Source organism: Vicia villosa, linkage group LG3, assembly GCF_029867415.1.
Source record: "Vicia villosa cultivar HV-30 ecotype Madison, WI linkage group LG3, Vvil1.0, whole genome shotgun sequence".
Lineage (NCBI taxonomy): Eukaryota > Viridiplantae > Streptophyta > Magnoliopsida > Fabales > Fabaceae > Vicia > Vicia villosa.
This window is the reverse complement of record NC_081182.1, coordinates 52,409,264-52,481,352: the sequence shown is the minus strand read 5'-3', so window position 1 is coordinate 52,481,352 and position 72,089 is coordinate 52,409,264. Positions and strand designations below refer to the sequence as shown.

The following is a 72,089-nucleotide window of genomic DNA, read 5'->3' as shown; positions in this document are numbered from 1 at the left end:
TTATTTATAAGTTAAACAAAACCTTCATCTTCTTCAACAAACCCAATTAAAATTGAAACATAAAACACAAATTGAAAACTCAATACACCAATATCAAAATTCGCAACAAAACATCAACATTAAATTGTCCATTAAAGTTGATATAAAATTATCGTTGGATTTTGACATTAACAAATGCAGTTTTACTACCTTTTATTGTTTGTCAGTGGAAGTACACACTATAGATCCAAGAATGTGCTTAATGTGGTTTAATCCATTTTCAGCCAAACGTTAGTTATAAAGTTGCTAATTCTCTGTAGCAAACTGTATTTTCCATGGCCATCCTATTTCCATAGTGCTTAATGGTTACTGCTTATACAATTTAATATCAACTATTTGAGTTTGAAAAGCATATAGTTCATGATTTGTTGCGTTTCTGGGTGTGATGAAATTAATGATTTGTTGTGGATCTTAACTTTGGAGAGCTTTGAGTTTTTATTTTGAATTTTATATTTTAATTTTAATTTTGAATTTGTTGAAGAGGACGAAAGTTTTCATTTGGATTTTTGATTTTTTTTTTCTTTTTTGGTTTTGAGTTTGATAAAAAGGATGAAGAATTTGGATGTATAATTGTATGGTTGCAGATGATAAAATTTGTTTTTATTTTATTTAAATAGAATAATTTATATTATTAATAAAATAAAAAATAATTTTAAATTAAAATTTGATAAATGTGACATAAATAAATAGAATAATTTATATTATTATTAAAATAAAAAATAATTTTAAATTAAATTTGATAAATGTAACAATGATACATCATTGATCGGAGTGTCATATAATTAAAAATTAATCTTTTTTTAATTGGAAAGCTAATTTCATTAAGAAAGAAAATCCACAGGGGAAATAACAGAAGAACAACAGGGGGATCTACAGTCCACGATCTAGCCCCGAGAAGTTTGCCCCACTTAACAAGATTGTGGGCATCAGAAATGAACACCCTATTAAGGTACATAACAGAACAAAGACTAAAGATATTACAAAGATCTCTAACATCCCCTGCGATCAAATCAAGAGCAGCATTGGAAATGGTGGAGTTGATACAATCAACCACTATCATAGCATCGGATTGCACCAGAACTTTGTCCAAATGGATATCTTTTGCAATCTGCAAACACCAACGGATAGCAAGCAACTCTGCTAGAGCAGGATCAACACTCATGGATTCCCGTTTGCACGCGCCGTAAATCACCTTAGAGTCCCAGGATTTGATCATACAGCCAAAAGCCACCACCCCATCATCAAAACACCCTGCACCCACTTGAATTATCGCCAGGTCCTTATCTTGCTTGTTGGAGCTCCACACAAAGGGAACCAGATTCGTCTTCTTAGGGACAGGATTCGCTGCATTGTATTCATACACACTATCCCACGCTTCCATAGCCACACACTCCGGAGCTTTCACAATCTGTTTGAAGTGCAGAAGGTTTCTCGCATTCCATATCTTCCAGAGTAAAGAACAAAGCAGCTGGGATCGCAAGATATCAGTGCTATCAAGGCAAAAGTCAAGCCACTCCAAGATTTCCATAGAGGGAGGAATTCTAGCACCTAGAGGTGATGAGAAATGAACAACTTTAGAGAACTCACACTGCAAGAAGAGATGGTTAGGAGACTCAGGTTCCAAGCCACCGAAGGAGCACACACATTGGAAGAGATACTAAAATTTTAGAAAAAAACTATAAAAAAAAACAAATTATAACTAGTTCAATATGATTTTTTTTTAAATCTATACTAATAACAATAATCAATATAACTAGTTCAATACGAAAACAAATTAAAACAAATTTAATATTAAAATAAAATATGCTTAACATCAATATATATATATATATATATATATATATATATATATATATATATATATATATATATATAAACTAATTTAATAAAAAAATTATTATGATCATTTTAAATGATTGTTAAGTTATATTTAAAATAGTATTTAATTTTTAAAAATTAACTTTAGTAATTGAATATTAATGATGAAGAAATATAATTTGAAATAATTTTTATTTTAAGATACAATAATTTTTAAGAAAATAATAATAATTTTAGTTTAAAAAAATTATTTCAATTAAAATGAATTTAAAAATATACTTGAAAATGTGTGTTATTGGATAAAATACAAAAATGTGTGTCACTTATCATTAACTTTAATTTATATAATTCAAAATATTATTATATTAATATATGTCATTAATGAAGTTTATACGATTAAAATAATGTTTGTGCAATTTAATATTAGAGAAATTATAAGTTATTGATGTCATTTCACAAATATATATTATCAATATAATAGAAGAAATATATATATATATATATATATATATATATATATATATATATATATATATATACACACACACGCGGAAAGAGTGTATTACTTATTGAATTGTAACATACTACTATTATCTCTAGTCAAATTATATTAATATCAAATTCTATTGATTCAGATATTTTTTAAATGATCCCTAAACAAAAATTAATATTTGTATACGTGAAAAAATTATTATTGATCTAAATATTTTTATATACGAAAAATGGTATTTATAATCCAATTTTTTTTAAAAAGGTATACGGAGAAAAAAACTATTATTGATCTAAATATTTTTATATACGAAAATTTACAATTGATTCAGATATTTTGGTAAATGATACCTAAATATAAAAAATATTTGTATATGATAAAAATCTATTAATGATCTAAATGTTTTTATATATAAGAAATGGTATTTGTGATCCAAAAAATTTTGATTAAAAAATGGTATATGGGAAAAAATCTATTATTGGTTTAAATATTTTTATATACGAAAATTTACTATTGAGCCAAATATTTTTCTAAATGATACCTAAACATAAATTATATTTGTATACGGAAAAAAATCTATTATTAATATATATATATATATATATATATATATATATATATATATATATATATATATATATATATATATATATATATATATATATATATATATACATATATTTTTACATATGAAAATTAACAATTGGTTCAGATATTTTTGTAAACGATACCTAAACATAAATAATATTTGTATACGGGAAAAATCTATTAAAGATCTAAATATTTTTTATATATGAAAAATGATATTTGTAATCCAAAAAATTTTGATTAAAAAATAGTATAGGAAAAAAAATCTATTATTGATTTAAATATTTTTATATATGAAAATTTACTATTGATCAAGATATTTTTCTAAATAAATAATATTTGTATAAGAAAAAAAATTTATTATTAATTTAAATATTTTAATAAACGAAAAATAGTATTTATGATTAAAAAATGATATATGGGAAAAAATTATTATTTACTTAAGTAATTTATATATGAAAAAATTTATTATTAATTTAAATATTTTTTCTTTTTTAATCTTTTATTTAAAATAAATATACTATGTAATCAAATATGCGTATCAAATCAGAACTCGTGCGTATGCACGAGTTTGTTGTTTGTTACTAGTTGTCACGAAATTCAAATCCATTATAGGATGCATGAGAGAAAACAATGACAAGCTCAATCCGAAAGAGTATTTAAAAACCCATTGATCACATTTACATCTTCATGGCGTGTACGAAATGCAAGCTTAATTTTTTAATATTATTTACATTTTGTTTTCAATACCAAAGATCTTGAATGGGGAGAAAAAGTCTAAACGGGAATCGAAAATAAGACAATTTTTTTATAGGCCTCATGAATCTTTTAGTCACCATGCAAATTTCTAATTTTGTCTTTTATTTTCGTAGATAAACTTTCCAAAACACTTTTTTTTTCAAAAATTTGTTTCGTTCTGTAAATTCATCTACGGAAGCGTTAAAAAGCTGGTATTGTATAGTTAAAATCAACTTATTTCATTTTAGCAATCCTTCTGTAGATGTATCTACGAAACATGTTGAAAACAAAGTGTTCTGTAGATGTATCTACGGAATAGTCTGCTATTAGTTTCAAATCATGTTCATTCAACTCCAACACTCAATTTTTATTACAATAGTCTGCTATTAAAGTAATTCATTTTAAAGACAATAGTAAATGGTAGACAAGAAAAAATACAGCGTATAAATAATGTCGGTCATAATGTCGAATACATCATCAAAGTTACATACATAAATGAAATAGAAATACATAAATGTCGAATAATTCATTTTGATGGAATGTGTTGATAGTTGATGTTGACAATGTCGGCCGAACTCGGCAGAAAGAAATGCATTATTGGGGAAGTTTGACTTTTGAGGTATCTTCCTTATATTCAGGGTATGTCAGATGAGAGAGCCATGTGGCTAGACACTTGCCTAAGAGGTGTCTACGCCAGTATGGTTATATACATGGCATCCCAGGGCCGGTCCCAGATGCTCTAGCTGGTGACATTGATCGTTGGTTTCAAAGTCACATCCTTAGCTCCCCCGTGAGATCCTTGATACAACCATTGCGGTTCAGCAGCCTGGCCAGTGTCATGATGGATACCGAGAGTGATTCCTCAGTATGTCACACCTTAGGGTCACACCATCTACCACAACATCTGATAATCCAGGGCCTTCACATACTAGAGACTCTTCCGCTCCACTACCACTACCTCCACCTCCTGCAGGTGACCAGGAAAACTGCCCGAAGTACATCGGCGTTCACTTGGATAGACTTATGGGTTTGGTGAACCCTGACGGTGAGGTTCATAGTATTTTAGCTAGGTTGGCGGATGTTTCCTGTGAAGGATCTATGTAGATTTATTTTGTTATGATTGTATCATTTGTATATTTGTATATTTTGTACGAACATCTTTTTTATTGCATCATCTTTTTGGCTAGTACATGTTTCGAGTAGATAAAGAAAATAACATCAATAACAAACAAACATAGTTAACAAATATCAGATGACAAATAACAAGCATAAACAGTACTTCGAAACATGAAAACCTTGGCACTAACAGATGATTCTGGACGAATCAGACACTTTATCATGTCGCCCACGGATCTTTGGATCTGCGCATCCAATTCGATCGGACCTTTAGTTATATCCGACGAAATGATTTCCATATGGCCTTCACATCTTCATCATTCTTCAACTCGATTAAGTTGTATTTCACCATTCCATTTGTATCAATGCAGTCCTCCCGAAACTCGATCTTTGTCACCCTTCTGTTATCAGAATCATGCAGCAAATTGTTCAACTTTTCTTTCAATGTGGCAAAGGATTCGGTGTCATCTAGAATCTTGGTTTGAACAGCAGGCTTGCAGCCATTAAATTAATACACAAATACTTTAATCAAATACTGAGGAAGAGGCATTTTGTTAAGATATGTTATCCAATAATCCTAACACCCATATTTATATAAATGGTGGTGCATTCTAGACCACACAAATGTGTCGGTGCAATTAGATCTTTCAAAAGTGTGAGCAAAATCTCAACCGGTAAAAAAACAAAAGTGAAACATACCGAGAATTTTAGTTATAATGAAATTTCCGGTACTCTCTGGAAATTTGAAATTTATGGTATACCAGAAGTTTTAAAATAACTACAATTTCCGATATGATGTACCGAAAATTTCCTTATAATTGGAAATTCCGGTAAGTTGTACCGAAAATTTGACAGTGCATACCGGAAATTTCTTCCGGAAATTCTTTATATCTCAACATTTTTCAGCAAGAGTAAAATTGAATTAAAAAAATACGGGATGCCAAGTCTAATTTTGGGTGACATGTAGATTTCTCCAAATAAAGTAATCAATTAAAATTCAGTATTTCAACAATCCTTCCTAGATGATTTAATCTTAACTTTTAGTCTATCAAAAATCATTTTCATAAACAATTATTACAAAAATTAGTTTTTTCCACAATCTTTCAGAAATACTTGAATATAGAGTTCTTCTAAAAATTTATCAAGAATAGATAAACACAATAATTAAATAAATTTAATTTTGAACAATCATATACAAATGTTTTATTCTTAAACTAGCAAGAGACCCGTGCTGCCGCACAAGTATTCAAATATTTGATGTAGTATATTTTGAATAATATGAATAATATGGGTAAATGTCACTCTAAGAAATTATATTAATGATTATGTAATTTATTTATACAGGAAAAAAAATATAAATTTTGAAAAAATAATAACTTCATAATATTATAAACAAAAAACTAACAAATATGTACTATTTATAATAATGAGGATACACGTTACAACAATATTAAGATAATGACCCCTGAGATAAATTAAGATAATAGTACAGTTCGCCTCAGCCCCCGCAATATTCGGTTCATAGTAGAATAAGCGTATCCATCATATTTTACAATTCACAAGAAACATACTACCTTATCCACAATAATGCCAAGAAGAATAATGTTTACTGGCTGCTTGTTCTCATACTGAATTGTGCAAATCTGATAAGCATGTATTATGAAATACGGAAAAATCTTTGTCAGTTAATAATTCATTTGTATTCACCACTAATAAATAAATTTAAGAGCATTTTTTATCAATAACCATGCAATTAATTGAAATGCACTTGTTCATTTCGAAAAGTAGATGACTATATTGCCTTCTTAAGAAAGTATATAAATCATTTAAACAAACATGTCTGTGAAAAATATGCTAATATTCTATGCAAAGCAGAATGTTCACAAAATAATCTAGCCTAGTAAAAGTCAGGTGAAATACAACATTAATTTGCACCTTCATATAAAACTCTAGTAGAAGATTTGTGCGTCAGCACGGGTAAAAACATTTATATCTTAAATTATTTATTTGAAATAGAACAAAAGTTAACGAAAATTTTAGACATAGAAAGATCTGATCATAATATGGAAAATTATACTCCAAAAGAAAAGAAAAAGTTAGTGCAATATAGCTACATGCGCAGTTAGAAGGATGAGTTAAATTTTTAATAAGTGTAAGGAAAAAATATAGGAAAAAACATGAAAGGGTAAAATAGTAGTAGATAATATTATGGAAATCTTCTTTGAAGACTAAATTAGTTGTTTGAGATAATGGGTAAAATACAACTATAAATACTTTTAGATGTAATATAAATTTTATTAACAAAATTTAATATAATTTTAACTAAAATATAATAAAATGTTGAAGCAATACGTACAAAACCATGATTCATGATATGTATTAACATTCTAAAACAATAACGTTATAAAATATATAAAAACACTCCATTTTCACCTCTCCCATCCCATTAATGTATGTGTCAATTTGAATACATTTTAAACCACATTCAATACATATATTGATTGTTTGATATATTATGATTCGAACATGGTTGTATCTTCCATCATTTATGTGTAATATAGAAAAATGAAGAGAGAGAAGCTCCACCCTCTCTCTTCCTTTTGAACTTTCTGTTATAGTTTTTCTTCTAGGGTTTGCAAAAGTTGTTCATGTCCATGGCAAACACTCAAGAGGGTGGATGGAGAAAGGTGCAGAGGAGGAAGACGGGTAATGGAGATCACGTTTCTTGGGACGTGGCGGTAGGAGAAGGCAAGAGGGGAGTAGGAGCTGTCGTGTCCTCATTCTTCATCACGGAGTTTGGAGAAGGTTGGAGAGCTAGAGACCTTCTTTTTGAGCTGAAGGACTTTGGAGATATTGTTGAGGTTGTCATCCCGGCAAAGCGAGACAAGAGAGGCAGGAGATATTGTTTCGCACGTTTTGCAAATGTTGCTGACGTTCAACTCTTAGCAACCAAGCTTGATAATGTTTTTCTCGACGGAAGGAAGGTGCACGCAAGCACTCCGAGATTCGTTAGGCAAGCTGCTGCTCCATCAAAGGGAGTAAGGTTTGGAGGACCACCTAGAGGCGCCGCTAAAACTTATGAAGGTACTTCGCGTCATGGAGTCAACAATGGAGGTTGGGTTGATAAAAGATCATTCTCGGAAGTTGTTACAAACAGAAGGTTTAAAGACTTAGCCATAGGAGAGACGTCCCAGGTCAGAACTTTGAAGATGTCTACAGAAGAAGAGGACCAAATCAGATACGGTAGGGCTTTCACCGGGGTGTTAAGAGATTCGAACGATGCTGCGGAAATAAAGCGGATCTTTTTGGAGGAAGGCATCTTCTCCATCAGGGTTTCTTTATTAGGCCCTTCTCTATGCTTATTAGAAGATCTTGTGTTCGGTGAGGTGGAAACTTTCTTAGCTGAGAGAAGAAGCTGGTGGGAACGGTGGTTTAGTCAGATTAAACCTTGGGATCCCAAGGATGTGGATTTAGAAAGGATGGTGTGGGTGACAGTATCGGGGATTCCTTATCATGCGTGGGGATTCAAAATCTTCAAGCTTCTGGCTGACTCCTTAGGTTCTCTTGTGAAATGCGACGTATCGACCATTAACAAGGTCAGGATGAGCGAAGCCAGAATTCTCATTAGAACAAACAAACATCTGCTGATCAATGAGGAGTTCATGGTTTTGGTTGATGGCATTCCTTTCAAGATCTTTATGAGGGAAGAGGGCCCTTTCAAGTTTGTTCCGGAAGGCACAGTCAAGGCTAGTGAAGCTGAAGACTCGGTTTTTTCCTCCTCTCCGGTGGAGGATTATCAGTCAGGCGAAGAAGTTGGAGAGGTTTTTGCTGCTTCCAATATCCTTCTGCCAGGTAAAGCGTTGAAAGAGACATATGAGGAGATAGGGGCGGAGATAGGGGCAGATAAAGCTGAAAAGAGGAGGCTGTCAGGAGAAGCGACTAGTAAGTTTAAGGAGACCAACATCCCTCTTTGTGATACTCCTGTAGCAGCTAAATCCTTTGATAACCTGTGTCACCAAGAAAACGTGAAAGGAGTGTCCCATGCATTAAATGCACGTATTGATCCTATTAGTAGCATCGGGGATAGTGAAGATGTGATAAGTACCTCTTGCGTGAAAGATTCAGTCAATCTTTGGCATGCGGGGTCCACTCCTAGTCTTTTACCTTCTGATCTTGATGCTGGGCCGGATGTGTTGTTGGATAATGTCAAAGGCCCAATATCCTTTGACCTTGCTGGCAAAAAGGCCCATTCGACCAAATTCTTGAAAGGGAAGAAAAAGAAAAAAGCCAGAAAAGACAAACCTTTGCAGAATTTGGGAGATTCGGTGGACCCTTACCACCGTTACTTCGCGAGCATCGCTCCCAGGAACAACAAAAGGATGGAGAAGCTTAACGCTACAGTGATCATTCCAGAAAATGAGGTTGAAGACATATCTAATGGTACGTTTTTCCCTTGCTCTTCTCACACTGATTCAGAAGTAATCCGATGCAATAGCAGATTAAAGAATCAGTCGTATTCGGAGGTAGGTCGGAAAATGTGGAATTCCCTAATTAGTTTAGGCGTCTCTGGCTCGAAGGATGATCCGGTGGGAATTGAAAGAATGGCGGGTATTGAAAGGAGGGGTTTAGAGGAAGACCTAGTGCGGAGGGTGAATATTGACAAGGTTCCATGAATATTCTATCCTATAATATCAGAGGGGGCGGAGTCGCATCAAAAAGAAGGAGAATTAGTTTTTTTCTGAAATCCAGCAAGGTTGATATTTGTTTCCTGCAGGAAACAAAACTGTCGCTGTTCAGTGATTCTTTGGCCAGGTCCTTTTGGGGTGGCTCAGATTTGGAATGGACGGCTGGGAATGCCACAGGTGCAGCGGGAGGCACTGTTATCTTATGGAAGAAGGGGTCCCTGGTTGTTTCTTACAGCTTCGTTGGTAATGGCTATGTCGGCATTAACGCTGATTGGCAGGGCTTGAACATCAATTTTGTTAATATCTATGCTCCTTGCAGTGCAGTAGCTAGAAGACAACTGTGGAAGTCTTTGCTAGAAGTCAGAGGCAGAAATCCCAATTCTGAATGGTGCCTCGGTGGTGACTTTAACGAGATTCTGAGTAGGGATGAAAGAAGAGGTTGCGGGAACATTCGCAGCAGGATAGGCATGGATGATTTTCGGGAATTCATCGGTCTCATGAAGGTTGTTGACATTCCGTGCGTGGGAGGAACATTTACTTGGTTCAAAGATAACGGGAATGCCATGAGTAGACTCGATAGGTTCTTGGTTTCGAATAATCTGATTGATGTGTGGGGCGTGGTGGATCAACGGATAGGCAAGAGGGACATTTCGGATCATGCGCCTATTCTCTTATCTTCTGGTGCTTTGAATTGGGGGCCAAAACCCTTCAAATTCAACAACGCTTGGTTCAAGCACGAAGACTTTAAAGTTTACGTTCATGAGGAATGGAATAAATTATCTATCAAAGGCCGGGGGGATTTTGTGTTATTTGAGAAGCTAAAGAGATTGAAAGAGAAATTAAAGGTGTGGAACCGGGAGATTTTCGGTTGGATCGATTTAAAGGTGGATAAAGAGGTGGATGCCATCAATGAGGCGGACGTATACTTGGCGGAAAATTATGGAAGCAATATTGAGGAGGTTGTTGAGAAGAGAAGCAATGCTACTAGCAAGTTGTGGGAAACTTTAAACTTGAAAGAGAGTATGCTAAGGCTTAAATCTAGACAATTATGGCTAAAAGACGGTGACAAAAACACTCGGTTCTTCCATAACTCCATCAAGAGTAGGAATCGCAAGAACTCCATTTCTATTTTGGAGGGAAGAGACGGGAGGGTGGAAGGTGTAGAGGAGGTGAAGGCGGAGGTTAAATGCCATTTCGAGAACTTTTTCAAGGAAGAGGACTTTCATAGGGAGGTGCCGGAAGGTTTGTCCCTCAATTGCTTAAGCGAGGAAGATAGGTTGTGGTTGGAGAGGAAGCCTTCGGAGGAAGAGATAAAAGAATCGGTTTGGAATTGCGATGGCAATAAGAGCCCGGGACCGGACGGATTCACACTTGAGTTTTTTCAACTTTGTTGGGAAACACTAAAGAGTGACGTCACAAAATTCGTGGAGGACTTCTTCAAAAAAGCAAGACTCACCAAAGGTTGCATATCTTCGTTTTTGGCGCTAATTCCAAAAGGTAGAAGCCCTCAATCTCTTTTGGAGTATAGACCGATTTGCCTTGTTGGAAGTTTATACAAAATTTTGGCAAAATTGTTAGCAAAAAGATTAAGAGGTGTAATAGGGAAGTTGGTGTCTTTCAACCAAACGGCTTTTATTCCGGGAAGAAACATTGCGGATGGGGTTCTTGTGGTGAATGAAGTGTTAGACTTCGCCAAAAGGTACAATAGAAAATGCGTGGTTTTGAAAGTAGATTTCGAGAAAGCCTATGACCGGGTTAGTTGGAAGTTTTTGAATTACGTCCTAACAAAGATGGGATTCGGAATCATTTGGTTAAAATGGATGGCAAGTATGATTTTCTCGAGCGACATGGCCGTCCTTGTCAACGGAAGTACTACTAAGGAATTCCATGTGGAGAAGGGGCTTCGCCAAGGAGACCCCCTCTCTCCTTTCCTTTTCGTTTTGGCCACGGAGGTTCTAACGGCTCTAATGAAAAAGGCAATCCATTCCGGTGACTTTTTGAATTCAAGATTAAGGAGAATGTGGAGGTTAGCTTACTCCAATTTGCGGATGACACCATTATTATAGGGGAAGGAGACACTTCTAATCTTTGGAGCATGAAGGCCATCCTTAGGGGTTTCGAGATTATGTCGGGCTTGAGAATCAATTTCCACAAGAGCAACATCTATGGTGTTAATGTTGAAGACGGTTTTCTAGAGGCGGCTTCTAGCTTTCTTTCTTGTAAGATTGATAGACTTCCGTTCAAGTTCCTTGGCGTTAGGGTGGGAGATAGCCCGAGAAAGTTCTCTATGTGGAGGGATTTGATTTCGGCCATGAAGAGTAGATTGGCGGTGTGGAAAGGTGTTCATCTCAACTTAGCCGGTCGAGTGTGCTTGATAAATGCCGTATTAAATGCCATACCTATTTATTCTCTATCGTTTTACAAAGCTCCTACAAAAGTTCTTAATGAGATTTCCGCTATTCAAAGGAAATTTCTTTGGAGCGGCAATGTCGCTAAAAGAAACATCAATTGGGTTAAATGGGAAATAGTGTGCAAATCGGTAGAGGACGGTGGATTGGGGATTAAGAATGTGGAGGTGATGAATATAGCACTTCTTAGTAAGTGGAAATGGCGGATCCTTTCGGAAGACAATGTAGTTTGGAGGGGTATACTCGAGGCGAGATACGGGAACGTGAAGAGGAAGGCGCTTATAGGAGACGTTTCTGTTATTGGAAATAGGGACTCAATTTGGTGGCGGGATCTACTCTTATCTGATAACTATGAACTGCTGTTGCTGCAATAATTTCAAATGTTTATCCATGTCTGTGAGGTTAAGGCATGATTAGCCAACCATATGAGCTGTTTGTTTATCGTGAAATAATTTCAAAGGTTGATCGTGACATCCTACATGTTTAAATAATTTCAAATTCAAATAGGACTAAAAGTTCTGCAAATTTTATGCAAAAATCTGCATCATGCCTCTCATATCTGTGAAAGCTAAACTGCTATAAACTAGAACAAAACCAAACATGAAAATGTATAGGTTAAAGCCTAAAATGTCTTAATATGATTTTAGTCTATATTATTCTAATATGCAAATGGTGATGTGAAAATGCTTCCTATGTGGAAAAATTGCAGAACATTTAATAGAACTAATTTTATGACAGATACAACCACTACAAGAAAATAGTCATTTTGTGCCATTTAGATTGCGGCTGTTCAGACACAACTGTCGCAATATAATATTTACGATATTATATTTTGTGTCTAATTCCAGTGACTTCTACCTTAGAAAAAATTTCATTCGGTAAAAGTTGGGCAAACTTGCATTAGGTTGAGAACATGATTCGGAGGGGTGGAACATTACATATGAGTGCTTCTTCCATGGAGCCCTCTTCTATTATTGCATGGATATTGTAGTTTTCCCAAATCCCGCTGAATCGTCCTCTGCATACCATTAAGCCATACTTTCTCTGTGAGACCCCTAAGCCAATTTGTTGTCTCGTTGCCAAAAATAGGTATATATCTATCTTAACTCTTATGTTTTAAATTTCAATCTGTAACTCAAAATTTGTCACAATCTTTATCTTCATTTTCTAAGTTTTGGCGCTGATTGTATGTTTGGATAGTGTATAAAATAGTCTATGTTTTGGTATAAATGTATCTGGTTGATTATTTTGATATAAAATTGTCTCTGATTTTAGATAAATTTGACTCTGATATGATATTTGATTTTGGATAAATTTGACTCTGATACAAGTTGTGTTCATATATTGGTGTGTTGCCATTATAAAGCAAAGTGGATGGGCTAATACAAATTTCCAAATTAACTAGTTTAGGAACCATCATGATGAGCATATATATTGGTGTGTTGCCATTATAGTTGGAGTGTGGAGAAACTCTATTTTATAACTATATTTATAATTTCCATGATGAACATAAACATTAGAGCTTTATGTAATAATTAGAACTATGTTAACATAAATTAAATGGAGAAAGAAGTTGCTGAAAAAAGACCCTGTATTTTTCAATGGCTTCATTATATTTTTGTTTTTATGTAGAGGAGCATGTTGCAATGACTGGCGTTGTTAGTTGTAATGACTATAACCCTTCCATGGATTCTACCTTTCAGCTGACTTTGAATTTCTAGCATCTAATTTGTTGCTCACACTCACACTATTCTTGATTAGCATTTTTCGAATGATAAAGTAAAGGCATATCTCTTATCCAATATTGAACTCTTTTTTTTTAATCAAAAAATAGTATATATAAAAAAAACGAGTACAGAGGAGGGGGGACCAAAACCAAAACCCTCCTAGCTCAACAAAATCGAAACGAAGGGAGACCTAGTCTATTGCGAACCAAATCATCATACACAGACACAGGAGCTTCATTCCACCAGACAAAACCTTGAGTGGTAAGGCCTAATGAAGCTAAAGTGTCTGCACATTGGTTCCCTTCTCTAAATATATGGGAAAGAATAAATAACATGTTTTGAGATAGGTTCATACAGTTGATCCACCTGTTTTTGAGTGACCACGGAACAAAATGAGGGTTGTTAATCGCAAGAGAAACTAATTTGGAATTTGTTTCAACCCAAAGGTGCTTCCAATCTCTGTCCGAAGCTATTTCGATTGCTCTCATAACTCCAATAAACTCTGCGTTAAGGGCGTAACTTTCTCCAAGAAATTCTGCATAGCATCCTAGAACTTTAGCAGAATTATCCCTAAATATCCCGCCACAAGCTGCCTGTCCAGGGACACCCAGTGATACTCCGTCGGTGTTGCATTTGACCCAAGAAAGAAGAGGAGGCTTCCAAATTATCTCCACAGGACGAACAGCCAAAGGAGGTCTGATAATAACTTTGAAAGCTTTCAGAATACGGAAATCCTTGATGTTACAAGCCGAGTTTACCTTTAGCGAATTACCAGTTAGCGAGACACTTGAGATAATCATATTCATTGCGGACTTCCAATGCGTGTTCTTGTTGTTGAACTTTTTCTGATTTCTAGAGAACCAGATTATGTTGAGAGTATTAATGATGGCAGAGAGGATAACTGTCCTAGCTTGTTTTGACGAAATATGAGAGCAAACTTCCCAAATTTCCAAAATATTGAGCTGATATGCGAGGTTCGTGGTACTAGCAAGCCACTGCCATAAATTCTGAGCAAAGGGACAGTTCCAAAATAAATGGTCTAAAGTTTCTTCGTGAGTACCACAGAGGTCACAACGCGAGGGAAACAGGTGCAAACCTCTCTTAACGAGAATATCGTCGGTAGGGACTTTGGAAAGGATAAGCTTCCAAACAAACAGGGATTTAGACGGAGGAATGTAAGAATTCCATATTAGCTTTGCCCAACCAAGAATATTACCAGGAGGGGACTTAAACTTATAGGCATCTTTAAGACTTAAATTACCATCCATCGAATGAATCCATCTGCGCTCGTCATCTCTAGGACACAGAGGAATATGGATCTGATTAATAATATCTACAATAGTTGGAAACAGAGCGGTAATACCTGGGGGGAGATTCCACTGAAAATCTAGCACAAAATCTTCAACCTTGGATTGAAGCCCATTCTGCAAATTTGCTGGGATATGAAGCTGTTCTGCCAGTGGGGGGCCACACCAAGCATCAGTCCAAAAGTTAATTTTAGAACCATTTCCCATAATCCAAGTTGTATTGTCAAGCAAAGCCTGGAAGTTACCTTTGATTCCACACCAAATGGAAGAGGAGATGTGATGTTTAATATGTGAATTGTTTCTCAGAACTCGTCGTCGGAGCAGTTGAGCCCATTGATTGGAAGAATTAAATAAATCCATACACATTTTGAGACTTGCAGCATCATTGATTTTGGAGAGAGATCTAATGCCTAAACCACCTTCAACGATAGGCGTACAGACTTTATGCCAAGCAACGGTTATCAATTTTCTCTTACTTATATCGCCACTCCACACAAAATTTCGCAAACATTTTTCTAGCTCTTTGATGAGACCGATAGGCAGTAAGTATATGAGGAGACTATAGATGAGCATACTGTGAATGACACTTTTAATAATTTGAACTCGACCAGCTATACTTAGGAGAGAGGCTTTCCAATTAGATAGTTTGGCTTTGATTTTATCCACCATAGGTTGGAAATACTGAGCCTTTGGTCTACCCTTAAAAATAGGGACCCCAAGATAAGTGAAAGGAAGATGTCCTTTTTGGAATCCTACAGTTTGAGCAAGAGCAGCAAACCTTTGTGAAGAAATAGATCCAGCATATAAAACTGATTTCTGGGAATTAACATGCTGACCGGAGCATTGCGCATACCTGAGAAAAAGATTTTTAAGAGCTTCAATGTTAGAGGATTTGGCTTTGCAGAATAGCATGATGTCGTCTGCATAAAGTACATGAGAGGGCACATATGAGCCTTTAGGGCCTTTGATCAAATCCAGACTGCCTTGTTCCACGAGATTTGTAATGGCCCGACTCAAGACATCTTCGGCGATGCAAAACAGTAGCGGGGACAGGGGGTCTCCTTGCCTCACGCCTCTTTTACAATCAAAATAACCGGCTTGAACTCCATTTATAGAAATAGAGAGTTTTGCAGAATAAAGGATTGCTTTAATCCAAGAACAAAAGCTGTCTGAGAAACCGAACTTACTCAACACCTTAAGTAGGAAACCCCAGTCGAGAGTGTCAAAAGCCTTTTTAATATCGATCTTGGCAGCAATGTTTCCTCCAAAGGATTTATTGTGGAGCAAGTTGATGGCCTCTGATGTCAAACAAATACAATCAGATATGGATCTACCTTTTATAAATCCTCGTTGTTCGGGAGAAATTATGATTGGCATGATAGCAGCGAGCCTGTCTGCCAAAATTTTAGATAAAATCTTGAATTTGAAGTTAGCTATAGCTATAGGCCTATATTGATCCACAGTATTGGCAGTAGAGGATTTAGGGATAAGGACAATTGTATTGGCGTTCCAATTAGGGAGTATCCAGCCCGTAGAAAAGAATTCCGAAATAGCATTAATTACATCGAGTTTTATGACATCCCAGTAATTTTGAAAGAAAAAACCTCCAAAACCGTCAGGCCCCGGAGAGCTATCTTTGCTCAAAGAAAAGACAGCGGACTTAATCTCCTCAGGGCTAGGAAGAACTGTAAGAAGAGAGTTGGTTTGATCAGTAATTAGTTTTGGAATTACCTCATCCACAAGACCATTATCAATACAATCATTGCTTGAGCTGAAGAGCTTTTCAAAATGAGTAGTGAAGAGATTGGATATGTCGTCTGTGTTGTGAAAAGACATCTCATCATGCTGAATAACAGAGATTGTTTTAGTACAATTCCTGATTTTGGTGATCCTGTGAAAGTATGCTGTATTTCTGTCTCCTTCATTATGCCATTTGACTTTAGACTTTTCTTGCCAAAATAACTCTTCAATCCTTAGAGCCATTCCTAAATCTAATTGTACTTTTTGCTCTAATACTAGAAGGTCCTCATTATGTCCTACAGTTTGAATTTGGGACTGAATCTCATCCAATTTGGAAGTGGCTTGAGATAACAGTTCATGAACATTTCCAAAAACTTCTTTGTTCCAAACTTTGAGAGTGTTTTTGAGTAGTTTGAGTTTTTGGGATAAAATATACATTGGGCATCCAAAGAATTTGGTATTCCAACAGTCTTTGATCACCTTGATACACTCCGGATGTTCAGCCCACATTTTATGGAATTTAAAGGAGGAGGTTACCTTGATTGAATTATAAGAAAAGGAGAAAAGAATCGGGTAATGGTCCGATCTGTGCCTTGTAAGAGTGGAGCAGTCTGTGTTACTGCAGAACTGAATCCAGCTTTGATCACAAATAACTCTATCAAGTCTTCTTTCAATGAACTTATTACCTTTCCTACCATTGCTCCAAGTAAATTCAGCACCTCTAGATGGGAGATGAATTAGATTATTATTATCCGTCCACTCTTGGAAGTCGAGTATTGGTGTTCTAAAAGGATCAGATTTGCCCCTGTGTTCATGGGCCCCCAAAATAGTGTTGAAATCACCTAAAAAGCTCCAAGGAATTTCTTTTAAAGACTTTAGAGAGCTGAGAGTATCCCATAGTGCCCTTCTTCTAACATAATTAGTAGATGCATAAATTGCAGCCAGACCAAAGCAGTGAGCACCATCATTAAGAAAAAATGACACATGCTGATCATCAGCCAGTAGAACCTGAGGATTTAAGTGAGGAGCACAGAGACACCACAGATTGGGAGAAAGAGGTTGTCTAGAGTTTGAAGCAAACATTTTGAGGTTCAATCTAGAAAAAAACCTTGGAGATAATTTATCAAAAGACATCCAGGGTTCTGCTATAAAACACAAATCTGGCTTATGCTTATTAATGAGGTTTTTAAAAGCTAATCTAGTGGGATGATTAGCAAAGCCTCTAACATTCCAGTATAAACACTTCATTGAGAAATGTTAAAAGAAACAGCCTTGGCTTTAGAGCTCTGACCTCCCTTTTTAGGTTTAATAACTGACCTGCTTTTCTTCTTGGCTTGCTTAGAAGTAACCACTTGAAAATCCTTATCAATCTCTTCAGGATTATCAAGCTTCTCTGCCATATTATTCCATGACTGCTTGAGGAAATCCATATCATGATGAACATTCCTATTGAGACTAACACCCACCTCTTCTTCTGGGGCAGTATATATTTGTGTAGCATCCACAAATTCAGACTCACTAGAGCTACTGTGTTCCACTACCTTGAGAGTACTCTGATTCTGTTCTGGGGCAACTATTACTGCCATTACAAGAGAATTGTCTTGTTGATCAGGATTCTCTATCGTTTTTCCAGGTTCCTCTTCTAAATTCCTTGACACCATCTCATGGTTCAGCTGAGCAATGGAATCATTATGATTATCACCTTCATCATTAATCAATTCTACACTAGAATTGACAATTTTGACTGTAGATGAACCTTCCACATCAAGAGGGACCTTTTCCTTTTCCCCTGGACCTTTAGAGCTTACTTCGTTGTGCTTTTCCACATATATTTTCCTACTTTGGGCATTGCTGTATCCTGGCTCTGGGATAGATTTCTTATTCAGTTTCCTGCAGTTTCCTACATTATGACCAATGAACTTGCAATGATCACAGAAGTCAGGGATGTGTTCATATTCCACATTTACAAAGAAAGCAAAACTTTTCCTCTCCACTAGGATGTTATTCCTAATATTTCCAGTTAAATCCAAGTCAACCAAAATTCTAGCAAAGTGCCCGAAGGATCTGTCAAACATAGACTTGGTGGTGGTATCGTCCATACAAATAGGGCTTCCAATAGCGCTGGCAATGGCATATAGGATTTTTGGCCTCCAGTATTCCTGTGATAAACCTGAAATTCTAATCCACACCTGAGCAGAAGTTTGATGTTGTTCATTAGGATTGAAGTCTTTGGACCAAGCAAATAATTTTAAAAGTCCTGGGTTTAGATTCCAAGAGCTGTTAGATCGAACTCTTTGAAGGTCTTCAATATTAGAGAAAGAGAATTCGTAGAAGCCTTTCCCCAAAGAGATGAGACCCCATTTATCCAACGAGTTCCAGATTGTTGACAATTTTTGTTTCAGCACATCCACTTTCAAGGGCACCGAACCTTTCGGCCATAAAATTCTACCATGTAGGTTATGTTTACAAGAAGCCAAACCTGCTAAATATTCCTCCTCAGGGATTGTTATGGAGATTATTTCATCTAGATATAACTACATTTTCTAATTCAGTTCTTTCAAATCAAGAGTATGTTTTACTTATCAACCGCCGTTCATTTGTTTAGATGTTTATTATGGGTTTTAGTAATTTTAAGATTTGGAATTAAGGGTTTTGATGAAAAAGTAGATTTTTTTTTGTTTGAGGTAGTGATCTTAGATTTGAAAATTTGTTGCAGAACTGTTATTGGGATCAAATGCAAAGACTGTTACTATGGGTTTTATATGCAAGTTTAAAATTTTAAATGACTAAAAGTTGCATGCTTCTGTGCAATAATTTCTTAGTCATTAATCTTTTTATGAGCTTCGGACTATGGTTTTGAGGAAGAAGAAAGAGAATATATTAACTCCGTTCATATAGATTATAGGGAAAAATGTATGTGTATGTTTACATTTTTCATTGACTAAAAGAAGCATGCTTGTGTGCCATAGTTTCTTAGCCATTAATCTTTTTATCAGTTTCAGCCTATGGATTTGAGGAAGAAGCAAGAGAGTATATCAACACTGTTCATATAGTTGATGATCCAGTGGACAAGTATAGTCTTACTGAGCAGCAGCAACAGCAACTACAAAAAGATCTCGAGACTGAAGTTGTGGTGGAGGAAACTCCTACACATGAGTCATATCCACCTGTGCATAATGTTGCTCATACTATCCGTGAAACCCCTGTTGCTCTTGTGGAAGAATATTTTGAGGAGCCTGCTAAGAAAGCTTATGCGTCTATTGTATTTACAACTTCCAGTTATGTTTTTTTATGCTTATTAAGGTTTCTTTTTTGTCAGAATTTAATACTTTTGAAGCCCCCTTTAATGAAATTTTAGGCATTAAATATTGAGACACTGTTAAATTTATAGCCCTTTGTTGTTTGGTGGACTCAAACCTGTATTAAAGGAAAATATCTTTCCTCTTTTTGTCGTTGTCTTAATACAATCATGTTTGAATGAATTTGTAGTTACGTGTCTCCAAAGGCCTATCAATGTTGCCTGCTGCACCCGAAATATGTTCCACAATACTCTTTTCAGTTCGTTTAAGGTTTCTGGGTCACAGGGTTAGTGGAGTTTAGCTTCTAGGTGATTTTAATCATGAGGGTATTTTAATGGAAAGTTGATTGGGTTGTATTGGATTAGGTTGTTGTGCAACAAATTCATAATATTGTTACATTATTGAATTTTTCGGCAATGGAGATCAAGACAATCACCTTCGGCGAGAAGTTGAAATACAGAGTCATCTTCAAAACCCACATATCTTGCGATTCTATGGATACTTTTATGATCAGGTATACTTCTGCTTCTGCTGATATAATTAGAATCGAACTGTGTATTTTGAAGAAGGTTAAATGCACTGCCTGCTATTAACTTTTTCTCTGTGAAACTAATTTATTGCATAAATGAGTTTATTTGATTTTAGAGTATGCACCCAAAGGTGAACTTTACATGGTATTATGGTAATATGCACTAACATATCTAGTAAATACTGAAAACATAACATGGTAACTCATATGATACAAGTAAAATTGGATGTGCATTTGATTGGTTGTATGGTTATATTCTTAATTGACCAAGTTTATGTTGTTATGTTGTGGTTGAGGTAGTCACGTCATAGGCCCGAGCCCTTATATATTGCCATGGAAAGCATCTAATTCATAGGGACATTAAACCAGAGAACCTTCTTATCAGAGCACACATTCAACTGCAGGAGGACCATGTGCAGCACACCGGATTACCTTCCACCGGTAACTCATATGATACAAGTAAAATTGGATGTGCATTTGATTGGTTATATGGTTATATTCTTAATTGACCAAGTTTATGTTGTTATGTTGTGGTTGAGGTAGTATGTCGCGTCATAGGCCCGAGCCCTTATATATTGCCATGGAAAGCATCTAATTCATAAGGACATTAAACCAGAGAACCTTCTTATCAGAGCACACATTCAACTGCAGGAGGACCATGTGCAACACACCGGATTACCTTCCACCCGTGATGGGTAAGTTTAGATAATTAATGAGCCTAAATTCTCAATGTCTCTACAGTGGAGAGTGTAGAACATGGTGCAAGCATGGATATACGGAGCCTTGATGTTCTTTTCTATGAGTTTCTTTACAAAATCTCCCTTTTGAGGCTAAAGAGTATTTTGATACTTATAGAAAGTAGCCGTAAGCACTTGAATTTTATCATGATGCATGAGCTTTGTAGTTTTGATTCTTCTGGGTCATGATCATTTATTTAGATAATGTTAATTATTCTATGTTGTTTGGTTTTGAAGATATTGTTGTTAAAGATTTGAAGTGAATCATGTTTTTTATTTACTTTTTATGTTGATATTCTGATTTGTTAATGGTTTTTTATTTTTTTTCAAAAAAAAAAAAATTAGCTGGGATTGTAAACCTCAATGGTTTAAATCGTTGCAAGTAGCATTGAAGAACAAACACCAAATGAAATTCTTCGCAGATAGAATTGAAAAAAGAATTTAAATTGAAATTCACGACAATTTGAAATCGTTGCAAATAGCATTGAAAAAAGAATATAACATGAAATTCACGGCGGTTATAGTCACTACTTGAAATTTACGACATTTTCCTACCCGTCGCATTTGTAATGACAGCTGTAGTGACGGTTTTAGTAACCGTCGCAATACCCCATGTTTTGTGACAGTTACACAATCGCCGCTCCTTGCAAATTGTGGCGGTTTAAACTGTCGTATACTTGCCAAAATCAACTGTCGTAATTTGTCAATTTTCTCGTAGTGAACCATACTTGATGTTATTAAACAAATAGTAGATCCTGCAAAACTTACCCTATAATAAAAATCCCCCAATCAAAGTTGTCTACAATAAAAATTCCCCAATCAAAATTACATAAGGAGGGAAATATTGCTTTCCACTCCATTCGCTTTACAAAACTTATCCTATAATGATTAAATTTTTTTCTAAAAATATCTGAAACAACAAAGTTTTATTTACCCTTTTAGAATTTATTGGTCTTGGAAATGGCTTTATTGATATTCTTAATTCTTAATAGCTTTCTCATATCTTAAAATCCCATAAACCAAAATTCAGAGTCATCTTTAGTCACTACTTCTATATATTTATGTTCTAAATTGTTCACATTCATGCTTTCGTCCACTCCATTCTTAATTATTAATAGCTTTTCTATTAGAATAAAAACCTGCGTAACAAAAATTTAGATATAAGAAAAAAATGGCGAAGAAGGATCCCGAGGTAAAGTTAAGGAGAATGCTAGAATACTAATGCAAGACAATGCCAAGAATAACATAGAAAGTCAAATAAGGTTGAAACCTATCATGAAGGATGTGGTGAAGAAGGAGATCATCAAGTGGCTAGATGCAGGAATTATTTATCCTATTTTTGATAGTGTGCGGGTGAGTTTTATTCAATGTGTTCTTAAAAAGGGTGGTATGACAGTGATAGAGAATGAAAGAAATGAACTAATACCCACAAGAGATGTCACTAGTTGGAGGATAAGTATGGAATACAGGAAGTTGAATTAATACAACAAAAGATGTAACATTGTGTCTGTTGGCTTTGGCAGATTGTTCTTTCATAAATTTCACGCAACTTTCGCTGAAAAGTTGTCCCGATTTTGAAACTGCACTCCATCGCTCACCTCTTCTTGCAAAAAGGGAAGTCATCCTAAAGTAGGTTGATCTCACCAAGGCAGTAATCGGAAGGTGTCTGATGCCTTTAAAAACACCGTTCATCGACTCAAAAAGATTTGTAGTCATGTGCCCCTATCGTTGCCTGTTGTCATAAGCCCTAGTCCTTTTCTCTCTGGCTAGATTATCAATCAATCTGCCTACATACAAATTTAACAATACGATTTCACGGCGATAATGTTGGAACGTTGGTTGAGTTAATGCATATCCAGCATTGACAAGAGTCTTTCGAAGAACCCTATCCTTGATCTCCCGCATAAAATTTTGTGCAAAATGTTGAATACAATAGACATGCATTAAAGATGGGTCATGTCAACCGTTTGCTGGATTGTTGTACGCACTCTCGATGAAAGCATGCCTATCTGATATCAAACAAAGCCCAGGTTGGGGAGCAACGTATGTCCGGAGATTCCTGAGAAAGAAACTCCAACCACCAGGAGTTTCACCTTCCACAAGAGCGAACACAACTGGAAAAATATTATTGTTTCCATCTTGTGCAACGACCATCAATAGGGTCCCCTTGTATTTACCGTACAACCAAGTGTCACCTATTTCAAGTACCAGTTTGCAATACGCAAAGCCTATAATGCAAGGCTTCATACCAACAACAATCATATGGCTTCACCCAACAACAACAAAGTCAATACTTACAACACCATGAGGCGGGGCCCTCCACATCCCATCCTAGCCCCGACATGGGTTCAGATGATGAATACGACTTAAGAAACCCAATAATCCCGCAATCGTCACTTTACTGTAGCACCCAACAACAACCATATGTCTACACCACACCCCAACCAACAATGCCTTTTTACCAAGGCAATTCAAGTGTGGGGTGCTGCCAACCATATATGGCTACCCCACCATCCCCACCACCACGACAAAACTTTGATGGAATAAGGAACCGACTCTTTGACAGTACGATTGAAGAGTACATGGACAACAATAACATATAGGGGCTAATACAAGGCCCACCTACCCAAACACAACAAGAACCTCAAAGGGGTAGGGGTCGACAACGTAAGAATAGGTATTAGAATATTTGTAATTTTTTTTTAATTTATAATGCATCTTTTATCATTAATATATATTTTCGATTTCTAATTATTTATTTAATATTTAATTTTATATAAAAAACAAAATTTAAAAATTTAAAAAAATAAAAAATAAAAATAAAGATGGGCATAGACGCCACCCCATATGGCAGTCTATTTTGGGCTTGCACATGGGTGCAAAGGAGGTGACGCATTGGTACAAATGGTTACACATTGACGCTATGGGATGACTCCTATGTGTAGAGCACCCCCAAACCTGGTTATCCAGATAATTTTTTTCAAAAGGTGAGTTTTTTTTGTATTTTTTTTAAAAGTTGGTTATATGAATTTTTTCAATATATTCCTACATGATTTGGAAATATTGAACTGTGAAAAAATATATAACTATTATTTTCCTTAAGTAAAATGTTTAAAAAAAACTTTTGAATAATTCTTTCAAGATAATATTTTCCTTATATATAATTTTTATTTTGATCATGTTAACTTGTGCTCTAAACACATATATTAGAAAACTAACAATTAGAAAAATTATTCAGAAAAAAACAATATATAAATAAATTTTAAATTTTTAATATAATCAATGTACAATTTTCAAAACAAAATTACTACATTTCCCAAAACATTTTTGATAGTTTATTTTCTAAAATCAATGTAAAAATAGTAAAATGTAGAAAGTTTTAATTTTTTATTATAATTATTTTACTTTTATGTCAAAAATATATAAAAAAGATAAGAGTACAATTTTAAATAATTTTTATTAGACATATTAAAAGGTGAAGGAGTTTCTGAAATTAATATTGTCAGATTACTTACTTTTATTTTTTAATTGTTTATTATTATATGAAACAATTTCCATTGATATAAAGATTCGGGCAGTATAATGGATTTTCATTATAGGAGATGTTTTATCATTACATGAGTTTTTGCATAAATAGTGGTCCCCTTAATTTATCATTTTTTTTTTGTTTTTATTTATCTTAGTTGAATGATTGGACATGTTTACCCGAAGTACACAGTTGAAAATTATATTATTATTCTTTTTTCCCCTCTTTTGAATTTGGAATTAATTGCAAACCTTTTCTGGATTGCTTCTTTTTGATATTTGGTAGGATTTTATAATGATCTTCTTATTCTTCTTTGCATAATTTTTGGTTCGAAATAGCTAGCAATATTAATTAGACTAAGCCATTATTCTAATAATAACAATAATTCTAAAAATAATTAAACTAATACAAGTAAAAATAATACGAATAGAATCATGTGACATGTTTACCCGAAGTAAACAATTGAAGATGCTATTATTATTCTTTTTTTTCTCTCATTTTTCTCTAATCTAAATAAAACCACTAAATATAATTAAAAATAATTAATATTTTTAAAGTAAAATTTTCAACAGAGAGTGTCCAATCAATGTATATATACCAACACTTCAATTATTTTTTTACCTTATGCATAGTAGCAAGCAACTGCATAATATTTTTTTTCTCTCATTTTTCTCTATTCTAAATAAACCACTAATGATAATTAAAAATAAATATTTTTAAAGTAAAATTTTCAATGAAGAGTGTTCAATCAATGTATATACTTAACACTTCAATTATTTTTTACCTTATGCATAGTAGCAAGCAACTGCATAAAATTTATATTGGTTGACAGCCATGAAATTTAACGCGCTTCTTTCCCTATAAATACATTGACATAGTATTCAAACTTTGTACAAATCATTTTCTTTTTCATTTCATCAAACATGAGAGGAGTTTCACTAATAACATTCTCACTCTTTTCATTACTTTTTACTATTTTCTCACACCATCTTTCAGCAGCTGAACAATTCATCCACAAGAATCAAACAAATCCCCAAATCATCGATGCCTTCGATTCCTCATTTGTTTATCCACTTAAGGGAAATGTATATCCACGTGGGTATGTTCATCTTACCAATCCCCTTTCTTCTTCATCACTAACTCTTTTTTTCTTCTAACATATATTCTCCTTTTGATGCAGGAATTTCATCGCGTCCATCAACATTGGCAATCCCTCCAAACCTTACGAGCTTGACATTGACACCGGTAGTGATTTCACTTGGATTCAGTGCGACGCACCGTGTACTCATTGCACTGTGGTATGTCTTCAATCTCAAGTGCCAGTTACTACTTTACATCTAGTTAATTAACTTATCTCCGTTTTTGCAGCCTAAAGAAAAACAATATAAACCCCATGACAACTATGTAAAATATTCAGACCAACTGTGTTCTTTGATTCCGCCAATACCGGGTACTCATCCTAAGCCAAATGATCAATGTAAGTATAGGATTCAATATGAAGATAAATCCACATCCGATGGTGCATTAGTCAGAGACTCTATACACATAGGAACCACCAAGACCCCTGCAACTCAACCTTCACTGGCATTCGGGTAAGTGTATTTGTATGCATTATTTTTAGTCTCAATTTATACTGTTCAACTTAGTTGTCATTTGAGTTTATTTGTGTTTTGCATGTTAGGTGTGGATATGACCAGAAATTTCGTCCTGATACACCTCCATCGGTAGGGGTTCTCGGCCTCGGCAACGGAAAGATAAGCATATCCTCACAACTCAACTCTCTAGGGCTTTCTCAAAGAGTGTTGGGTCATTGTTTAAGTTCAAAAGAAGGAGGATATTTATTCTTTGGGGATAAATTTATTCCTCGGTCAGGAGTTGTTTGGACACCTATAATTAATGGGTAAGTAATAATTAAATTTTACGAATTTAATTGATATGCAATAACCGACGGTGTAAAATTGTCATTAGTCACAACCGATACAATAACTGATATGGATGATTATTTTACACATTATTTTCAGACCACACTACATTGTAGGTCCGGCAGACCTGCTCTTCGATGGAAAGCCTACTTCTGTGAAAGGTCTTCAACTTCTCTTTGATAGTGGAACCACATACACTCACCTCCCTTCCCAGATTTATAATGCTGTTTTAAGCCAGGTTAGATGGAAACTAAAAAAACAATGCTAGAAATTTCAATATCTTATTTTACTTTGTTGTGATAATAACTGATTCATGATTCAGGTGAGTGCTAATTTGAAAGGGAAGCCTCTGAGTAGATCAGTTGAGGATCCGGAGTTACCAGTTTGTTGGGAGAGTAATCTGAAGCCTCACAAGCTTTTCAAGTCTTTGAATGAAGTCAAAGGCTTTTTTAAACCCTTGACTTTAATCTTCACAAAATCAAAGAATTTGCAGTTTCAAATTCCACCGGAAAATTATTTAATAATCTCAGTATGTACATTTTAAAATTATATAACGTTATGATCTTATCACTCTTATAATGAAAATAACACATCACATATTTTTGTTTTCCAGAAATATGGTAGTGTCTGCTTCGGAATTCTTGATGGACAGCAAATGAACGTTAACTTAATTGGAGGTAAGACATTCATTAAACAAAAAAAAATATGTAAAAGATCAATTTCTGTAATTTCGTTTAAAAATTTATTAATTTTATTGTAATTTTTTTTGGTTTCAGATATCTTTATGCAAGATAAATTAGTGATTTATGACAATGAGAAACAACAGGTTGGATGGACCTCTGCTAATTGTAATCAAGTTCCTCATTGATAATAGTTTCCTGAAGTCTTAATAAAGTATATCATATATATATATATATATATATATATATATATATATATATATATATATATATATATATATATATATATATATATATATATATATATATATATATATATATATATATATATATTATTAATAATGGTGGATATGAGTGCCTTCTTTGAAAATCTCATTGTTTAAGTTGTGAATCTTAACACAACGGTGCTTGTAATTTATATATCAGACATTTAATAAAACTGTCAATTTATTATGTTTATTTATTTATTTATTGGTATTTAAATTATTTGAACTATTAAAATGAAATCTATGGGCTCCAAATACTTTGACGGTGTGACAATAGGATTTCACTGCGTGAAATATCCATATCCGTTTTTGCTTGAAAAACAGACATTTAAATATGTAAATTTGCTTTTTCTTAAGAGAAATACGTATTTTCCTTTTCTTAATTGGTTTGACAAGTCTAATATATCATAAGTCTAATATTAAATTATTGATAACTCAAATTTTTAACTTAAGTATAAATTAAAATTTATTATAAACTTTCTTTTCATAAAACTGTGATGTGATGTCAATCCTAGGGCCGATTCTGAACCCGAGCAAGCAGACCCACAATTCAGGACTCAAGAAAATGAGACCTTAAAATATTATAATATCAGCGGTTCGATACTCTTTTGTGAAAAAAAAATTAAAATAACCAGGTTTAATAAAAAATTTACGGAAAAAACCAACTTTTCGGGGTATTTACCAAACTGTCTAGGTTTGGGACAGAATGGAAGAGAATGCGCCAAATGAAATGGCGCATGCATGGTCCACACGCCAAACCATTTGGCGCAAATGAACAAAAATTAGGGCAAAATTGTTTAAGCCATTTGAAATGGCGCATATGGCCATGCCTTAACACATAGGCGCCAAACCATTTGGCTCCTATGTGTGTGCCATTTTTTTTTTCAAAATTAACCCGTTTCGGGTATTTCCGCGTACCGTTTTTTATTCCGGTCTTTTATTTTCGTAAAAACGTCTGATAAATTGAGTTCGTAAAATTATCACTAAGTCTAAATAACGTTTGCGTTATCGATATCGGTTTTTCACAAAAGCACAATTTATTGATGAGAGACCGATGAACGGTTACAAGAGTTGGTAAGGGAAATTGATACATTGTCGTAAAAAAAAAATACAGATTATATTAAACTTGCGACGAGGTCGCGCCACGATTAGGGCATCTTTTTCTATTGTGCCCCACCTGACGACAAATGCTGCATTTTCGTTCCATTTTGTCGTGGACGTCCATTTCGGTTCTAATCCGTGTACTATTGGGACGCCCTTTTTTCTTTCGCCGCATTGCGTCGTTGTGCCAAACTACCTCTCCATCATACTCAGGCCAGTAATCCTCCTTGGCCACCACAGGGAACGCAACACTGTAAACTCTGAGCAATGTCTGAGTCTTGTAAATCGGAGACAGTAGTGATTTAGCGTCGCGGTGCGCATACGCACATGCAGCTATGACGTGCGAGCAAGGCATACGAAAAGCTTGAAACCTTCCACAGTTGCACCAATCTTCGTCCAGAAGAACCCTATATTGTTGTCTTGGCAATCCCTCATTGTGGTCAATTGTCTCCCGCACACTGAACGTGCGATTGAAACGGTCGAAAGAAGTTACTTGATGAGTGTTCGCTTTTGCCGATTGCTGTTGCATAAACTTCATGCAACTATCACTTAATAGTTGACCAGATTGCCTAACATCACCCCATTTCCTCCCTCTCGTTGAGAATAGTGAAGCCATCCTAAAGTATGTAGCCTCCACTAGTGTTGTGATTGGAAGGTTACGAATGCCTTTGAAAACGCCATTCATGGATTCCACGAGATTTGTCGTCATATGGCCCCATCGCACGCCCTTGTCGTAAGCCCTTGTCCATTTTCCCTAGAAAGGTTATCTACCCAACTACCTGCCTCTGGATTTTTCATTACAATCTCACTCCGATAATGCTGGAATGTGGGTTGGGTCAATGCATAACCAGCATTGACCAAGGCCATTCTTAGATGTCTGTCCTTGATCTCCCGCATGAAGTTCAGGGCGATGTGGCAAATACAATAAACGTGTTTTGAAGGGGGGTCATGCCATCCGTTTGCTGGATTATTATAAGCACTCTCTATGGAAGCGTGCCTATCAGAGATTAAACATATGTCAGGCTGAGGAGCAACATGTTCTCGGAGGTTCCTTAGAAAGAAACTCCAACCCGTCGCAGTTTCACCTTCGACGATTGCAAACGCCACTGGAAATATGTTGTTGTTCCCGTCTTGTGCAACCGCCATGAGCATGGTTCCTTTGTATTTGCCGTATAACCATGTCCCATCAATTTGAAGTATGGGTTTACAATGTGCAAATCCCCGTACGCAAGGTTTGAACGCCCAAAAAAGTCGATGGAATATTCCATTTCCTTGGACAGGGTTTCCATCCGGGGCATGCGCGGGCAGTGTCTCTAGAATAGTAACAGTGCCAGGTGCGTAACTATGTAGCGCATTGAGGTATCGGGGAAGAATTTTGTATGACTCCTCCCAGTTGCCGTAGACTGTCTCAATTGCCTTTGTTTTTGCAACCCACGCCTTTCTATAAGATGGAGTGTAGTTGAAGGTTGTAACGATATGCGAGATAATATTTTTGACCTTCAGAGACGGATCAGAGCTTATTAGAGGCAAGATCTCCTGACAGATGAGATCGGCACTGAGTTTCGTATGATCCTGGGAAGTGTTAGGGTTTACACACGTGTGTTGCTGCGTAATCGACCCTATTTTCCATGCATTACTTCGCTTCCTATAAGAAGCCAACAGTCTGAAGCCACACTCTGGATTCTTACAAGTGATTACATACCGTTCCAGGTTTGAACGATCTACTTCAAATTCAACGTTGTGCGCCATGTGCCATTTTTTTATTGTCCTAAGACAAGACTCCTTAGAGGGAAACTTGTCTCCTTCCCTTAATTCATTGTCAGTTTGGATGTACGGTGTGAAGAAGATGTCGGACGATGGTTCGTCACCTTCTAGGTTCAAGTTACTCATATGTGTTGGAGGTGCGTACACATGAGCTGGAGGCACCAACGTTTGTTGCTCGTCGTCAGATTCCTCGTTGACCATGTCGTCAAATTCAGTTTCCAGATCTTCTTCTTCCTCGTCTATGACATTAACTTCTTCTTGCTCGTTGGCTGGTGGGTCTATAACTTGTGACTGGACAATCTGAGTTTCTTGTGTCCCAACCTGTAGAGTAACGTACAACTCGATGGAATCCAAGCCAGAGTATTCGTGGGTTGTAAACATATCTTGCAGGTCTTCGTCAGTGGCAATCTCCATCTCATAAAACTTGACGGTGTTGTCGTCATTGAAAGAGGGACATTGGTAAAAAAAACGTTTGCGATAGGACCCATTGCAATCTTAGCGTATAGTCGCTGAATGAAGTACGAAAAGTTTGCTCTTTTGCTTAGCAAAAATGGAACAACCTGAGTGTTTCTCATCACAAAACCGACTATTTCATGAGAGTAAGTCTCACCGTTTAGATGGGCATGCACAAGGTACTGTGTAGATGAAGCCATTTCGACGGGGAAGTGTGTGGGTGTTTTAAGATGAAGTCAGATTAGGCAAAATTGCTAGTGTGAGTTGTAATCTTTAGAAAACATAGGGTGTCATATATATGGTGGTTCTTACAGCTTTGCATTGTATCAACACACGGACAGAGCCGTCTCAAGTTTTCGGAGGCCCTGTGTAGGTTAGCTATAGTTTATCTATGAGAAAATAAATAGAGGCCCTATTTAATTACGATTTAACCTGACAAATATTTTTTGAGGTCCTATTTACCTATAGTTTAACCCTAAAAAATTTGAGGCCCTGTGCAGTAGCCCGTCTTGCACGCCCTCAAAGACGGCCCTACACACGGACACGCTGATCTAGGTCTGCCACAAGATTCCGAATTGATTATAAAAGACGGACACACTGATCTAGGTCTGCCACAAGATTCTGAATTGATTATAAAAGACGGACACACTGATCTAGGTCTGTATATATATATATATATATATATATAAACATATTTTAATAATTATATATATATATATTAAATAATAATTATATATATTTGAATTAATAATTATATTTTACTGTATATATAAATTCAGTTATGTATATAATTAATAATTATGTATTTTAATTAATCCACGTATCCGTTAGGGTAATTGATGTTCAGACGTTTAACTAACACAACAACCACATTTAATTTAATTCAATGATCCGGCGTTGACAACACAAAAGACAGACACGCTGATCTAGGTCTGCCACAAGATTCTGAATTGATTATAAAAGACGGACACACTAATCTAGGTCTGCCACAAGATTCCGAATTGATTATAAAAGACGGACACACTGATCTAGGTCTGTATATATATATATAAACATATTTTAATAATTATATATATATATATATTAAATAATAATTATATATATTTGAATTAATAATTATATTTTACTGTATATATAAATTCAGTTATGTATATAATTAATAATTATGTATTTTAATTAATCCACGTATCCGTTAGGGTAATTGATGTTCAGACGTTTAACTAACACAACAACCACATTTAATTTAATTCAATGATCCGGCGTTGACAACACAAAAGACAGACACGCTCATCTAGGTCTGCCAAAGGATTCCAAATTGATTATAAAAGACAGACACACTGATCTATGTTTGCCACAAGATTCCGAATTGATTATAAAAGACGGACACACTGATCTAGGTCTGTTTATATATATAAACATATTTTAATAATTATATATATATATATATATATATATATATATTAAATAATAATTATATATATTTGAATTAATAATTATATTTTCTGTATATATAAATTCAGTTATGTATATAATTAATAATTATGTATTTTAATTAATCCACATATCCGTTAGGGTATTTGATGTTCAGACGTTTAACTAACACAACAATCACATTTAATTTAATTCAATGATCCGGCGTTGACAACACAAAAAACAGACACGCTGATCTAGGTCTGCCACAAGATTCCGAATTGATTATAAAAGACAGACACACTGATCTATGTCTGCCACAAGATTCCGAATTGATTATAAAAGACGGACACACTGATCTAGGTTTGTATATATATATATATATATATATATATATATATATATATATATATATATATATATTTATATATATATATATATATATATATATAAACATATTTTAATAATTATATATATATATATATATTAAATAATAATTATATATATTCGAATTAATAATTATATTTTACTGTATATATAAATTCAGTTATGTATATAATTAATAATTATGTATTTTAATTAATCCACGTATCCGTTAGGGTAATTGATGTTCAGACGTTTAACTAACACAACAACCACATTTAATTTAATTCAATGATCCGGCGTTGACAACACAAAACAACCGGTGAATCACGATATTACAATGCAAAAAAATAAAATAGCATAGAACAACTGGTAGTACACGCTCACTCATTGCAACAAATAAAACAACACTTAATCTAAACTACTCAAGTATCACTGCAAGAACGAGTGGATTATCAACGCCTCGGTTAACTTCTCCACTGTGTGTCCAAAACATTAGATCCACGTCCACATCGTCTTTCACACGATCCCAATAATACATGTACGTGCCTTCAGGGTTATTATCCGTCAACGTAATGTATGGACATCGGTAATCTATCTGTTTAACTTTCCTGGTTGGACCATCCAGCTGACGAAACCCAGTGTTGATGGCTCTAACAATTCTCTGGAAATTCCAATGGGGGTTAAGGCAAACCCGCATGTGACTACCTTCCTCAAAGAAGACCACAGCCCAAACCGAGTTCATTTTTTGGTGTTTGCAGTAAGAATGAAAGAAGAGTTAGTCCTTCAACTCCACACACACACTTCTATTTATAGCGGGTGAAATACGGAATTAAAAAATTGTTTTAATTATTAATAACTAGAAACGATGAAACAATAAAAAATCATTTCATTGAAATATGCTAAGAGCATTTAATTGAACGGTACAGAAGTCACTGAAATGATAAAGAAACTGCGGTGTCTAGGATATTACAACAGTTAAAACAATGTCTTCTCTGTCCTCCATCATTCGAGTACATTGGATGTTGTCTTCCATAGTCTCCCACCAACATTGTCTTTCTAGAAAAACACCACCCCTTGTTCTAAGTCTCTTGATAGATCTGATTTGTTCGCCTGGACTGTACTCCCCGTCCAAAAACCTAAGGATGGTTCTCTTAAGCTGGTCCATGGAATGGATATTCCAAAACATTACCTGCATGGGAGGTTTGACGGCAGAGAAGATAACGTATCCGTTCCTTCGACGAAAGTCTGGTTGATAGTCCAAGCGCCTCACAGGTGGTGGAGGCTCAGAAGTCCGATGCGTGCTATCTGGCCTTATTTGAGATCTCATTCTTTTGAGTGTGTACTAATGCACACAAGAAACCCTAATTTATAGAGGGACGGACGCCTTGCCTTAGGTCTGTATCACAATTAGGGTTTCATCTAAGGTTTCATCCACTAGACAAAAACGTAAACCCTAATTTTAAAAAAAATGGAACAACTAATGCGCCAGATGAAATGGCGCATTAGTGTTATGCCCTAACAGGAAGGCGCCAAATGATTTGGCGCATAAGAAGGAATTTTAAAAAAAAAGCCAAATCATTTGGCGCATATGTACTATAGGTGGACCCCTCCTGGTCCCACATGGTCCCCACCTGCATGCGTCCGAAACGAGTTACTGTAACCTAGCATGCGTCTGAATCATTTTCTGAACCGATTCCTGATAAGATTCCTGATAAGATTCCTGGCACGATTCTTCCTACTACTGCATGCATCCTACCCGAGTTGTCACCTAGTTATGAGTTGCATGCATCCTACCCGAGTTGTCACCTAGTTATGAGCTGCATGCATGCTACCCGAGCTGTCACCTAGTTATGAGCTGCATGCATGTCACCATGTCTTGTCACCGAAAGTTAGCCTGCATGCATGCCAACAATTTCTGCCGAAGCAACACCTAGCAACTATGGAAGTGTTGACATGTCCAGCATGCAGCTTGTTACCGTTTTTGCCTCATGAGTATATAAACCACTTAGAACTCTGCAGAATTCGCATCATTATCACTCATCTACTCTCACAACAATCCTATTGCAATCAACTTCCAAATTTTCTTCCTTCAACCATGTCTCTCCTAACATTGGGTGATACACACAGAGGAACCCCCGAGAACATCGCTGCCTTTGTAAGTATTTTAGTATTACATTAATATCATGCAACTGTCTGTGATTAACTAACTGAATTTTTTTGGCATACATACTATTTTCAGAACGCTCAACGTTTTCGCACTCGTAGTCACTCGACCATAGCTCCGGACGACCGCATTAGACCATACTTGGACGTTGCTGGTTTCGGACCCATTAGTAGAATCGTCGAGTCTTCTATTGACCATAAATTTGTTCTTGCTTTGCTTGAATGCTGGAGGTCGGAGACACACACCTTCCATCTTCCAACAGGGGAGTGCACCATCACCCTGGAGGACGTTCATATGTTGCTAGGCCTTCTAGTTGACGGTAAGGCAATTAATGGTTGTGTCATGCAGGCGAATTCCTTATGCTTTCAGGCAATTGGCATAGACTTGATAGAGGGAGCAGTTGGTGCTAGGGGGCAAGGTGTTAACCTTAAGAGGTTAAGGGAGTATTATGATCGGTTTCACTTGAATGATGCGTCTCCCCAAGAGACCATACTTCAAAAAACTAGGTGCTATCTACTCCTGCTAATTGGAAACGTTTTGTTCCCAGATAGCACTGGTAATACTGTTAACTTTATGTATCTTCGTCTACTAATGGATTTTACTAGGGTTGGTCTTTATAGCTGGGGGTCTGCAGTGTTGGCCACGGTGTACCAATCACTGTGCAAGAACTCAAGAGCTGATTCTTGCACATTTTATGGATGCGCCATGTTGGTGCAGGTGTGGGGGTGGTGGAGGATGCCCATACTGGCCCCGGTTAACAATGGCAGCTGGAACTTTCCGTATGCGCTGAGGTAAGTTTTTAGTATACCATTTTTTTTCGTAAACATTCTACTCCATTCTAACTAAATCATAATATTTTCGTTGTAGATTTTGTGTGAAAAACATGGACTTCACACTTAATCCGCGGTCAAATATCACAATGTATCGCACGCTAATTGATCACCTAGGACCCCATCAAGTATTATCTCTAATCCTTTTCTTTTTTTTAGAGTATTTTTTATAAATAATTTTTCCCGAAATAATGTATAACTCTCATGCATGCAGTTCATATGGCGACCGTATCTCGAATGCGAGTATGAGCCTAGAGCTCAGGATGCAGAAATTTGGACGACAAAGTGTTGCCTAATCCGGTACAACATCATAGAAATGCATCAAAGTGACCGGGTAATGCTTCAGTTTGGGATGCGTCAACGGATACCCGACCCTCCAGTTGACTTGGGAGTGTGGCACCTCAGAAGAGTTAACCATCAATGGACACACCAAAACTGGAAGGATTTTGCACCCGATCACCGCCAGATGTGGAAGGACCGTCGCCAGTATGTCCTGAACTTCCCCGTCAGTGACCATGAAATTAAACCTTCTCCTGAATACATGAGTTGGTATCGTACAGCTACATCCCCTAACTTGTTTATTGCAGCTCCGTTCTATTTAATTGATCCCCGTGCACACAACTACATCTTGCCACAACAACAACAACCGGAAGAGGAACAACAACAACAACAACAACAACTACGGCAACAACAACAACAACAACAACGCCTACAACAACGCCAACAACTACAGCAACAACAACTCCAACAACAGCAACAACAACAACAACTCCAGCAACAACAACAACTGCAGCAACAACAACAAAATCTTTTCAATACTCCATCCCGTTCGGCACGCAACTATCGACAATCAAATATTTTCCAATCCCAGTCTCAACCATTGCAAGAATATGAAGACCACCATCATTCCTCGGACCAATATCAGACCCAATCACAACCATTCGGATTTGCAGCGTTTGCAGGGTCCACAAGGGCATTCGGCCAAAACCTTACTCCCGGTTCGTCTAGCCTTCATCTTAGTCCCGACGATGGTCCTCATGGTGAATCCTCTTACCGTGGCACCCCCTCCGGCTACGCAACACCTTCAAACCAATTTGGCTTTAATCAGGGTAGTTCTAGTGCTGCTGGATGCTATGAACCTGAAGTCTTTTCCCAACCCACTCCACCACCACGACTTAACACGTTTGAGGGGATGGGTAACCGACTTTACAACAGCGGTTTTCCAGATAATTATGGGGGCGTCGACGAATTCATAGACAGCGATCCACGAGACATCCCAATTCTAGGCCCAGTGACACAAACCCAGCAAGAAGCACAAAGGGGCAGGGGTAGGGGTAGAGCTAGGGAAAGGGGTGGTGCCAATATTCGCGGCGGGATCAACGATCGCGGCAAACGTGTCATAACAAGACGAAATTGCGGAACGGATGGCTATCTTGGTAATGGACGCCATTGATCATTTTGTTGTATTTTCTTTAATCAATTGTATTGTTTCTCTAATTATTTGTAATCGATGTTTCGTTTCTTTATTTTATTGAAATCGATGTTACATTTTCGGTTTACAAAATGTCAATTTGCGTTTTGTGCACTACATTTTTTAGAAAAAAAAAATATTTTGAAAATTTATTTATATATATATCTTAACAAATAAAATAAAAATGGATTTTTAAAAATAAATATATTAACAAATCTTAACTAAAATAAATAAATAAAAAATGAAAAAAATGGAAACAAATCTTAACTAAAATACATAAAAAAAATGAAAAAAAAAATAAAAAAATGGAATTGGCCTTATGCGCCAAATGGTTTGGCAATTAGGGCAAAACCCTAAACTTATGCGCCATTCCATTTGGCGCAAACACCCTCAATTTTAGGGTTAGCCAAATGGTTTGGCGTATGCACTAGAATCCTACACTTATGCGCCATTTCATTTGGCGCATTCTCTTCCAGTCTGTCCCAAACCTAGACAGTTTGGTAAATATCCCGAAAACTTGGTTTTTTCTGTATTTTTGTTATTAAACATGGTTATTTAAATTTTTTTTCCTCTTTTGTGTCGTGTCTTCCAAAATTTCCATTCTTTTTACTTGCATTTGTGGCCAATTAATATAGAGCAATATTCTTTTTACTTGCATCACCAGGGCATATGTATCACCAAACATAGGAAAAACAATCTGTGACCAATTATATCATAATTAATATAGAGCAATTTTAAGGCTTAAGAAAAAAAATTGTATTAAATAAATTATCAATTCTTATTAATCAAAAATTAATAATCATACTAATTATAGCACTAATTAATAAAAACTCATTCAATAATTCCAAATAGCTGCCTGTTTATCGTGAAATAATTTCAAATATATTAGCTGCCTGTTTATCATGAAATAATTCCAAATATATTATATGATAAAAGAAATTTTTAAATGATAAATTTTATTGTAAAAGAATTTTTATACATCATTATTTGTATATTTTTTGACTTGATCTGAATCGTAAAAGAATTTTTAAGTATTGAATGATAAATTTTATTCAAATTAAATAAATTTTTTTATGATTTTATAATGTTTTTGTAAAATAAATGTGTTAACTAAATTGATATTTTATTTAGAATTTAAAAATTATATTTAGTGGGTGACCTACGAACCCAACCCAACTCAATCCATGGATGAGCGGGTTGGTTTGGTTCGAGTTTAGTCTTAGAAGTACAAGTTGAACACTCAAATCGAACCAAAGACTATTGATTGGGCTGGGTATTGAATTTAATCAAATTAGACTCATCCCAACTTATGAACACACCTAATTCTTGTAGTGTAAGTCAAGAGGCAGGGAGATTAGTTACAAAATTTGTGAGATTAGTTACAAAGTTTGTGAGATTAGTGAACTAATTGAAACTTGTAAACATCCCTAATCTTCTTAGGATCTCCGGTAAAATTTCAGTTTTACCCTTTGAATTTGGAGATGCATATCCGAATGCACTACATTTCATTTTTTTAGGAGTGATTTTGGAGATGTATTAAATTACAATTATTTATACTAATAAGTAAAAAGTAAAATAACTAAATTAAAATTGAAAAATAATTCATTATAAAAATGTTAACAAATTGAGATTAATTTTTTCTTCTACTTATTTATTTCATTTTTTTGTGTGCAACCATAAAAAAAAAGCAAAATTTTCATTTAATATAAGATTATATTGCATGGGGTGTAGAAAGAATATTTTCGAAAATATCACAAAATGTTTAAATTTAACGTTCAAGTGTAAATAGCGTGTTTTCGGAGATGCATTTTCGTACACCTTGGAATTTGATTTATGGTGCGTCTGAAGATGCATCTCCGAAGGGCATTTTGAAGTATTCAATGATTTTTTTCATCCCTACAAGGTGCACACAGAAATTCCCAAGATACACAAAGGTAGAAAATTTTACCTCGTACCCCCACAATTGTCCCTCTACCCTTACATTGATTTTTTGACCAAAATACCCTCACATAAAAAGTTTATTTTTTTTCATTTTTCCACCTTTCCATCAATTATGTTTTTAAACTCTGATATAGTAAAAAGTTGTCATACCGAAACACTTTTTGAAAGTGTTCCGATTGAACATCTTTCGTATTTTAAAAATATTGTCATACCAGAACATTTTTTGAAAGTGTTTCGGTTGGGTGTATTATTGAGACACCAAATATCTTTAAACAAGTGTTCTAGTTAAAAATAATTCCTAAAAGAGTTTTGGAAACAGTTCAAAACCGTGACCTAAAGTAATGAAATTGTTTCAGTTGCCTGACATGTCGATCAGATTCTTTTGGCAACGTTTGACGTGATATTCCAACTTTGGGAACAGTTTTAAACTGTCGTCTGTTTACTTTAGACCACGGTTTTAACATGTTGCCAAAACTCATTTTGAAAAATAATTCTTTCCAAAAGACTTTTTAAAGATGTCCGATGGTAATAATACACTCAACCGGAACACTTTCAAAAAGTGTTCGAGTATGACAATTTTTTTTAATTTTCAAAAAACGAATGTTATCCAACCAGAACACTTTTAAAAAGTGTTTCGGTTTTACAATTTCTTTACCAGAACACTTTCAAAAGATGTTTCGGTTTGACTTTTTTTTTGAATTTTTGAAACACAATTGTTATTCAACCAAAGCACTTTTATAAAGTGTTATGGTATGACAATTTTTCTGTATCGAATTTTAAAACATAAATGATGGGGAAAAAAATAAGACAAATAAATTATTTATGTAAGGGTATTATGGTCAACTTATTTTTAATGTACGGGTAGAGGAATAAATGTGGGAATACGAGGTATGTTCACAAAAGTATAGTGTTTTTGGGGCGTTAAAGGCACCAAAGCACATCCCATAAATGTTGTACTACTATCAAAATCTAAAGAATTGGTTGGTTTATATGATGCATAATATTTAGGGAATTTCTCTTTCCACCCCTATACCTTTTTAGGATCCTATCGCGCAATTCCTTTTTTACCCTTAGAATTCGGAGATGCATCACCGAACGCACCACATTTCGATTTTTAGAGGTGTTTTTGGAGATGCATCTCCTTACGAACCAAATTTCATTTTTTTAAAGGTGTTTTCGAAGATGCATCTCCGAAAACACCCATTGATGGATTTTGGAGTTACATCTACGAAATAATGATTTCTAGAAACAAAACCAAAAAACCAAAAATACCTGACAAAAATTTAAGATAGATGTTCCAAATTACATATATATTAAAACAGAAATTTAAGATTACATATTGTTATAAATGGATAGCTGAGGATGCTGCAACATTTTAATGACGTCTTCTCCAGATATCTAAATCTTTGCATTGACTTTAATCGGACTCTTAGTGGAGTATTGGCGAAAAATACTCCACATAATCTTTAAATCGTCATCTGTCTTCAATGCAAACTGGGTGAACTACATGTTTCCTTCAGTGTCGAGTGATGGTGAACGATACTCGAGCTTGACTAACTTATGATTTTTTGGATATTGCAGGAAAGAATTGAGTATGCAGCTCGACGAACAGTGTGTTCTCGTAACATTAAAGTAAACAAAATCGAGGTGAGAATATGTTTAGGTTTGAGACATATTTCTGATTTGTGGTGTATGGTGTTGAAGAATTGGTTAGAGACCCTATTTATAGAAGGTTTCGAGTAATTTGGTCACAAGATTTTAATCTTGTGTTAGGGCATGTTTCATAGATACACTTCCGAATTCAGCTTTTTTTTAACAAAAATGGTGTTTTCTGATATGCATCTCCGAAAAGTTCCTTGATGTTTTTTTAAAACATTTTGGAGATGCATTTCCAAATTATGCAAAACCAGAAATATAACTTAATTAGGCAGAATCAACACCATTGAAACGTAAAAACAATTTATTGGTAAAAGTAGGCAGCAGTAAAATGCTAAATAAATATATTAAATATGTATTGAATCATATAGAATTTATATTATGCACGATAATACATACAAAAAAAAGGTTTGATTACATTCTAAAATATACCAAACGAATTGTCACCGCTTAAATCTAAAACCGATTCTTTCTTCGACTTTTCCCTATTTATTTCTCTCTCAAGCTCCGTCATCTTCGTGAATTCTTCCATTCTTTCCAAAAATTGATTCGGTTAAGTTTCCGCCTCTTTTATGGAATTTTTCGTCCACTCCATAGACATAGTCGAAATAGGATACCCCGGTTTCAAATAAACCTAAACAAAATTGAGCAACCTAAGATACCCAATACAAATGATGCGGCTGTATGAGTCTTGAGGTGGGTGACTCCGAAGTGGGAAAAATGTCTCCGAAAAACCAAATCTCGTCAGATCGATACACACTTTGTCATATGAACTTGCTATAAGATGACTTATTTTCTAGAAGCACATCCACTTTTCAGGTGGTGCGGAACCAATAACGTATGGAACAAGAGCATTGTGAATTTTATTGAATTCTTCCTTGTTCCCATATAGTCTTGTATAAGATGGCCCGTAAGTTTTCCTAATTGTACAACCATACTTCGAACTATCCGGCCCCGTTGTCTCCGCACACTTCGCTTCGTAAAAGATAAAATTCAATCCCACTCGGGATATGTTAAGAACCAGTTGTGAGTATAGCATCGTATCTTTGAAATTGTGTTCTACCACAGTTGTGCTTCGACCAAAAGTGGTTTGAATTTCATTATGTTGGTTTTGAATCATTTGGTTCACTGTGTCCCATTCTCTATACAAATCTCCCTTGCTATCACCCAACCATTTCTTCAACATCGCATGTACAGATTCGAATCTATTAGTTGTTGTGTTTTCTAAATGTCTAACCTGGTCCGTCCAAGCACCCACAACTTTCTCTTTCATCTCATCAAGAATAGTGGATTCCACGTATTTCAAAAAATTTAGATACTTGACACACAAGCTCCTAAAATATACAACATTCTCAACATACAACTCTTCTACAGAAGAATTTATAAAATTTGTCAATGCATCCAATATCTTCTCCAACACGACACAAGATTTGACCATGTTTCATTTTCATCCTTGTCTTCTTTTATGGCAACCGCAAGTTTGAGTTTGGATCTCACATTTTTTGTTTTATGATATCAACAGAGTACTGCATAGAATGTAGGAAACACACTACCAACCGCATTCATAAGGGCTTTATCTCGGTCGCTTACAATGACACTAGGCATATTTTGTGGATCCTTCAACAAACTCTTGCATATATCCAACGCCCATGTAACATTGCCTTCTTTCTCACATTTGAGAAATGCAAATCCAACCGAAAAATGTCTTCTTCATAGAAGTGACACCAACAATTTCTAGAAGAGGAAGCCTATACTTATTGGTCTTGTATGTTGAAACAATTATAAGGACAGTTGGAAATGTGTTGAACAACTTGATACTTTCTGTATGAGTCTAAAAGATCACGTACACTTACTTTATCGTCATACACGTTGTACCTTGAAACATAGTGGTTATCGTCCAAAAGTTTCAAAAGTTCTTGTATTTCGGATCTCGAACCTCTGCTCGCAATGTTCCCTCTAAAATGCTCGTTGTATACCTGCTTGATATTTGACACATTTTGTGGTCTCTTCCGTTTCAAATCTGCAAGTATGTTTCTCGATGCAACTTTGATTATCGACAATTCTGAAGTTATTTGTTTCTCCTCCAGCTTAAGTCGACCTACAATTGATGACCTTGTAGCTTGCTGTCCAGCGCATGATTATGTTCACCACAAACGACATTAAACCGCCATGTATCATCCACCCTACATGATCCGCGCAATTTAAACAAACACTCACATTTTTTCGATCCGGTGTCAACATGTTTTAACTGTCGAACTCTTGAAACATATTTTACACCTTTCTCACAAATCATCATTACACATGCTTGCCTTCTACTAGTGCCATTGTCGGACCTTTCAATCACAACGCCAAATCCGAGTTTGCTAGCTTCCATTCAGACCCAGTTAAGCATATGTTGACAAGCCTTGAAAACTTGATCATTTGAAAATTGTTGCCCAACATCTATCTCGACAACAATTGTTTTAGCATAGTAATTCACCTCATCCCACTTAGCATCATGATTCAACTTGGGCAAAACAACTTTGAGAAATATGTCGGGGTGCACCATATCTAAAACGGGCAAAACAAAAAATGTGTTTAGAATTCTGTTTCTGAAACAAAGATAGTTTCAGAAATGCACTTCCGAAATAATTTAGGTGAGTTTCGAAAGTGTATTTTCGAACTAACGCAGTATTTTGATCCAACATTCAACACCAATGCAAAGAAATATTTAATGAAATGGTGAAAGCTTACTTGAAATTGAAGTTTTTTATGCTCTCTTTGACATAATAAACCACTTGAAACTTGATTTGAAGAAGAAAAGATGAATGAGGATGAATGAAATTTTTGGATGGTTTTTGGTTGTGGAGTGAAAAGAGACTAATGGAATAGTTTTTAAATAAATTTATATATACTGATTTATTTCGGAATACATCTCCAAAAATACCCTATTGTTTTATTTTTGAGATACATATCCGAAAATATCCATAAATGTTTAAATTTAATGTTCAAATGAAAACAAAATATTTTAAAATTTTTAGGACCATCCATGTGAAAAAGAGAAATTCCCTAAACTTTAAAGTACTCCTATTTTAATTTCCACTAATTAAAAACAACAGCAGCGTTCTTATATGAAACTCCTACTAAAAATATTTTTCTGAGTGGAGCATAAAATACAGTAAGTTAGCATTTCTTTTACTTAAAAACAATAAGTAAATCATCACAGTTAATTAAACTTATTTACTCAACTAATTTGTTATACTTAACGAAATACACGTGATTGATTTTATGTAGTGGGTAGGTTAGCATTTCTCAAAAAAAAAAAGTTTGATAGATGACCGACCTGATTCACTTGAATCCCAAACTAAATGAACGTGATGTGGCTCTTGGGAATGAGATGGGTCAAATATTAGGTGGGACTAGGAGTAGTATATAAACGCACATAACCTATCTCTGTGACTCGTGGGTATTTCCCTAACACAAGAACTCAATTTCTGATTGACAGGTGTATTATCTGTCATCCAAAACGCAAGGAGAGAAAAATAAATTAAATTAATTTTTAATTAAATATATAAAACTCAACCGAATCAAATGGCAGAACGTGTGTTACTCACTCCTTCACTCCCTTTACCATCATCTCGACCTTCATTTTCACCAACCGCAATGGCTACTATTAGTGGCGGCGCCGCCGCTCGTATCATCCCCTCCGCTACCAGAGCCACCGTCTCACTCTCCTATTCTTCCCGTTCCTTTTTCTCATTTTCATCCTCTTCTACTTCCGCTTCCTCGCTCAAATGCTTGCGCTCCTCGCCTCGCATTTCTCACCTATTTCTCGACCAGGTTTCTTCTCAATACTCAATAATTTTCTCTGTTGATTTTATCTATTTTTTTCCAGTTCGTTCGTGTGGTTAAATCACGCGCTCAATTTTTCAGCGAAGAGCAGAGGTTCGTGTTTCGAGTGGACGATTCGGAACGGTTTCGGCCTTGGCGTCTGATCCTGATCAGTTGAAGAGCGCTAGAGAAGATATCAAGGAGCTTCTCAGCACTAAATTCTGTCATCCTCTTCTGGTAATTTTGAAGTGTTTTTACTCTTTTTTTTCTTAGATTTATTTTTTAAGAGGAATTATGATCTCTCTGTTCAAGTATATAGCATTTGATTTAGCGTTTCCTTTGTCTGGAGTTGAATTAGTATAGTGTTAGTTCAATTCAATCATGGATTTCTTGGTACTTTTGATATCAACGCGTTTTGTAATTTTGTGAGGATTGAATAGCGTTACTTAATCCTCTTGATATCAAGGTGAAAATAGGGTTGAGTAACTGAATTGCGTAATTATCGATGTTTATGTTGAATTTACTTCTGCTCAGGGAATTGCATTCTCTATTTATTTTTTATTTATGTATTTTATAAGAATTATCTTCTTCAAATTGATCTGTGAAGTCATTTATATATATTTTAAAACATTTAATGGTTCTTCTTACATCAAGATTCATAGTTTGTTTCTATAACTCTGCTGTTGAATTGCGGCTTTTGTTATTCCATTTACAGTTTCTTTGCCAGTCCTTGTTTGATGTTTGATGCCAAAATGTTAGATATCTACTATATCTTTGCACTTAAACTCACTTAAAAAGATCAAATAAAAATAAAACTTCACCAAATTGGCCAACATGATATGGTTACATAGAATAGAATACTCTTGCATCACATTTAACATTAGAGATTTGTAGCTTCAACACGCATCCAAAAGATGGTTGTAAAGAGGCTATTGATTTTTTTCTCAAATCTCAATTTTGAGCTTTATAGTGTGGCTGAAATGATTCGAGGATGATCAAAAACTTTTCAGTTACCAAAATGATTCTGTCAGCCAAGTTGTCAAACTCTGGGTTGATAAGATATACCTGCCACATTGAGTTGGATCCTTGTCATATGATTTGTAGCATATGTGTGAATTCTTTTTTCATTTTACTATGAGAGTTCACATAAACTTTTATGTGATAGATTCGTTTGGGATGGCATGATGCTGGTACTTATAATAAGAATATCGAGGAGTGGCCACAGAGAGGTGGAGCCAATGCTAGCGTAAGATTTGAAGTTGAGTTGAAACATGGAGCCAATGCTGGTATGTATTCATTAACCACCAATTATTTCCAAATTTGGCTCATGGTAAACATCCTCATGAGTTGCAATTTCAGGACTTGTAAATGCATTGAAACTTCTCCAGCCGATCAAAGACAAGTATTCAGGCGTGACATATGCAGACTTATTTCAGTTAGCTGGTGCTACAGCTGTGGAGGTTGCCCATATCCTACTTTGGCTTCAAGGATTGATTGTGCATGAAATAATTGAAAGATACACTGACAATTTGTTTTGAATTTTTAGGAAGCAGGAGGCCCAAAAATTCCCATGAAATATGGAAGAGTAGATACCTCTGGACCTGACCAATGCCCTGAAGAAGGACGGCTTCCTGGTAAGCCTATATATCCAGTTGGAGTTAGAACTATATTGTGATACAACTGCCTCTCTAAGATTGTAGGATATGGATTGACTTAGCTACTGTTAATTTGCAAATAAGAAACAAAGAAACTATAGACTTTTTTATAAGGTTTCTATTGATAAGGTATGAAATTTAATTGTATTATTATGTGCTCATTCAGAACAAGAATTCATAAGTCAATCTGACAATGATTTCTCTAGAGAGTTTAATTGACTCAAAAAGATTAACAGAAGTAAGGTTTAAAATTACTCCAAAAGATTATTAGAACTTAGAAGGGTTTTTTTTGTGGCTAGGCTATCTATGTAAGCATGCTATTTATTATCCCTAGTAGTAAGACTACTTGCAAATTTCTTAGAGCTTCTTAGAACATTTCATCACTTCAGGCATTTTTTTCTTGCATTTTTGTGGCTGTATTCGTTATCATTTTCTTGCAAAGTTAACTTTCATAGAGATAGATGCTTCGGGTTGGCATTCATGCATTTTTCAATGATACAAAGAGGCCCGGACTGTCCATATAAAGTTCTAACTGGATCAGTAGGCTGGTTATCACTTATCAGTAATGTGATACATGAACTGGTTAAGACCTGAACCCAATCCCACAAATATTTGCATCTCCCAAATCAATAGTGTCAAACTAAGAAAAATAAGCTTGAATTGGTTTATTGATTAGACCTTTTTCAAGCACCCTTTCCCATCACCATCTATAACGTTATGCGTGTGCGTGCGTGTGTGCGTCAAGTTAACTAGAATTTAATGCAAATGAATAAGTGAATTTTTTATGGAAAGAAAATTCTTCTACCAGAAAATTAAACAGAAGTGAGAGTGGGACTAAGGGGATGGCAGTAAGTGGAACAGCGACAAGTCAATTGTTGTTTAGGATACGCATGACAAGACACGACGATAATGGAGGGCACTATAGTTTTTCTCAAACTGGATGATGACTAAACAGCATAATGGCTAGGGTCTTCTTAGGGTTTAGATCGTGTATTGACTTCAAAATTGCTTGAAAGTTTAACTCGGCCTTTGAACTTATATTTACAAATTTTACATCATTGCTTAGTTGAATACATCTTTAAGGGATTAAACACATTTTCTATATCAGATATATAAAAAACTTCCTTATCTAACTATGTGCATTGCCTGATATATAACAAACATGTAAACACAAAAATATTCAAATTGAGAACTTAATAAAATAGTTCTTTTTTCTAACATTGACAACTTAATAACTTCTAGATTTTTTGTGTTTTTAGATGCAGGCCCCCCTTCACCTGCTGATCATTTGCGTGAAGTTTTTTACCGAATGGGATTGAACGACAAGGTAATTTCCCGTGTTTCTCATAGTAATGAAGGTTGTAACTTGTATGTTGGATTCTAGCTATATGTCTGAATATGTTTATCAATTTATTGTATCTGCAGGAAATTGTTGCATTATCTGGTGCGCACACACTGGGGCGGTCTAGACCAGACCGTAGTGGCTGGGGAAAACCTGAGACTAAATACACGGTATATTATTTTCCTTTTTACCCACAAACTATAAAACATGATTTTTCAAGAGTACCGTTCTCTTTTAAAACTATAGTCTAATTTTAATATTTGATTTTGGAAAGCCCATGAGCACTGAGTGTCAGTGTTTTAAATTGTGGCCATGGATACGGCCATTGCGATTATTGTAGCTGTTACGACGCCTATTGTAGTCTTTGCGGCGTGTTATTTTGTAGTGTCATGCTAACTTGTGCATTAAGGGAACAAGTTTAAAAGCCCACAAATAAAAGTTTGTATTGATTTTCTTTTTGAACTTGTAAGGAGTTGAATGTACAGTTTCCAAGACATTATTTTCATATTTGATTCATTAACATGTGTCCTTATGGCACAAGTTAGCATTTTTCCTATTTTTACTAGTGCCAAGTTTAATTATTTATGTATTATGTTATAATTCACATTTCTACTATTTCATCTCTAATAATCTCATTATCAGTTTTCCATCACTTAAAGTTAAAAATATCTCTTATCGTTGAAATACTGTTTAAATCTACGATATAAAGGCAGGAATATAAAATAGTTACCAAATTGTAGCTTAAAAATTTTTTTAGTCTGAAACGGCTGTTGCAGTTCTACTATGTAGATGTTTTGTGATTTAAAATCATAGTGTACTTTCGGGCTGATGCAGTTGCAGAACTGCTGCAACCGAAATTTGAAGGGTCATTTATTTGACTGACACTATAGACAGATGGCAAATAATCAATAGTATGGAATATTGTGTTTTACCGTAAAACTTTATATACTGATTTGGAGGATGACAATTGACCACTAATACTTGATGGCTATTTCTTTCATTTTATAACTCATGTCCTTTATAACACCTTCAAGGCATTTGGTTTAATCTGTTGGTTATTAGATGATGTGAGAAGATCTTACAATACATTGATATTATAATAGGGTAACTTAAGAGTTTCCATTTTTTAGTTTTCTCACTATGCCACATGTGTGTCTTACTGTCTGGTATGTAAAATTTTAAATGACGTATGGATTATAAGTATACCATTATCGAAAAATTATGTATTTAATATACACCAATTCATGTGGTTCAACAAATGACTCACCACCACCGATTCAACTGGTGATCCATTTAACCATTACCTTTTGACTGAGTTCAAGTTGTTGATTGATTTAGTCTGATAAGTGATAACATTGGTCTGTGCTGAGAGGCTTGCAGTGCAGATATGTTTCCCCTTGAGACTCTTCTAATACAAGGTCATCATGATTTGAATCATCAAGAGTGTTTGCCTTCATATTTAATGAAAAACTTGTTTGATTCACTTTCAAAAGAAAATATACTTGTTGAATCATGAATGGGAATTTCATGGGACACTGCAAGTACATATAAATTTCTGATTGAAATCACCATCATCAAGGTTTGTTTTCAGAAGATCACTCTGTTTTGGGATTGGAAGGTGTTATCAATGCAACATCTCTTGACTGAATTTTTGCTCCTGCGTCATTGTTGCAAAATCAAAATGTATCTAGATTAGATATGACGAGTGGTTACTTCACTTGTCTTTATCTTTTAGTCTTCAACTTTTAAGAAAAGTAAACCTAAATCTACGTGACAATTGTTTCTTTATGTCCTTAAAAATTCCTATATCAACTATATCTAATCTTACTTAAACAGGCCTGTTAAGTCGTGTCTATTTAGAGCTAGTTTACATGATTATTGAATAATCAATGAAACAATAGAAGAGTCATGTATATCTCTCAATCTACAGAAAGACGGGCCAGGAGCACCTGGAGGACAATCCTGGACCGCACAATGGTTAAAGTTTGACAATTCTTACTTTAAGGTCAGATTTTTGTTTTAAAATATTTTTCGACTATTTTGTTGGGAGGGTTGGCGGGATATAACAGTATAGGGAGAATGGGAAAGGAGGGGGGGGGGGGGGGGGGGGGTGCATACAATTTACGTTTTTTCTTTTTGTAACTATTATTACATACAGGACATCAAAGAAAAAAGGGATGAAGATCTATTGGTATTGCCAACTGATGCAGCTCTTTTTGAAGATCCTTCCTTCAAGGTAAAATAGCTGGGTTTTTTTTCCATGTCCATTTTATTTCAACAATAAATTTATACATGTGATATATCCAAAATATTATTTGGGAAATATGCAGGTGTATGCTGAGAAATATGCTGAAGATCAGGAAGCATTCTTTAAAGATTATGCTGAAGCACATGCCAAACTCAGCAACCTTGGAGCCAAATTTGATCCTCCAGAGGTCTGTTCACATTCAGTTTCTGTTGTGTGTATTAAGATAGGTGTACTTACTGATTAATAAAAAAGATGGGTGTGCTTATTTGGTGACCGGTTATTATTTTCTTTTACATAACTGCATACGTATTTTATTTGAGTTCAAATAACAAGACAGTTAACCAAGTCACCTAGTTAAAGTTTTCTTGTTATCTGTTTCTCAGGGAATTGTGATAGACGGTTCTCCAAATGTTAAGGGAGAGAAGTTTGTAGCAGCCAAGTACTCCTCTGGAAAGGTTCTAATTGCACAATTTATTAAATTTTACCACTCATTTTATTGATGATGCTTGCAGAAAGTTTATTAAATATATTTCAATGAAAGACTTGCATAGTAAATATTTGCATATTGTTCATTGTTTTACTTTTCCTGGTTTGGTGCAGGAGTAAAAACAAGTGTCTTGTTTTCTTGTCCAAGTATCTTTTAATAAATACAAGAAGAAGCTTTTTTCAAATCGTGTGATTATCACATGTAATTTTGGAAGTCTTTAAATGAAGAAGAAAGGAATAAAATTCAATAGTGTGCCTATTTGAATTGCAGAGAGAGCTGTCCGATGCTATGAGGAAGAAGATACGAGCTGAATATGAGGCAGTTGGCGGAAGCCCAGAAAAGGCTCTAAAGTCAAACTATTTCCTTAACATCATAATTGTTGTTGCAGTTTTGGCTATTTTGACATCCCTGCTTGGAAACTAATTGGATTTTGTTTTTACTAAAATTCACTATAATTGAATCTGCATTTGCGCACACGTTAGTTTCTTCCTATGGCATTTACGTATTAATGCATTGATAAATCATATAACCATATTATCAAGATAAATAAATACTATAGGGTCAGGGAGGTAGAACAAAATATGTTGCTTATGGATTTTCTGGTAAAACAATGTGGTAGAGACTAGTCTTTTGTGAAATTAGCCGGTCTTAGAAAAACTTGATTTTGTGAAATTGATCTTTTTTGGTGAAAATGTGTCGTGTTTGGATATTCTTAAGTTTAAAGCAATTTTAATATTAAAATATATTAAGTCCTTCCAGTAGCTATAGGTTATACCTATAGAGGTTCCAATATTTCTCATTAATCTTATTTTTCATATGTTTCAGAGAAGATTCGATATCTAGATATAACCTTGAAGTAAACTCTAAAATTTGTGTCTATATGATATTGTTGTTAACAGAGCTTATATAATATAATTTGTGAAAACTCCATTCATTAGTTTAACGTCTTAATGTATGTTATGTTTGAATTTGGATGAAGAAAAGGAAAGGCAAATTAAGGATGTGATGAAGTTCTAATAATGTACTCCTTTTAACTATATTCTTCGGTTCATTCTTATGTGTGGCTTCGTCCTCATTTGAAATTTGGCTGGTTGTTTTTTAGCCCTCTACTCGATTTCTTAGGCTCATTAGGAATTTGAAGAGATCGGAAATTTTTATTTGAAGTTTGAATTCAACTTCATTCTCTCTTATATTTCATTATAAAATGTATTCATGATTTGTTTTACTTTTACCTCATTCTTATATTTTATTCTAAAACGTATTCATTATTTTTGTTTTACTTCATTCTATGAAAGTAATATAGAGAAGTATATTACGGAAAATTTCTGGCTAGTTGGTCAATGTGGGTTCGTGTCGTTTGCAACTTGTTTTTTATTGATGAATCACATTGTGTAAGCTTTTTGCTCTATTGAATTATGAAGAATCTCTTTTACCTATCTCTTTAGCTTTTTGAATGATGAAAAGAAGTACAAACAAAGTTCCTTATCCTTCTCCCACTTTTGTTTTAACGTACTTACTCACCCAATTACCCAAATGGTTATCATGATTTGGTTAGTACTTAGTTCTACGGTCGAGAACTGTTGATAGCTATTTATAATTACTTATTTTCGCTCCAAGAGTTTCCATCTTCAACGTATGTAATTGACATTTGACATAACACATATTTTAGAAAAAATTTTTAGCCACCTCCCTATGGGGGTCACCCCAGCGAAAATCCCAAAATACCCCTGCTTCGGAAATGAACTTCCGAAGCGCTTTTTTTTTTTTTAAAAAAATTCCATAATTCGGAAGTTCATCTCCGAAAACACCTCATGGGGGTGTCTTCGGAGATGAACTTCCGAAAACACCTCATGGGTGAATTCGGAAGTTTATTTCCGAATTATGCAGAAACTGTGTTTTTTCATGTTATTTCTTAAACAGTCTCGCATTTTAATTAAACGCAAACGCCAAATAAAATAAGCAACAGATAAACAGAAAATACTAATACGATAAATAAAATCCAAATAATATATACAAGCTGAACCAAATAGTAATAGTGTGCGCAATATACAATCCGAAAACAAAAAATAAATAAACCCGACCACTACTGGGTGTGCCTAACCCTCTCACCCTGAGCCCTCCTCTGCCGCCTGTACCCCGCCGCACGGCCCGCATCAGTGGCGATCGCCTCCATCACGGCGACTGCATCTGGACCGCCCTGAAGAACGACACCCCGATCCAAGGCGTCCCGCCCAAGCATCTCTATCCGCTGGCAGATCGACAGGAGATCAATGGCGTGGTCATCCTCGGCCTGCTGGTTCTCCAGGATCTCCTCATGTGCTGGCCTAGGAGCGCCGGGAACGTCGGGTCTCAGTAGAGGATGGGACACCCGGTAGAACCATGTGACGTACCCCTCCTCACTGTGTCAGTCCTGTGTGACCCGAGTGAGACGGTACTCCTGCGGTACCACATGATGCTGCCAGTCCTCCCATATGGCAGTGAGCTGCACTCGGGTCACTGTGTCGGGAGCTGCCTCAAAGGGTGACCTGGGTATCCGCTGCACGAATCCGAACTGACGCATGCACCGCTCAGGGAGATACCGGACCATGATGTCGGTCCCGCATGCCAACCAGCCTGAATATAGAGCAATCTGAGCGTAGTCGACGAACGGCCTCCAGGTGACGTCGTCGTGCATCGTGCGGTCCAAGTACAGACGGTATGGTCCCACCGCATCGTTCCCCCTCTGGAGAGCGTATCTGGCGGCCCTGGGCATGGCGTCCACGTATGCAGGATCGATGTGAAAGCCGTGGATGCGGGAGAAGTAGGAGATGATCCAGCTCTGAAACAGAAACACGATAATGTATTAAAAATAAATACGAAACATAAATAAATAAATAAATACGATAATGTGTTAAAATAAAATGTACCGTAAGCAGTGTGCAGGATCCGACCAACTGCCTCGTCCTCCAGTTGGAGGCCTCATTCAGCTTCTGGTAGAGGTATGCCAGAGTAGCTGCCCCCCAGTTCCACTGGTGAACGGTATCCAGGTCCATGAAGTAGCGGAGGTAGGTCACGTCGACGTACCTGACACTCTTGTCCACAAAGCATGCAGCGCCTACCACATGCATGTACCAGCACCGAAGAGCGCAGCCGCGGTGATACTCTGTGAACAGCTGGTTACCCTCACCCTCAGCATCGGCAGCCGCGTCCAGATGGTGGTCAAAATAAGTGCTCAGTGTGGTGAACCGGACATGTGGCCCAGAAGTCGTGGCGCACTCATAGTGAGCAACCTCGTGCTCCATGCCCAAGTAGAGCATCATCCACTCAATGGCCTCCACCCTCTGGATCTTGGAGTGGGTCAACAGCGGCCCCCTAATCGGCAGGTGGAGAAGACACTGCACGTCGTGCAAAGTGATCGTCATCTCCCCAACCGGCAAGTGGAAAGAGGACGTCTCCTTGTGCCAGCGCTCCACAAATGCTCCCTGCATGCCGGTGCTGATGGTGGTGTACCCCGTCATGTAGAGCCCGCTGAGCCCTGAACCTCGCACATGGTCGTTAAACCACTCAGCTGCTGGTTTAAACAGACCGAAAATCTTGCGGGCGTGGTTGACCATTTTCAGCGGCTCTCTCTCCTGTTACAAAAAAAAAACAAATAAGCGACATATATTAAATAAGCGGACATATATTAAATAAGCGACAAATAAACTGTTAGATTATAAAAAATGGTGACAAATAAACGGTTAAATTAAAAAAATACCTCTCCCTCCCAATTCCGCCGAGCGACGTGATCGTGGTAGTGAATCAGCACGGAAGTGTCAAAGGGCCCTCCCGGATAGCCATCCTCCTACTCATCCTCCTCCCCGGTTGGAGGGTTAACATCCGGTACACCCTCCGGCTTGTGGTATGGCACTGGCACCTCCTCCTCCTCCTCCTCCTCCTCTCGCTGGCGGGAAGAAGATACCTGAGCCAGCCGACTCCTAGATCCTGAAGCAGATGTACCCTCTCCCACGTCCACGGGAACTCGCACACGGCGTCCCCGGCCCTGCCCCCGTCCCTGGGTCGACGCCAGCTGCGCCGCCGCCCGCTCGCGTCTAGCCGACGCAGTCTGAGACTCTCTCCCCTGTCTGATGCGTGCTGGTTGGTTGCCTGACATGTTCCTGTAAACAATTGAAATCGATTAATATGCGAGACAAAAGAAGAAACAAAAATAATTGAAATTCTGATACAGTTCGGAAGTTCATTTCCGAAAACTGGGATGGAGGTGTTTTCGGAAATGAACTTCCGAAACACCCCTGCGATGGAGTTTTCTGCAACTCCCATGGCAGACCCCAAAACCAAACATCAAACCTATGTCTACACATTCTAAACATCCTAAATATCAGTATAAACCTAATCTAATACATTTTTTGCTATTTGTAAACACCCTAATATACATTTTAATCATAGATCTTAAAATCAAAATGCTTACCGATTGAATGGATTTGAGGACTTTTGAATGTAATAGAGCAAGTAGTTGGAGCCTTTGAGGTAGCTTGGAACTGGTTTGCACAAAAATCTCTTGGGGTGTGAGTTTGGAAGAAGATTAGGGTAAATGATTAGGGGGAGGGGGCTGTTTTGCTTAATCTGCAAAACGCGCAGTATTTCGGAAATGAACTTCCGAAATGGTGTTTTCGGAAGTGCATTTCCGAAATAAGTCAATTTTTTTTTTAAAAAAAGGCGCTTTCGGAGATGCATCTCCGAAAACACCTTTTTCTTGCATTTCGGAAGTTCATTTCCGAAATCAGGAATATTCTGGGTTTTTCACCAGAGGTTAGCTAGAAGGTTGGGAGGTGACCAAAGAAATTCTCATATTTTAAGCATTTCTCTTGCAGACCGTCATAAATTTTGGTTTCAGGCAGGTTGGAACTAGGAGTTTCTAGACATTTTTTTGGATAGGACTCACTTAATACTTAGATTGTACTTCCCCATGCTCACTGCAGCCTAGGACCACCGATTTGTATGTGACCCAAAAATCTGACCACACTATTAAGTTAGTGAATTGGTTGAAGAAATTCTAGATGACATCTTTCATGAATTAAGCGGTGATTCCGCTGGTCTAGAAGGAAGTCCATGGCTTAAAACGACAGAACCTCAAGAAAAAATCAAGTCGATCATTTGAGTAAAATCCTATACACCCTAGCTTCAGCATGATATACTGCCAATAAAGGTCACAAAAGTTACAATGCAAAATATTACTGAATTTATTTGATGGTACGTTTGGACTAAGGCATTTGAAATTTTTAGAGAATTTAAAATTTTAAATCAATCAAACGTTCTAATTGAAATTATTTCATTTTAAATTTCTTTTGTTTGGTTTGAGTATTGAAATGATTTATTATTAAAAATTTTAGATCTTTTATAAATTATAAAAGTTTTGCTCAAATTTAAAAAATTGGGATCAATTTATAAATTTTGAAAATTTTAAGGGGCTAATTTATAATTTTCAAAATTTTAGGGATTAAATTGAAATTTTTAAAAATACGAGGATCAAAAACTGAAAGATTGATAATAACTAATTTGACATTCATATTTTATAGGTTTGCAGGAATTTCAAATTCTTTATATTTAGGTGTCATTTAAAATTTCTTATATACTTTGGACAAATTTAGTTTGTGTTATGAGATCGAAGTGTTATGTGATATAAAATATAATTAAACTTCATTTATTTGACTTAGTTAAATACAAATGGAATTGAGCGAAATGAAGAGGTATTGATTTGGGTGGAACGAAAACTTGTTTTGTTCCACTGTTAAATATCCAAACAGTTGAATGAAGTGTCAATTTCATTTTTAATTCGGTTTGGCCAAAGGCCCAATAACGTAAGACCTAATCATTTGGCCAAATTTATAAGGTGTTAGAGGTACACCAGATCTACAACCTCTAGGCTCGTATTTTATTTATACCACATATAATCCTTTGTTATTCGATGTTAGTAAAAAAATCACGTACTACAGCGAGCTTATTTGAGAAAGAATATGACAACTGATCCAATTATAAAAAACATATCAGATTTTTCAGCCTCAATTTCTTCCCATTTCTTCTCCATTAGTTCAATAGATGGTAGTTCTTCCATTGAGGATGAACCTTCAATGCAGTCGATGTTTACACACCTCGTCTTGGTAGCTACCCACTCCAAAACGTATGAGGTGGAGCCCTAGATACGTCAACCTCGAACCAAGTTTTCACCTGAGGCAAGTAAAGGATCTAACTTTTGGTCGACCACTGTCCCAAAAGACGTCAGAGCATAAAGGACGCCTAGCTTATTCGTGCCAGTGATACAATGAAATAAAATCGTGAAAGATTATATGGTGAAATATAAAAAGTTAGACGATAAAATAAAATTATGAAAAATTATGTGATAAAATAAAATCATAAATGACTATAGTGAAATAAAATAGTAGACGGGTGTAAGAAAGCATATAAGACTATGCGGCAAAATAAAGTCATGCAAAGTCAGACAATGGACAAAGATAAAAGATATCGAGGATGGGAGTGCATCAAAGCTATATGGTAAAATAAAATAGCTCAATAATAAAGTAAAATTACAAGATGCTAGAGAAATATCATTACAATCAACGAAATTGGTTAAAATTTACAACTATGAATCAACAAATCAATAAACATTATTCCTCAACACCAACCCTACGGCCTCCTTCTTCGGATCAATCTTTTGCGAAACAATCTTTATTCTAATACAATACAGTTCAACCTGACTCAAGGCATTTTGGAAACCAGCCTGCATGGCATTGACGTTGTCATTCCATCATATCCCCATCCACACTTGCAAAAATATAATTTAAGTTCATAGTAGTTTGCTGCAACTCACAATAAATGGAAGACACTTGATGAAAACAAGTATGCAAACTCACATTTTGAGAGGTGGAAAAAATCTTAGTTGCGTCATAGAATAACTCTAGAAAATCGGAAAAAGCCCTAGAAATGTCCCAGTCATCACTATTAGGGGGTTACCTTTTCCAAAGACCTACCTATAGCTCGAATCTTCATCCTCAAGTTTTTCAAATGCGAGTTGAAACTTCTCCACAACCTCTAGCATTAAATATGTCGTGTTCCAACAAATTGAAACATCGAGACAAACCAATTTTTTACAAGTTATTTCAACAAATTCAATGCATTCTTTAAACTTGGCTGCCCTGTGAGGTGAAACCTCACTCGCTCGACGAATCTGGCAGCACAGCAAACCAGAAATTAAAAGTGCGATTTTCTCCGTTGGAGGCCTTCTGTACCTCCGAATTCGATTCCGTAAAAAATCCCAGTTCCAGAATTCGAAATTCTACGATTATATAACATTTATAGCAGTCTATAACACCTATTTAGAGGTATTAACATCATACATTCTTCAAGAATTCACCCATCCATATGTTCAAATACACCAATTTCATCAATCTGCATCATAGGTTCATCAAATCAACAAAACTCCAAATACAACCTACAAATATCTAATAACTTAAGTCAATTATAATAATTCTAGAGACTCTCCTTACCTTAGAATTATGGTTTGATTTTGAATCCTCTTCGTGTTCCACCGAGACTCCTCTTGCCTTCCTTTGCCCTAGCATTTTCTCTCTTTCACGCTCTTCCAAAACTTTTTACGACTGAACGAATATCTCTCCTTTTATCCTAATTTAACCCTTGGACCCTTTATATGGTCTTCCCATCTTTCCCTCACTTACTCTTCACAAATGACCACCCTTGCCCTTATTATCTCTAATACTAATATTATTCTATTTTATTCATATTATACCTAATAATCACTAAATGAATAATTATTTCTTAATTATTTAACCTGACAATATTATTACTAATTAAACTCCATTTAACTAATTAACTCAACATACTACTTAATTCAAGGTACTACCCCCTCAACCCAAGGACACATACCTCTAACCCTCGACAAAATCATCAAAACATCAAAATTCACAATTATTCACCACAAATCACCACAACATCACATGAATCATCAAAACATCACATAAGTCAATTACTTCACAAAAAATTACTAAAACATCATCTATATCAAATGCTTCACAATAACTCACATAAACATCACATAACCATCATATTCATGAAAACATCATGAATCATCATAATGACTCACATAAAAATACCAAAGCATCATATATATTGAATATTTCCCGATGACTCATATATTCATGCTAAATTAATTAAATAAATAATTAATCTAGAATTCAGGGTGTTACACTGACGGTGTAAAACAGTTTTACACCATCGTTTCAATAGAAATTCATCAATCAACCATGTCACGTTACTAACTTAAAAATATCTCTAATTTGATAGAATATATGATAGTCATTAATTGACGGTGCAAAATATTTTGCAATTTATTATCAACAGTATCATTAAAAGTTTATCATTATAATAATATAAATATTTTCTTAATTAACTAATTTGCAAATATTTGTGTTACAATTAGGGAGCTAAAAATACATATCAATATTTGAATATATTGTGAATTTTTTAATTGAAACTGTAAATTAATATTTTCAATTTTTTTTTAGAGCTGGATCATTAGGATCTAGTGTTCTTCTAGTAATGCATGGATAGTAATGCATTGAATCGAATAGTGATTTGATCATAAACTTTAAAAATATTGACGATTAATATTACGCAACCTTGACTTTGGATAAATCAACACCGCGCTTTGACCATATCATTTTCTTTCCTAATTACACAAGCATGTTTTGACTGTTGCTTTTGCCTAAGTTGATCCTATGGAATGAATGAAGTCAATTACCCAATTAACATACAAACATTTGGTTTAGGTGGGCAGAGGAAATCCATGTGTTGACACAAATCAATCACAAAGACATCAACTAACTATTACTCCCTCCATTGAAAATAACTATTGTTTAAAATTTTCTGCACACGAAAATGTAATAATATTATTATAAGATATTATATTTTCTTAAATTATTCTTATTAATATATATTAAAAAGTAGTGTATGGAGTATTATTAAACGATATAAATATAATTGGAATTTCTACGTTGAAAAGTAATAATAATATTTATTTTAAAATAGTTTTTTATTTAAAACGACAATCATATTAAAACAAAGAGAGTATACTAAACGCATAACTATTTATATGATTATAAAAATTTTAAACTATATTATTAACTATATGAGTTTAAAGGTAGTGCACTGACATGTAAACAAATTTTACACATACAACCAATCAAAATCCTTACCCTTGCCATGTCATATTAGTTTTTTTTTAACTAAAATTATGTTTTAATTGGATACATGGTTGTGATTGATTGACAGTGTAAAAAAACTTTACACTGTCAGTGCATATCCCTTTTTCTCTAACTATATTATGTATAAAATTTCAAATATTTTAAATATTCGTTTCTTTTTATACATTCAATAGATTTCAAATAATTTCTTATATGTTGAAATAAATGGATGTAATAGAGTATTAAATAAATTTTTAAATTTTATATAAAAAATTAAGACTAGATCAATTTGACAATATCTCTCAATTCAATCATTAGATTTATTTAATTATATTAAAAAATTTATTGAAGATGTAAGTGTATTAAAATTTGCCACCTGATATCAACAAATTTAATATGTGTGAGTTTGAGCGTGTGTTGTTCAAAACTAGATACCGGTGAGACGAGAATGTAGTGTTTCACTAGGGTGAACTTGAGCTTACATTATAGTGGAGGAGAGACTGACCTGCAATGTTAACACTCAAACATCTAAGTTAATAAGAGGGAAATTAATAATGTGTGAGTGAGGGAGAATTTTGAATATCTGATAATTGACGTGCTTTCTCTCTTATATAGTGGGAGCGAACCCATATAATTCTGGGTGTTCTTATTTTTCCTAAACTTTTTTACTTTAATGCTATTTACTTACGGGAACTATTTTTCTGCTGCTAATTATTTAAAACGTTTTTAAACTCTGACTTTATTTCTCAAAGTGTTTCAAAATCATTTTTTCTGAACCACACAATTAACCCCCTCTCTTGTGTGAAGTCTCAAATACAACAAGTGGTGTCAGGACCTAACTCCTATTTGAGGACTAATCATCTTAGGAGAAAGATGACTTCTAACAAGAGATCTTTTTTAAACACACAACCACTTTTCAATGATAGTAATTTAATATTTGACAAGGTAGGTTTAAAATTTTTATTCAAATCATAAATCAAGAATTGTGGAAAACAATAGTCAATGGTCCGTTTATCCATACTCATCAAGTAAATAATGAATTATTAGATAAACCTGAGTCTCTTTGGACAGAAGAGGAAAATAGAAAGTTTGAGATAAATTTTAAATCTAAGAGCTTTAAAACAATATGTCTCTAGATGATATAAAATTTTACTATGTTCATCATTGTAATATCGCAAAGAAAATGTGGGATACTCTTGAAATTATATATGGAGTTTCTCCAAGTATCGAACAAGAGAAAATGAACACACGAGGCGAAGAAAATGAAGATACCAATCATGTAATTTTTTCCAAATTTAGAAATATTGGAAGTTTTGTTGGAAACTGTATTACTAACAAATATCTAAGAATTAAGAATTGGAAATTTAATCATATTCTTAAATCAAAAGATAGGTGCCTTCATGAATTTCAGGAAAAATCAAGAAAGAAGGAACTTGTAAAAAAGATGAACGATTTAGTTCACTTACTTAAAGATGAAGGAATCCAAACTGAAGAATCATCATCCTCATCATACTCTTATCATTCAACTCATGTGCAATCCTTCAAAAGAACATACTCAATAGTTGAACATTAGAGCTCACCATAACAACTAGTTAGATGAGTAAATATGGTAACAGATACCTATAACAGGTACTTCTCAATTTTTACCATTTCTAATCGATTAGCACATATTTCTAATCGATTAGAACATACTCAGTAGTTAACTTCTTATTCTTCTCATATCATCATTTTCTCACTTGTTTATTACATTAGAAACACATCAGTTCTCTCACTCATCATCATCACCTCAAAATGGCCCCAAAAATATCTCGTCCTTCAAACCCTCATCCTCGTACTTCTCCAAAAACTTCGCCTCTCAATCTCAAGGAACCAAATCCAACCTCTACTACTCCGATAGAGAACTATTTTCCTCTCACTATCTAGATGAAGATCTCTTCAAGAATTGCTCCTACATTGAAGCATTCACTACTGCAGGACTAAGGAACTTTGTTTTTGAAAAACCTCAAGAGAGGTACCTAAAATTAGTAAGAATGTTCTACGCCAATCTCTTATACAAAGATGGAATCAACTCCTCCAAAGTCAAGAAACATCCCATCACCCTGTCTCTAAAAGACTTCTCTCAGATATGCAACCTACCCTTCATATAAAAAGACTATGATCAAATGGATCTTCAAGGTAACGAATTTAACTTTGACACTCCTGTCCACTCCCTCCTTATTGATCCCACTTCCATTATTCCAACTCCCTTATGTGTTGGACTTATTCACCCAAACAATAGATTAATTCACTACACAATAAATCATGTGTTATTCCCAAGGAAGGGTAACTACATCACCACCCATAAATTAGACATCCTTTTGTTTGGTTCTTAGAATACCAAGTCTTTAAAATTTGGGCATATGCGGTTCTTCACCATAAGCTTAGTAGGAAAAGGAAAAACAACACCTACCCTATGCCGAGCTAATCACCAAAATTCCAAACTACTCCGACTATGATTTGGAGAAGAAGAACCTGTCTATGTTCACACAAAGGTGGGACAAGCTGTCATAAGCAAAATATGATATGTTATTCAAGAAGGAGAATTTGACCCTTATCAACTAAGAAGAGAAAGGAAGCGAAGAAACATTCATCCACCCAACACCGTCAATGAAATGTGTGATGAGTAAAGGAAGATGAACGCAAAGATCATCAAGCTCATTGAGAAAATAGTGAGAAACAATCTTATCTCTCCAACAGTGTATACCGATGATGATGAGATGATTTAAGTGTTTCTTAGATGTTTTGTTCTTGTTATGCATTTTTTCTTCCGTTTACTTTTAGTTAAGCAAATTATCTTTTGTATTTTTAATTCCTTATGATATGAGTGCTTGTTTTTCCCTTCTTTAAACGTCTAAATTGCTCTTGTTTTCATATTTATTTTTCGCAAATGCATCTTTATCCGCCTTTTTGATTTTGACATAGGGGAAAAGTATACTCTCAGGGGAGCACGGTATACTCTCTATTTAACTCAGGGGGGTTAATTACTCCAAATATATGTGTTGTTTTCCTTTACCACCTCCCATGAGAGATATGTTTTTATCATCAAAAAAGAGGAGAATGTGGAACCTTATTTTGCAGGTAATATACTTTTTCAATACATTAACTTTTGATGATGACAACTAATGTCATGTGACAAGTTAAGTATAAACAGGTAAGCGGATAAAGATGCAAACCTAAATATCGAGGTTTAATGGACTTGACTAAATTTGACTATCCAATAATGTCAATCAAATAGAATATAACTAAAGTCTCATCTCAAATTACTCAAACAAGTGCCTAAAAAAAAACTCACAAAATCTTGAAGCACTAAAAACCCTCCTAAATTAATAGTGAGTGAACCAATTATAAAACATAAAAGTTTTATCATAAAACCGCATGGGTAATGCGAACACACTAAAATATGAAAGCATTAATTTTAATCCCATTAGACTATACTAGTAACTAGTCTTCATTGAAAAAAAAATAGTCGTCTGACTTAATCAAAGAAAGACTAACTGCTAAATTCATTTAACTTTTGTTACACTTTATTTTTGTCTTTGTCCTCACCTATACATAGATATAAAAGAATTGAAAGTAGAATAACACGATAGTCAACAACTAAAAATCCAACTTCTGTTGTATTTTTTGGAGAAATATTACATGATAGGCAAGTATCCATGTTCAAACAAGAACAACGATGTCACCGTTTGAAAGGATCAAATGTTTTCTTATTTGTTAAGATTCGTCTTTTTGTCCTTTCTATAAAATTGACACTTAATTCAATCTATATAAAAAATGTCTACAGATATAAATTAAAAATAACGTACTCGTTACGGCTTAAAATATTAGTAAAATTAACTCTTATTATATCAAATGACACATAAATGACTTTTAATAACTTATCTAGTTAAGATGGTATAAACTTCTAAAACATTTCTTATTTAACGTAATTTTGTTATATTTTTAGTTATTTAGTTATTTTTATATCTTTTTACTTAAAGCCTAAGAGTTTAATTTATATGTATTGACAGTGTAAAATTATTAAATACTGTCATCTAATAAAAAACTAATAAAATATCTTGTCATTAAAAAACTTTTATTAAAGTATGATTTATTCTGATATAAAATTGTGATTAGTTTAGAGTGTAATTTTACTATTGTCAGTTTCAAAGTGAAATTTAAAGTTTTTTATATGAAAAAATAGGTCTTGGCTAGAAACTTTTTTGTCTTGACCATAACATTCATGCATCGGAGAGATCAACATCACTTTTACAAAGTTCATCTTCCAACCATTCAATTTTCAAAGTTTAAATAACTACAGTACTGTTTTTTCTGTTTACGGAAAAAAAGTCTTTATAGATAGAGACAAGGAGAGATTCGTCGTGGAATTCGATTTCAGCACAATTTAACACAACATTGAAGATTGTGTTCCCTTCATAGTCAACAACGCAACGTGTTCACATAATCCAATCCTCATGCAGCTCATAGAAAAATGAGGCAAGGTCTCCCATACATAAAGTATACAGTATGAGTATAAAAAGTATTTTTATTGTTAGAAAGGTCTAAAGTTGTTAGAGCAAAGGTTTTTACTCTAAAAAAATGAGAGGAAGAAGACCTTGTTGTAATTTAAAAAATATGATTTTTATTTGTATTTTTAAAAATGTTTTTATAAAAATATTTTTTAAAATATTAAAAAAATTAAACTCTTCTTTTATAAATTAAAAGATTAATTTTGATATCAATTAACATAAATATACATTGTTGAATATTAAAACATAGTCAAAATCTCAACTTATAAAAAAATGATTTTTAAAAATGTTTTTTTTAATAAAAAATGTATTGGTGTGTTTGTGAAAGATTCACAGGAGATGATACAAGATGCACCAAGGGCGTGCAGATCATATCTATCGCCCTATATCATGACTATTAGTCGCCTATTTTTTTATTTGTGCTCTCATTTACTGTAGTGTGCACTTGTTGTATGGTGCACTCGCTCACTCATATCAAAACGTGAGGAATGACATATCTATATCTCATAAAGTATGAGAAGCATTCAAATAATTATTTAAAAATTATTTATAGTAAGTACAAAAAAATTATTTAAAAATTATTTAATAGTTGACTTGTTATCAATTTGCAACTTGATTGACCTCTTGACTTCAATCTTCAATTTCTTTATAAATGACTCCATTCATATGGTCTGACTTGCATCATAGGATCCAACTATGTAGTCAGACTCTCATGATGAAAAAGGCACAACTTTGTTTCTTTGAGCATTGGAAATTAGTGAAGTATGAACTTCAAGTACCTGCAGTGCTTTTTACCTTTACTTTATCCTTATATCAGTCTGCATTTGAGTAGCGAATAATACATGCATCAAAGTTCTTTGAAGATGTTGGAAATAGAATTCCATATTCCATTGTGCCCCTCAAATACAACAACGCACTTCTAGATGCAGTCATAGGAGTTCTACTTAGATCATCCAACAATACTCTTCTGAAACACGCGATTCGCCCCCTCTTGTGTGGAGTCATATGTCCAAACAAAATATGTAAAATAATTCATAGACATAATTTAAACATATATGAGTGATTAACCAAGAACTATTAAGACACATAATAATCAATGATGCATGTAACATATAACGAGTAATCAACAATCATAGAGACAAATAAAATAGTATCAAAAATTTGTACCTTGCGATGTTTGAAGAGACGAATGAATCATAAATCTTTTTAAGATCAACATATCAATGTAGTTGCTGAATATGTGTACTTTAGATATCATTTTCACCTAAGACTCCCATCTCTTTTATTATTTTATAAAATGTTTTTTGGGGAAGAGTTTTTGTAAATATGTCGACCAATTGATCATGAGTATCCATAAACATGATTTCAACATCTTCATTACGAACACAATCTCTTAGGAAATGATGTATGATGTGTATATTCTTTGTTCTTGAATGCATTACTGGGTTTTTAGTTAAATTTATGGCACTTGTATTATCACATCTTAGAGGAATGAACAATAAGTTTAAACCATAATCACATACTTGCTGTTTTAACCAAATTACTCATGCACAACAATTTCCAGCAACATTATATTCTACTTCTGCAGTACTTAGGGCAACACATGATTGCTTTTTTACATGACCAAGAAACTATTGCATTTCCTAATATGTGACATATTCCAATTGTGCTTTTTCTATCTGTTTTGCATCCTACATAATTAGAATCAGAATATTTGATCAAATCACATAGACTACCTTTTGGATACCATAAACCTGCATATATGGTTACTTTGAGACACTTTATGATCTTTTTGACAAAAGAGAGATGAGATTCTTACGAATAAGAAAGATATTGAGTCCATAAGCATACACTAAATATTATATCCATACAACTTACAATTAGATAAAGTAATGAACCGATCATACCTCAATATGTTTTAATATCAATTGGAGCACATGATTCATCTTAATCAACATAAGTGGTTAAACTCATTGGAGTAACAATCTCTTTACATTTGCCCATGCCAAATTTCTTTAAGAGTTCTTTGCAATACTTGGATTGATTTATGAATATTCCATTCTTTACTCGTTTAATTTGCAAACCAAGGAAGTAGTTAAGTTTACCCGTCATGGACATTTCAAACTCCCCTACACCATACTTAATAATTCTTCACATAAGGATTCATTTGTGGAATCGAAGATGATGCCATCCACATAGATTTAAACTAACAAAGTGTAGTTGTTAATCTCATTTATAAATAATGTTGTATTCATATTTCCTTTGTTGAAGCCTCTTTCACATATAAGAGGTTACTTAATCTATCATACAAAGCCCTTGGTGCATGCTTCAAGCCATAAAACGCCTTCTTTAATTTGTATACATGAGAGGGACTCTTGAAATATTAAAAGCCTTAAGGTTGAGAAACATAAAATTCCTATTGAATATATTCACTAAAGAATGCGCTTTTGACGTCCATGTAGAATAACTGAAAATTCAAAGAACATGCATATGCAAGTAATAGTCAAATAGCCTCTAATTTTCTAACAGGAGTAAATATTTCACCAAAATCAATACCTTCTTCTTGATTATAGTCTTCATATAGCCTTATTTCTAACAGTTATACCATTTTTATCAAGTTTATTTTTAAACAACCATTTAGTACCAATAATGTATTTACCATTTGATTTAGGAACAAGTACCCAAACTTTATTTCTTTCTAATTGATCCAGTTCCTCTTGCATAGTAAGAATCAATTGTTAATCATTTAAGGCTTCATAGATTTTGGAAGGTTCAATTTGTGAAACAAAATCCATGTTTAAACAAACATCTTTAAGGTTGGGTATAATAGATATTCCATTGCTTATGTCTCTAATTATGTTGTCAATATGGTGATCTCGATGAGTTCTCCATTCTTGAGATAAATCATTGTGTTTTTTCTCTTATTATATTACTTCATCTTTCTTCCCCATTTAATGTCAAATGTGATCATCATTGTTGTTGACATCCTTTGGTGATTCATTTATATCATCTTCATCAATATTAACAATTGTATCCTCCTTGGAGTGGTTATATTACTCAAAAGAAACATGTACGGATTCTTCAATTACAAGTGTTCTTTTGTTAAAGACTCTATATGATTTACTAGAAAGAGAATAACCAAGAAATATATCTTCGTCGGATTTTGAATCACACTTATCGAAGTTATACTTTCCATTGTTTAAGAAAAAACATATGCATCCAAAAACACGTGTAGATGTGCAATGTTCTAATTTATTCCTTTGTAGAGTTCATATGGAGTTTTATTTAAGATGGGTCTTATTATAACCTGGTTAGTTACATAACACGTCGTGCTTACCGCAACCGCTAAAAAATACTTTGGCATATTTGTTTCACTAGCATTGTTCTTGCAAGTTCCTCCAAAGACATATGTTTCCTTTCAACTACACCATTTTGTTGTGGTGTCCTTGGTGTCGAGAAGTTGTGTGATATGCCATTCTCATCACAAAATTCTTCAAAGGATGAATTTTTAAAGTATTGAAACAATCTTCATGGATTTCTATTTTTAAACTTGCTTTGCATATTTTTAAATTCATTAAAAGCATCATATTTATGAACTAAAAATAATGTCCAAGTAAATATTGAATAATCATCCACAATAACTAATGTGTAATAATTACCACAAAAACTTCTAGTCCTTGAGGGACCAAATAAATCCATGTGAATCAATTGAAAAGGTCTTGACATAGAGACAATATTCTTAGCCTTGAAATAAACTTTTATTTGCTTACCTTTTTGTCGCATTGAAAATGTTTTGCTTATTCTTCGTTGTCTGAATCTGAGGATGAACTAATTTCATTATCTTCCCATGCTATGTAGGCTTTCTTTGATCTCATGTCCTTCTTTCCTTTGAATCCATTCTTATTTTGGAGAGACGGACAATCAACCTTTATATGTCCTTGTTTCCCATACTCAAAGTAAGTGAAGTTTTGATTTGAAGTAGATATTTCCTTCCTCTTTGAGAACTTCTTTACTTGACCAAATGTTATTGTTTTATCTGTATTTAGAAATTTACCAAACTTCTTGACAAGTAAATTTGTTTTTATCTTCATCCAAATCATCATCTTGTTCACTTATTTTTTATTTCTCTTTTAGAGAGATATCTTGTGCTTCTTTTCATGTTATTCTAACCTACCAAATTCATGCTCTTGTAATTTTCCAAACAATGTTGCCAAATTCATTTGAAATAAAATTTTCTTTTTAGAAATAGTCGTTACTTTTGGTTGTCTAGCTCTTGTATAAGATGAAATCTAAGTTGGGGTGAATTAGGTTGCCCAATTCTTTTCGTTTTTGTGCAACAATTCTTAACTTATTAATTTTCCAAAAGTTATGAATATAATATGTTCTTAGTATGACTTTAAAATGCACAAAGTGAAATGTATAAAAGTAAATAACACAGTAATTATAATAGTCTCCCTCATAATCAATGGTACATCTAGTCCCTCTACTCCTTGGTTGATTTTCCATTATTGTTAGAATCATGTACATGTATCACACAAGGAGTAAGTCTCACAAATACTCTAATAAAAACAAGACAAAGGAAGAACCATAATTTCTTTATACAACAATAAATACTTGATGACTAAGTTACAATACACTTTGAAATAATTTGAGTAAGTTTGTTCTTGAAACGATTTCCAAGATGAATAATTGTTCTTCTCTTTCTCTTGATCATAATCCAAATATATATACTTAGGTGCACAGATTGTTTGAATGAAAAACTTTGAATGATATAAAAGTTATGCACAAAGTTTCGATATCAAAGTTTTATGAACACTTGAAAAATTTGTTTGAATTGTATAAAATTTGATGTGTGAAAAATGTGATTTAAACTTTAGAAATATATAGCCTTATATACATCATATGATACCTCTATGAGAAGATGTCCATGTTTAAAACAATTCCATGAAGCTTTGTCATGATTTGAAATGACTTTGATTCATGAAAATTTTCATTTTTAAGGATGTAACTGATTACCATCAAAGAATAACTGATCACCATTATTCTAATGTTTAAAAATTTGAAACATGATAAACTAGTAACCGATTACCATATTTAGGAAATCTATTACCACTGATTTGAAAGTGAAAAATTTGCTTTTCATGGCATTGCTTGAAATGTTTTAATGCAAGTGGTGATTCCTGCTGTAGATTGTGGTTGGTTGCAACTTCTTTTCCAATCGGGTTGCGAGATTCAAGTCTTTGTCGGTGATCCATATCTCAGTTGCTCATTTTCAGGAGTAGAGTTGCGCTTGTATCTGGTTTGTGGGTGGCTGTCTCTGTTTCTGCTGTGTTTTAGTTCAATATCATTGTGTGATAGGTGGCAGTAGCATTTTGGCCTTCAGTTCTGTTGTGAAAAACGATACCAATAACAAAGTATAATAGGGAATTAGGGAAGAGAATAAGAACACAAGAATTGGTTATAACTGCTATTCTTTTACTTTCTCTTAAAACAAGATTACAAGTTTACAAGAATAACAAATAACCTCTCTCACCCTAAATTAGGATTTACAGCTTAGCAATGATGAGAGACTAGTATGCTATTTATAATAAAACCTAACATACTAACTAATGGGCTTTTTCAGCAAGGCCCATTACACAAGCCAACTTAATAAACAAGCTAACTTAACAAATTAGGGTTTAAACACTAAAACCTAATTTAACATGCTAAAAACTCTAGCATCTTCGACATCTGCATGCTAGACCCATCTTCGACTACAGCATGCACACTTCGACACCAGCATGTGAACAATCCTTCGACTTCATGCTTAACTCTGTCGAACTGTCGAACCAAGAAGCTACCCTTCGACAATACTAGAGTTCGATCCAATATCTCACAAATCTCCACCTTGGACCTAACTCTACAACGTCAAGGAACAAACTAGCTTTCTTCATGCAGCTTTATCAACTGCATACAGTGGAAAAACTTGCAACTCGGCAATGTTTTGGTGATCATATCAGCAACATTGTCTTCAGTCGACACCTTCAGCACTTGGACTTCTCCACGCTCGATTACTCCTCTGACGAAATGCAGCCTCACATCAATGTGCTTAGTTCGCTCATGATAGGCTGAATTCTTCGACAGATGTATTGCACTCTGACTATCACATTTAACAGTGATACTTCGACCTTGAAGTTTCAGTTCCTTTGCAAAACCTTCAAGCCACAAGGCTTCTTTCACAGCTTCAGTTAAGGCAATATACTCCGCTTCAGTGGTTGATAGAGCAACAACCTTCTGAAGTGTTGCTTTCCAACTAATTGCTGTGCCAAACATAGTGAAAACATATCCAGAAATAGATTTTCTGGAATCCATACAACCTGCATAATCAGAGTCGACATATCCTTCTATTACTGCTTTACTATCTTCACCCAAGGCTCCACCATAAATTAAGACTCTGTTTAGAGATCCATTTATGTACCTTAAAATCCACTTCAATGCTTGCCAGTGAGCCTTTCCAGGATTCGCCATGTACCTGCTTACAAGACTTACTGTGTATGCTATGTCGGGTCTAGTACAGACCATAGCATACATCAAAGAACCGACTATATTAGCATATGAGATGCTATTCATATAGGCTCTTTCGACATCAGTACTGGGACACTGATCAATACTCAGCTTCAATTGAGGGTTTGTTGGAGTCACAACTGGCTTCGAATTCGACATACTAAACTTTTCAAGAATCTTCCGTAGATATGCCTTTTGAGATAAGCATAACTTCGACTTCTTTCTATCTCTTCGAATGTCAATTCCAAGAATCCTGGAAGCAGCTCCCAGATCCTTCATATCGAACTCCTTATTGAGTTCAGCCTTCACCCTCATCACATCTTCAACACTGTTGCTAGCTATGAGAATATCATCCACATAAAGCAACAAAATAACAAATGAATTACCAGGTCGAAATCTGAAGTAAACGCAGTGGTCGAACTGACTTCTAATGAAACTTATGCGTGCCATGAACTTGTCGAATCTCCTATTCCACTGTCGAGGAGATTGTTTCAGCCCATACAAAGATCTCTTTAACTTGCACACATAATCTTCCTTCCCCTTTTCGACATACCCTTCAGGTTGCCTCATCAGGATCGTTTCATCTAGATCACCATACAAGAATGCAGTCTTCACATCCATCTGTTCCAGTTCAAGATCGAACTGTGCCACCATGGCAAGCAACATTCGAATGGACCTATGCTTCACAACAGGAGAAAACACATCATTGAAGTCGACACCTTCTTTCTGAGTGAAACCCCTTGCAACTAACCTTGCCTTGTATCTTTTCAACGTCACTCCTTCAATTCCTTCCTTAACTTTGAAAATCCATTTAGAGCTGACTAACCTTGCCCCAACAGGTTTCTTGATCAGTTCCCAAGTATGATTATCATGAAGAGATTTCATCTCATCATCCATGGCCTTCAGCCATTCAGTCTTATTTCGACTCCTCATAACTTCCTTATAGTCTCTAGGTTCTTCGTCTAGAACCTCACTTGCAGAGATTAAGGCATAAGCTATAAGATCTGCATATCCAAGTCTCTGAGGTGGCTTGATGACTCTTCTCGACCTATCTCTCGACAATAGGTAGTCATCGCCAGTTTCCTCAACTTCAGCATCTTCTGCTTCTTCTTCGACTTCATCTGGAATATGCAATTCAGCATCAACATGCTCCACCTCAACAGGAATCTCTACCTGTTCCAGCTCTTCGTCAGATGTTTCTGTACTTCGACCAACATCATCAGTTTTCTTAAAAGCCATTTCAGCTTCATTGAAAACTACATCTCGACTGGTGATACACCTCCTGTGACCTGGCTCTAGGCACCATAGCCTATAAGCTTTGACTCCTTCAGGGTATCCCATGAACATGCATTTCAGAGCTCTAGGTTCGACCTTGTCTTGCCTAATGTGAGCATAGGCTACGCAGCCAAATACTCTCAGTTTGTCGAGATCTGGTGGATGTCCCGACCAAACT

The 72,089-nt window shown here is 35.0% G+C and overlaps 4 protein-coding genes across 5 annotated transcripts in view; 2 read left to right on the top strand and 2 right to left on the bottom strand.

Moving 5' to 3' along the window:
• Positions 1–4,674, bottom strand: part of LOC131658047 (uncharacterized) — a 5,624-nt gene extending 950 nt beyond the window's left edge. The window contains exons 1-2 of the mRNA XM_058927383.1: positions 4,570–4,674; positions 914–1,696 (exon numbers count right to left, since the gene is read on the bottom strand). Coding sequence (XP_058783366.1) covers positions 914–1,696; positions 4,570–4,674 — 888 coding nt within the window. The remainder of the gene's footprint in view (positions 1–913; positions 1,697–4,569) is intronic.
• A 20,961-nt stretch (positions 4,675–25,635) lies between these two features.
• Positions 25,636–27,820, top strand: LOC131655711 (aspartic proteinase Asp1-like). Its single transcript, XM_058925532.1, has 9 exons — positions 25,636–25,846; positions 25,928–26,045; positions 26,116–26,339; positions 26,429–26,647; positions 26,769–26,907; positions 26,992–27,198; positions 27,283–27,346; positions 27,446–27,602; positions 27,683–27,820. The coding sequence occupies exons 1-8, from the start codon at positions 25,671–25,673 to the stop codon at positions 27,535–27,537; spliced, it is 1,239 nt and encodes a 412-aa protein (XP_058781515.1). The 5' UTR covers positions 25,636–25,670; the 3' UTR covers positions 27,538–27,602; positions 27,683–27,820.
• Positions 27,821–42,286: 14,466 nt separating this feature from the next.
• On the bottom strand, positions 42,287–43,145 carry LOC131658045 (uncharacterized). The gene is made up of 3 exons (XM_058927382.1): positions 42,884–43,145; positions 42,647–42,791; positions 42,287–42,479 (listed from the first exon to the last, which is right to left on the bottom strand). Exons 1-3 carry the CDS (start codon positions 43,143–43,145, stop codon positions 42,287–42,289), a joined length of 600 nt encoding a protein of 199 aa, XP_058783365.1.
• A 1,075-nt stretch (positions 43,146–44,220) lies between these two features.
• Positions 44,221–50,789, top strand: LOC131661421 (probable L-ascorbate peroxidase 6, chloroplastic/mitochondrial). Of its 2 annotated transcripts, none has more exons than XM_058930960.1 (12): positions 44,221–44,590; positions 44,684–44,818; positions 45,747–45,867; positions 45,941–46,041; positions 46,128–46,215; positions 47,496–47,563; positions 47,662–47,748; positions 49,509–49,583; positions 49,737–49,814; positions 49,909–50,013; positions 50,210–50,281; positions 50,584–50,789. In XM_058930960.1, the coding sequence occupies exons 1-12, from the start codon at positions 44,342–44,344 to the stop codon at positions 50,734–50,736; spliced, it is 1,332 nt and encodes a 443-aa protein (XP_058786943.1). In that variant the 5' UTR covers positions 44,221–44,341; the 3' UTR covers positions 50,737–50,789. The 2 variants fall into 2 exon arrangements, with proteins under 2 accessions (XP_058786943.1, XP_058786944.1); XM_058930961.1 differs by having other exon boundaries at positions 44,224–44,590; positions 50,427–50,789.
• Positions 50,790–72,089: the final 21,300 nt, after the last annotated feature.

Coding starts and splice junctions, on each gene's coding strand:
- LOC131658045 (XM_058927382.1), bottom strand. CDS start 43,145: ATGGAAGCTAGCAAACTCGGATTTGGCGTTGTGATTGAAAGGTCCGAC. Junction 42,792..42,883: donor GCTGGACAGCAAGCTACAAG/GTCATCAATTGT, acceptor ACATACTTGCAG/ATTTGAAACGGAAGAGACCA. Junction 42,480..42,646: donor GATAACCACTATGTTTCAAG/GTACAACGTGTA, acceptor ACTTCTATGAAG/AAGACATTTTTCGGTTGGAT.
- LOC131655711 (XM_058925532.1), top strand. CDS start 25,671: ATGAGAGGAGTTTCACTAATAACATTCTCACTCTTTTCATTACTTTTT. Junction 26,046..26,115: donor CGTGTACTCATTGCACTGTG/GTATGTCTTCAA, acceptor CCGTTTTTGCAG/CCTAAAGAAAAACAATATAA. Junction 27,347..27,445: donor GAACGTTAACTTAATTGGAG/GTAAGACATTCA, acceptor TTTTGGTTTCAG/ATATCTTTATGCAAGATAAA.
- LOC131661421 (XM_058930960.1), top strand. CDS start 44,342: ATGGCAGAACGTGTGTTACTCACTCCTTCACTCCCTTTACCATCATCT. Junction 44,819..45,746: donor AATTCTGTCATCCTCTTCTG/GTAATTTTGAAG, acceptor TTTATGTGATAG/ATTCGTTTGGGATGGCATGA. Junction 45,868..45,940: donor GAAACATGGAGCCAATGCTG/GTATGTATTCAT, acceptor TTGCAATTTCAG/GACTTGTAAATGCATTGAAA.